The sequence below is a fragment of the Sabethes cyaneus genome, chromosome 1, assembly GCF_943734655.1.
Source record: "Sabethes cyaneus chromosome 1, idSabCyanKW18_F2, whole genome shotgun sequence".
In the NCBI taxonomy this organism is placed as follows: Eukaryota; Metazoa; Arthropoda; class Insecta; order Diptera; family Culicidae; genus Sabethes; species Sabethes cyaneus.
Genome location: NC_071353.1, coordinates 147,277,469 through 147,338,952, shown reverse-complemented (window position 1 = coordinate 147,338,952; position 61,484 = coordinate 147,277,469). Strand labels below are relative to the sequence as shown.

At 41.7% G+C, this 61,484-nt stretch overlaps 6 protein-coding genes across 6 annotated transcripts in view; 3 read left to right on the top strand and 3 right to left on the bottom strand.

The window, feature by feature from the left end:
* Positions 1 to 2,284: 2,284 nt before the first annotated feature.
* Positions 2,285 to 3,306, top strand: LOC128746406 (gastrula zinc finger protein XlCGF7.1-like). The gene is made up of 2 exons (XM_053843455.1): positions 2,285 to 2,361; positions 2,418 to 3,306. The coding sequence occupies exons 1-2, from the start codon at positions 2,285 to 2,287 to the stop codon at positions 3,304 to 3,306; spliced, it is 966 nt and encodes a 321-aa protein (XP_053699430.1).
* A 13-nt stretch (positions 3,307 to 3,319) lies between these two features.
* On the top strand, positions 3,320 to 3,673 carry LOC128746405 (zinc finger protein 93-like). Its single transcript, XM_053843454.1, has one exon. It carries the CDS (start codon positions 3,320 to 3,322, stop codon positions 3,671 to 3,673), a length of 354 nt encoding a protein of 117 aa, XP_053699429.1.
* Positions 3,674 to 3,978: 305 nt separating this feature from the next.
* LOC128746404 (zinc finger protein 501-like) lies at positions 3,979 to 5,723 on the bottom strand. Its single transcript, XM_053843453.1, has 2 exons — positions 5,638 to 5,723; positions 3,979 to 5,370 (listed from the first exon to the last, which is right to left on the bottom strand). Exons 1-2 carry the CDS (start codon positions 5,721 to 5,723, stop codon positions 4,140 to 4,142), a joined length of 1,317 nt encoding a protein of 438 aa, XP_053699428.1. The 3' UTR covers positions 3,979 to 4,139.
* Positions 5,724 to 6,993: 1,270 nt separating this feature from the next.
* On the top strand, positions 6,994 to 8,899 carry LOC128746403 (zinc finger protein OZF-like). The gene is made up of 3 exons (XM_053843452.1): positions 6,994 to 7,165; positions 7,224 to 7,922; positions 7,984 to 8,899. The coding sequence occupies exons 1-3, from the start codon at positions 7,065 to 7,067 to the stop codon at positions 8,897 to 8,899; spliced, it is 1,716 nt and encodes a 571-aa protein (XP_053699427.1). The 5' UTR covers positions 6,994 to 7,064.
* A 9,021-nt stretch (positions 8,900 to 17,920) lies between these two features.
* Positions 17,921 to 28,400, bottom strand: LOC128746402 (zinc finger protein 62 homolog). Its single transcript, XM_053843451.1, has 3 exons — positions 28,345 to 28,400; positions 24,465 to 25,469; positions 17,921 to 19,358 (listed from the first exon to the last, which is right to left on the bottom strand). The coding sequence occupies exons 1-3, from the start codon at positions 28,398 to 28,400 to the stop codon at positions 17,921 to 17,923; spliced, it is 2,499 nt and encodes an 832-aa protein (XP_053699426.1).
* A 20,458-nt stretch (positions 28,401 to 48,858) lies between these two features.
* Positions 48,859 to 61,484, bottom strand: part of LOC128746400 (zinc finger protein 208-like) — a 17,243-nt gene continuing 4,617 nt past the window's right edge. The window contains exon 3 of the mRNA XM_053843450.1: positions 48,859 to 50,494. Within this exon, the coding sequence (XP_053699425.1) occupies positions 48,859 to 50,494 (1,636 nt within the window). The remainder of the gene's footprint in view (positions 50,495 to 61,484) is intronic.

The window sequence follows — 61,484 nt, the reverse complement described above, 5'->3', positions numbered from 1 at the left end:
ACTGTTCGAGTTTGGTGAATCTACCGGAAAATTTGTGCAAAAATTGAAGAGAACTGACTGGATATAATATTAATTTGTTGACTTGTGCTATATGTTTCATTAAGACTTAGTCAGATGAATATAATTTATAATAAATAAATAAATAAATAAATGAATAAAAAAATAAATAAATATGTGGGGTCATCAATATTAAAGCAGTCAACGACGACACGATATTTTTTGTTTGGCAGCGTTTCTGCCTCAAGCTGTAAGGCAGAGAAGCAGTTTACAGCAGGACCGATGCGCTGAGTGAATTACCTACGGAAGATACCTACGGACGGATTCCACATGTCCTTCCTCTTAATTATCCTGCTTTTCCTCCTTTTCTGTTTTTCTTTTCCGTTTTATTCCAGGTTTTACTCTCTCTCTCTCTCTCTCTTTCTTTTCTAGCCCGTTTGTCCAATTATTGTCACGTTTTCCTTCATGCTTCTTCTTCTTCAGCAGCATAGAGCCGGGGTGGCTCGTGCTGTTTCAAGCACTCGTCTCCATTCAACTCGGTCTTGGGCCACTCGTTGCCAATTTCCTATAGTCGTCTCAGAAGTCGCAAATCGTTCTCGACCTGGTCGAGCCATTGTGCACGTTGGGCCCCCCTGATCCTGGTGCCGGTGGGGTTGTTGAAGAGGACTATTTTTGTCGCACAGTCGTCCGGCATTCTTACGACGTGTCCGGCCCACCGTAGCCTGCTAACTTTCGCTAGATGTACGATGGGAGTCTCCCCAAGCAGTGCCTGTAGCTCGTGATTCATACGCCTCCGCCACTCTCCGCTTTCAGTTTGTACTCCGCCAAATATCGTCCGCAGCACTTTCCGCTCAAACACGGCAAGGGCGCGTATGTCCTCCGTAAGCAGCGTCACGGCTTCAAGTCCATAAAGAACTACCGGTCTAATAATGGTTTTGTACATTGTTAGCTTCGTGCGGCGGAGTATGCTTCCTGATCGTAGCGTTTTACGAAGGGCAAAGTAGGCCCGATTTCCCGCTTGGATGCGCCGCTGGATCTCCTTACTAGTGTTGTTGTCCGCGATCACCAGCGATCCCAAATACACGAACTCTTCTACCACTTCTAGTTCGTCGCCGTCAACGGTTACCGTCCGTGGGAGGCGCACATTTGTTTCCTTTGAGCCTCTTCCTTTCATGTATTTGGTCTTCGACGCATTTATTTTTAGCCCAATTCTCCTAGACTCCGCTTTCAGTCTGGCGTAGATTGCCTCCGCCGTCGCAAAGTTCCTGGCAATGATATCGAAGTCATCTGCAAAGCCTAGAAGTTGGCTACTCTTGGTAAAAATCGTGCCTCTCGTTTCGATGCCCGCTCGTCGGATCACCCCCTCAAGAGCGATGTTGAACAGCATACATCCTTCATGCTCTTTTCCGTATATTCTCATCCCCTTTTATCTTTTTTGCTGTTTTTCTAGAATGCAGTAGGAGACCGACTATTTCTAGATCCATCGGTAACCTATCTGTGAATATGCTAAGAAACTGTTTGCTCTACGCTGTTTGGTTAATGAGATAAATAGGTATGCATTTTTGAATTAGGTAAATATCCAGAAAACCGAGTTTTTCAGCCATAACTTAGGGGCGAAAAAGGGTCTGGTACTTGGTTTGGTAATTTAAATATTTTTTTTTTGAAACGATGGTTCTACAATTGATGAAGGGACGGTAAGGGAAAGTAATGAAGGATTTTTTTGGGAATAGAGGGGAAAGAGTGGAAAAGAAGGAGGGGGGTAATAGGTACCTCCGCTTAACAAGTTGTCGTTGTGACTCCTTCCTTTTGTCCAATGCTGGAAGGTGCATGGGTCGAACCAAGCTATAATCTGAGATTGTAAGCGGATTCGAACCCACAACACCCGCCAGAGCATGTGGCTCGCTGGTACCCGTGTACCTATGAACAACAGAGGCGCAAGAAATTTTGTTAGGCTGCGGGCTGGTTAAGAGGCTTTTCTGCATCGTTCTTCTAATCGCTTAATCAACGCCTCATCAACCTTTATGCGGCCAACAGATAATTTTTTTATTTCGATATTTTTAATTACAAATTGATTGTTTTTAGCAGAAGGATGTTGTACTTTTCCACTTACGTCCTGTTTAGAGAGCTCTCTAACGATACCCAAAAGTATTTTATAAAATCTGGCAGCTCTGCTAATTGCAGATCGTTCGTTGAATTAAAAATACATATTTAATAAGCATAATAATTCTTTTTCATTGTTTTTATTTTGATTGCCGCACTTTAAATAAGTAGTAAAATTTCTAATAAAATGGATAAGGTAAATGAAGAGGACAAAAACGCAATTGTTGTCGATGAGAAATGTGTTGTTAAAGTAGAACCGGTTGAGTAAATTAACATCATTGGCATGGATTTTAAACACAATGTAACGCAATTTCGTTCAGCCTAGGCGAACCGACCGAAGCACCTGTTAGCATCGTTCACCCGCGAGGAGTCAACCGCAATCGTCCACATGGATGCACCATCTGTGGCAAAGGATTCAAGGAACGGCACGTACTAACCAGACACCTACGTACGCACTCCAGTGAGCGGCCTTTCCAGTGTGACATATGTGGGAAAGCGTACGGCGAGCCGGCACACCTGAAACGGCATAAGCTTTCGCATACCGGTAAGCCGGCCTTCGAATGCAGTGTGTGTGGGAAAAGTTACGCTTCGAAGGATTATCACGTAATTCACCTGCGTATACATTCCGGCAGGCAACGCCACAAGTGCAACGTTTGCGGAAGGCTCTGTGGAACGAAAAAATACCTCGAAGCTCACAAAAAGATTCACCGCGGTGAAGAACCATTCAAGTGTGAAACATGCGGCAAAAATTTCACAAAACCTAGCACGCTGAAAGCACACCAGGGGCTGCACACCGGTCAGGGTTTGTTCGGGTGTGACTTCTGTGGCAAACAGTTCACCTTGAAAGCAAGCTTGCAGTTGCATCTGGCAACGCACACCAACAACCGACCGCACAAATGCAACTTCTGCGCAAAGGGATTCATTTCCAAGCTGGAACTGGTGTTTCACATTCGCAATCACACCGGTGAACGGCCACACAAATGCACCAAATGTGATAAGACATTTTTGCGCCCAGCAGGCCTTAAAAAGCACCTAAAACTTTACGACGATCCATACAAATGTGAACAGTGCGGGTTGTTGTTTATTGATCATGCGTTGCTTAGAGACCATCGGCGAACGGTTCATTTCAAGCCACGCTGCGTGGCGCAGCGAGGCGGAAAAGCATTTCAATTGTTCCGTTTGTGGGTTCAAATTTACCGAAAGGACTAAACTCGAGAAGCACATGTTGATGCACACCGACAGTAATCCGCACGTGTGTGACATTTGCGGTAAGGTTTTCAGTACCAATTGTGCGGTGCAGTTGCATCGGAAGAACGTTCATGGTCTGGATGAACCGTATCAGTGTCCGGATTGCGATCGAGCCTTCCGGAGTGATATTGAGCTGCGACAGCATAGGTTTTCCCATCGTGCAGGAAGGCATTTTAAGTGTAAATTATGTGGGAAGAAGTACAACTACAATACTGGTCTAAAATATCACATGCAAGCAGCACATAGGAGTGAAAGTTTGTTGAACAACGACGACGGCGAAAGTGAGGTTAAACCGTCTCTACAACAGCTAGGAGTAGATTCGAATTAGGATGTTATTTTCGCTAATTTTGACGACTTGGTATATTTGGTACTTTCGTAACCAATTGATTCAAGCATAGACCAAGTGACAAACTCTTCCATTGTGAAAATGAAAATTTTCGCTATTTAAAATGAGGTGCTTTACTGTGGTTGGTTAAGTACTATTATGCATCAGTTTGTCAGAATTTGGAAAGCCCACCCTAAAAAAATTGGTTTGGGTTGATCATCATAACTCATGCGATGTAAATAAACAAGGATGTATAACAAAACGATTAGAATTGGGTACTTTATGTAACTTACATTTGCTTCCAGCGCTATAGAATCGTATGGCTGCGACGTCCAGAATATCTTTTTGTTCCTTTCGATAAAGTTTAGCTGCTTCAGCATCACGTACATCTTTTTGTTCGGCCTTGCCGTTGCGACTTATATTGTTGTCGTCGTTGTCATGTGTCAACTTCCCAGTACGTATTTCACTTTCACAGCTCAACTTTAACCACCTCGACTTCCTCACCGCCTCCGCCAGCACTCGCGTGCATCGCCCGATGTTCGGCCATCTGCTCTGCCGTAAATGGTCCACTGTAGCAAATCTCACAATCCGCCCTCCGTACACCGTCGTCGCTCGGCGGATGGGCGACCAGCATGTGCCTCTCCACACTTGCGTCACACGTGTACTCTCGGTAGCACAGCGCACATCGTTTCAACGATTCGCCTCGGTGAACCACCTGAATGTGCCTCTTCCATTCGAGATACGAGAAAAAACTCTCCCCGCAGCCGTCGTCGTCGGTACAGCGATACGGTTGTTCCGCCGAATGAGACCGTTCGTGGCGGCGAAGTTCACCAATTCGTTCAAACTTTTCGTCACAAAATTTGCATTTGTGACGTTCTCTATCAGCCGTATGGACACGTCTGTGGTGCATCATTAGCTGATACCCAGTAGGGAAATTTTTCTCGCACTGATCGCACCCATGCGGAAACCTGCCATCCGTATGGATGGTCATGTGAACTTTCAGCCCATGATTCTCAATAAATCCTTTGCCGCAGATCTCACAGCTAACAGGCCTCACACCCAAGTGCACAGATTCGTGCAATCTAAGCTGACGCGGAGTACGAAAAGCTTTATCGCAGATATCACATTTGTGGTTTCGCTCATTCGTGTGGGAATACTTATGTTGCAGCATGGAGCCATTAGTGACGAACGTCTTTTCGCAAATGTTGCATTTGAACGGTCGTTCACCGGTGTGTACCCTCCTCCAATGTCCATTCAGTAAATCTAGGGTATTGAAACGTTTGTCACAAAATTCGCACCTATGCAACTGCTGACCCGTGTGGATTCGCATGTGCCTCGTAAGGTTACTCTTATCGGCTACCGACTTGTGGCAAACGGTGCAACGGTATGGCCGTTCGGTCAAATGCAGCTGGCGGTGTCTTCGCAGTGAACATTTCTGCCGAAACTCTTTACCGCAGATGTCGCATGCGTGTGGTTTCGTATCCGAATGGCATTGCGAATGGACAGCAAGCAAGGGTTTCAAGCGAAAAGTCTTCCCGCAGATTTCGCATCTGTAAGGCTTCGCAAGGTGTGCTTTACTTGAATGTTGAGACTCTGGAATCGATCTGGAAAAAAAGGCGGGGGACAACAAATCAGCAAGTGCTTGCTTTGATTCAACCGGAGTTTCAATTCTAGTTGATTGCAGTTTTATATCGGATTCGCTAGAATTTTAGTAAATAGAAAATTGGAAATTTGAAGGTTGTTTAAAAAATTACCTTGTTAGAGAAAATGTTGCTCCAATCACGTTTACTGCTTCTTCATCTGTAGTTTCGTTATTATGAGTTCTTATCCTGTGGCACCTGAGACGAGAGACGGTTGCGGATGCAGGAAGAACGATCTCGCTCTGTCTGAAATTGAGTATCGTAATCGTAGTAAGCTAGTAGGAGCCATAAAACTTTTACGAATAATTATTAAGCACAAAAACTTACCTTGACAAGAGATTTTCTTTCACATCGATATCACTTGGGCTTTGCTCTGCTACGAAACCTTCAGATTTATTAATTGCAATCTCCATTAGGAAGCTGTTCTCATATTCCACTATTGGTAATTTTAGTTTTACTGTTTCTTTACATGAGCAGCTGGAATAGTAAAAAAAATTTAATATTTCTCGGGAAATTTTTCAAATGGCTTTATCTAAAGCGAGGTACGCTCACAGAGAACAGACATCCCATTCAGGAACAAATTTTTCGGGAATTCTTGGATAAAATTTCAAATTAAAATCACCTAATATGCTAGCGACACCACCACTATAGTTTTCCAACTAAATGATTCTTTTGATTTGCACACTGACAACCTTTGGCTCCTCTGGCGCTAGTATATATGGCCTATATGCGTTATTGAGATTGCTGACAGCTACCGTACGCACACCACAGAGAACAGACATCCAAGCGAAAGGTCCCCACTTGGATAAAACTTATGTCAAATTAGTTGGGAAACTATAGTGATGATGTCGCTGAAGGCGCATAAAATTCTACACTAAACTCACAACAGCTAGCTTCTGGCGCTAGCATAACGCTTGTGGTACATATATACTAGCGCCAGAGGAGCCAAAGGTTGTCAGTGTGCAAATCAAAAGTATCATTTGGTTGGGAAACTATAGTGGTGGTGTCGCTAGCATATTAGGTGATTTTAATTTGAAATTTTATCCAAGAATTCCCGAAAAATTTGTTCCTGAATGGATGTCTGTTCTCTGTGCGCACACTATGCCGCGTATACGTACACGCGATTTGTTGCTGCTGCTGTTGGTTTTTCCATGACGTTTTTCAAACTGGGGGAAAACAAACCACCAACACAACCGCAATTTAGCAAGCTCTATGCTAGCGCCAGAAGCTAGCTGTTGTGAGTTCAGTGTAGAATTTTATGCGCCTTTAGCGACACCATCACTATATAGTTTCCCAACTAATTTGACATAAGTTTTATCCAAGTGGGGACCTTTCGCTTGGATGTCTGTTCTCTGTGATACTAGTGCCAGAGGATCCAAAGGTTGTCAGTGTGGAAATCAAAAGAATCATTTAGTTGGGAAACTATAGTGGTGGTGTCGCTAGCATATTAGGTAATTTTAATTTGTAATTTTATCCAAGAATTCCCGAAAAATTTGTTCCTGAATGGATGTCTGTTCTCTGTGCTAACACCACTTTACCAACATTGCCACACCTGTATACATCACATTGCACCTTCACCTGGACGGGACCTGCACCTGACAGATCTTTGCAAAACAAAAACAAGGAAGAATCAGCTCTAGGTTTCCTTTTACGACGAAAAAATTGGGAAATTGGGCATGTAATTGGAATTGTTATTAACATAATTGCAATTGCTATCAATATAATTAATGGATAAACGTAAATAATGCGATAAGATGGCTACATCCTCTGAAATATATAAATATAGCGAAACTGAGTCAAAGCCAAATCTCGCCGAAACCGTCCTAGGAGATTGCATCAAAGTTGAGATTCCAAGGTAAGGCTTATGAAATACTACTAAGAAACTTCCACCAAACAAGCGGCATTATTTCCAGCATAAATCCCGCCAAAGGAAATGACATTGGCAACACCCCTCAAACGGATCCGGGCACTAATCTACCGCACGCGTGCGAGATCTGCCACGAATCGTTTTTCACTCCATATGGCTTGAAAATGCATTTAATGGCCCAGCACAACGCCTACATGTGCAACGTTTGTGATCTTCTCTTCACTGACTACGCCCTACTCAGAAAGCATCGTAAAACTCACCCCATCCTGAAGCGAAAGGCAAAAAATGAGCAGCGTTTCATCTGCTCCATATGCGGGGTTAATTTCGCGGAGGCAATCTTGCTGGACAATCACCGCAAAAGCGTCCACCCGGCGGAGAAAAGGTACGAATGTGACACCTGTGGGCAGAAGTTTACCACCGACGCAAAACTGGACAAGCACATGCTGGTGCACACGGATAAAAATCCTAATTTTTGCGACATCTGCGGGAGCCATTTCACCACGAACTCCACTCTGCACACACACCGGAAGCGAGTGCACTCGCTGCATGCACCCTATCAGTGTCCGCACTGTAAGGAAAGTTTTAAAAACAACGACGAGCTGCTGCAGCACGGGTTCGTTCACCGTAAGCGGGATCATCTCGAGTGTAAGCTGTGCGGTAGGAAATTCTACCAGCGGCAAAGCCTGGCTGGTCACATGAAAAAGGTACACGAGAGCCAAGCTTCAACGCCCCAAATGAAATTGAGGTAAATTTCAAGCTGTAAAATTTCAACAGTTGTTACTAAATTTTGATTTTTTTTTTGCTAGTGAACAGAAGTCACAACCGCCTGACGGCGAAAATCCCCCGTTGAAACCATTCCAGTGTGACATTTGCGGTAAAGCATTCCGTCTAAAGGCACTGCTAACGGCGCACAAAAAGTGCCACACGGATGCGAAACCGTTCGTGTGCGACATCTGTGGCAAGGAGTTCCGGATGAAGAAAATGCTCCGAGCTCACGAGCCGGTGCACACCAAGGAGCGACCGTACACGTGCAACATCTGCAACAAATCAATGGCTTCACGAGGTTATTTAACAATTCACATGCGCATTCATACTGGTCAACATTTGCACAGATGTGAGCTGTGCAACAAAGGATTCCAGAATCGGCGGGAATTGCTGGGCCATCACCGAGGGGTGCACACCGGTGAACGGCCGGAAGAGTGTGATATTTGCGGGAAAACGTTCGTGACCCGGGGGCGAATGCTGCAGCATAGGCACCTACATACGGACGAAAAAACTCAACACTGCGACGAATGTGGCAAAGCGTTTCGCACTCCGCAGCAGCTGCGAAGGCACCGGACGATTCACACCGGAAAGAGCATTGCCGATTGTGAGATTTGCGGCAAGGGTTTCCTGGACAAGCACTACCTCAAGATACACATGGTGATGCATACGGATGGAAAGCTACCGCACCGGTGCGAGCTGTGCGAGAAATCGTTCTCGACCAAGGGTAAACTGGCAACGCATCGTGGGAAATGTCACGAGTGTAAATTTTGCGAGTTAAAATTTACGCGCGTTGCGGAACTTCGCAGCCACGAGTGCGTTTGTTCGGCGGAGGATACTTACCGCTGCGATGACTGCAGCCAAGGGCCATTTATAGCGAAAGAGTTGGTTGAGCATCGTTTGTTGCAGCACAGTGCTGATAGTGGCACCGTAGCGGGGATAGAGGGGGGACACGAGTAAACTATGGTAATTGATTGATTTTTTTTTTCGAAAATACTCCAAACCGCAACCGTTTGAACCTTTCCGAAAGGGTTTTCAATATTTATGTTTATTTAAATTAAACTGTTACACCAATCAAAGCAACCTAGACTACTTGAAAAACTTTTTTATCATCACATTTACTAATTGGATCTTGTAATCGTGACATGTAAGTAAAATACAACTGTCGGGTAATTTTTCAAATAGACCTAAGTGACAATGAGAGATTCTCTTCGCGTCTCCTCTCTTCCGCTTGTCACGGCTGCATAAACGCATAGAAAAGGAAATTTTCACAACATTTAGTTAACTAGTGACTCCGGCAACCGCCCAGGTAACCAATAAGCATCACCATTGCTAGTTGCTACTCAAATGCAAGCCAATAAGCATTTAAATCGCCTTAAATGCTACTTAAATGCCATTTTGGCAAAATATACGGCTACTTTACTGCTAATCTTCTTATAGTGCTGAAAATGCTAATTTCAATCTTCAATTAATTTCTGAAAGATCAGATGCCCCACCTATTACATATGTCTGGGCACGCTAGTACCTACCTTCCATTGGCCAAATAACAAATTTGTACCCAATTTGGCAATTCGAAATCTTTTACGGAAAGACACTAACTTTTACTGGGGATAAAAGGAGCTTTCAATGAAATAAAAGCCAGTGTATTTCAAAGTTGCAAGTTGCTTAAGGTTTTTCAAATCAGACGACGAAACATCGGTTAAGGTCGACGCTAGTCCCCATGCGTTGAGTGCAGTTTTGATTCAAACAAACACTGCGCAGGAGTCACGAGCCATATGTTCACGAGCCATATGACCCCTATGACAGACGCCGAACGACGATACTGTCAGCCTGAGAAGGAGGCACTTGCACTGGTCGAGCATTTTCACTTAGTTGGCAAAGAATTCAAATCATTTTACTTTTTTCACCTAAATCACGCCCGTGTGTTGGAATTGAACGCTACGTCTGCAGGGCTTTCAGTACAGGATGCTACATATTTCTGGGACGCGAAACATAGCTGACATACTTTCAAGACTTTTAACGGATCTTTTAAATCCATTCGATGCAGCTTGATAGTTCGCGAAATTGTCGACTCACCATCAGCCGTTTATACAATTACATACTCTAAAATGGAACAATTTAGAGAAAACCAGTCGTGAGGACTCTCCGGACATTCGACACTTGTTTGATCGGAGCGACCTTTGATTTTGCCTGTACCAGCGCACACCGAGGGATACCACCAGCCAGGATGCGAAAATAGCCTAAACATCCGTATGCCTTTTCGCTTGCGTCTGCAAAAATGTGTAGTTGCAACGTTGAGTAGTCGAGAGCTAACCCATCGCCGAAGTAGTACCGAGGAATTTGCACCGCCTCAACATCAGCTAAGTGACCCGTCCACAATTTCCAGTTTTCGAGCGCTTCACCTTCGATGACTTGATCCCACTCACAGCCCATTCGCCACAGAATTTGGATCAGCGCCTTCGCATAGAAGGTGAACGGTGCCAGTAGTCCTAGAGGGTCAAAAAGACTCATGACGCAGCTAAGCACTACACGCTTTGTAGGCACCTGTTCGTCGTATAAATACGGTATCAATGAGTCACGCATCTTCGTTGTGAACGTGAAAACGTCGTCTCTTGTGTCCCAAACTATACCCAAGACTCGTTCGGGGTTGGCCGAATCAATGTGAATTGCCTCCTTATTTTCCGTTTCCCCCATGCGCTCCAGGAAAATGGGGGAGTTGGATACCCAACTCTTGATTTCGAAGCCCCCTTTAGAATGCACAAATCTTACCTCACTCGCTCTCTGGACTGCCTTTTCAACGGTGTCAGTGCTATCAAAGTAATCGTCCACGTAGTGTTTGTGGACGATCGCTTCGTATGCTTCGGGGAACTGGTCGGCGAAATCTCGAGCATTTTTGTCCTTTACGTACAACGCCATGCTAGGAGAGCAGCTAGCGCCGAATATCGCACAGTCCATCACGTAGATTTCGTTCTGGTACACGAACATTTGGGCCTGCCTGTCCTCCGGCCGGATCCTAAGCTGGTGAAACATCTCGCGGATGTCACCTCCAAACCCGACGAGATGTTCCCGGCATTTGACTATTACGGACGGTAACGACGTTAAGTAGTCCGGTCCTTTCATTAATTTGGAGTTAAGCGACACACCGTTTACTTCCGCCGCCGCGTCCCCATACAAGGCGAACTTTATTTTTCTTTGGGTTGACGACGACGTTCAGCGGCAAGTACCAACACTTTTCTGGATCAGCAGAATTTAACTCCTCTTTCGTCGCTTTATGACAGTAGCCCTTCTCCAGGTACTGCACAATTTGTTGATTTACTGCCACTTCCAATTGTGGGTTCGTTGACAGTTTTTTCTCCAAACTCTTCATGCGCCGGAACGCCATCGACAGACTGTCCGGAAACGTGGGGTTTTCTTCTTTGAAAAGCAATCCGGTCATAAAGCCATCGCCGACACGAACTGTCCTTTCCTCCAAAATGTCTCGTGCCCTTCTGTCCTCTTCCGATTCTGGCAGCATCTCAACCGAAATTCCCTTTTCTTCGAGAGCGTACTGCGACTTGAGAAGATCGTGCAACTCTTCGTTTGACAACCCGGCACACGAGTGTTGTCCCAGAAAAGCTTCACCGGTGATTGACCCTTGTGGCCCGTAGATCGACCAACCAAGTTTGGAACGGACTGCAATCGGTTCGCCTGGTTGACCGATGCGTGATTCCAACGGGGCGAATATTTCGATGTGTTTGAGCCCAATCAGAAGCATCGGTGGAGACGGTGCATAATCGGCTACAGGTAATCCTTCTAAATGTCGATATTTTCCGACCACGTCAGCAAAACTCATGGACTGTGCTGGCAACTTTAGGTTGTTCACGGTGTACACATCTCGCAAAATAAATTTTTCATTTGAACCACACGCTGCGATCGTCAACCGTAATCGCTGTGAATCTTTTTCCAATCTAGAGACCCCAGCGGTCCAGGAGATACGTAGCGGCTGAGTAGTGCCGTTGTATTGCAGCTTCCTAGCCAACGAACTGTCGACCAGTGAATATGACGATCCTTCATCTAGGAACGCGACTATCGTAACGCTCTTGTCCCCGTTGAATATCCGAACCGGCACCATCCTAAAAAGAATCGAATTCTTGTTGAAAACGTTGTGGGTGTTACAATTCGACTGAGCCTCGGCAGGATGTAGTAGGCTGTTGTGACGCTCTGAGCAATCTCCCACTGTACAGCGAATATTCAGCTTACACTTCGCTTTTCCGTGAGCATTGAGGCATATCTGGCATAGTTCCCATTTATCCACCGCTTTCTTCCGTTGTGGCACACTGAGCTTGCGGAAGTTCTCGCAATTACGTAAGCGATGATTTGTTTGTCCGCACATGACGCAGGGTGTTCGATCTTGCGTATTTATTTCACCGGTACCGTCGAATCGAAACCGTCGAAACCATGTGTGTAGACGTAGCTCTCCTGTTCCTTATTCGTGGTATTCTTCGCTTTGCCTATTTTACCACCTCTGATTTGAGCCGACGTATCGTAGTCGACCACTTCGCTTGCAGCGGATACTAGATCGGACAAAAAATCTGCCAAAGTACGCAGTGTCACCGTTGCTGTTTGCCGCTTGTACCGTACCCAATCAATTTTCGTAGTCGCCGGCAGTTTTTCTACTAGCTCACGGATGAGCATAGGGTTTTTCACGTGGTCCTCCAATTTCGATGCTTCGAGGTGGTCGCAGAGCTGTTGGACGAGCACCCCAAAGGTGATGAACGACGTCAACTTGTCCGACTTCGGCGGATCGGCCTTCCGTACTTTCGCTAAAAGTGTATCCAGAAGCTGCTCGGGGCGTCCGTAAAGCATACGGAGCGTCTCCATTACTTGGGGCACAGCATCCGGTGACAAAAGGCGACTGCAAACTGCGTCTCTGGCTGCACCCCTCAAGCACTCTTGAAGGCGGGCTAAATTTTCCAGATTGGAAAACCCACATGTTTCGGTGGACGTGTGATTTTTTTTTTTTTTTTGAGCAGTTCGAATTCTTTATCGTACAGCTAAAAACTGCAGTTATTTATTTAGTCAACTTTTAATTAGTGATTATCTAATTATGTGTACTCACATGAGTAGTTCACGCTTTAAATTAATCCGAAACTCTTTTGTTCCTAAAACCTCCTGTAACTTCCCTGTGAATCCTAGAAACTGCTTTCCATACTTATTTACAAGTTACAAATTAGTTTTAGTAAATTTACCTGTTTTAATCAAAAATTTCACTATAAAAAACTTTAATAAAGAGAGATAAATTGTTCCTGCGCTACCACTTGGTTTCATTTATGCTTCGTTTTTCTCCTTCCGTTTTACTTCCGTCGATGACAATTTGTCACGATGACAGGTCGTAACGATGACAGTTTTCGCTCACTGTTGAAGAGCGCTTCTCACCTCCGGTAGGGTTGCCAGTGGTGCCGCAACAGCGTCATGCAAAACATGTAACTCTTCAGTCAATGGAATTGACAGAGTTATATGCCGTGGTAATTGTCAATCGATGTATCACCGTGCCTGCATCTCTAGAATGCAACGATCTACTTTGGATGCGATATCAACATTCAGCGACAACCTTTTTTGGCTCTGCGATGACTGCAGCGTCAACAAGTGGTTACAGCTGCCGGACACCGCCGCCCCCGCTGCAGCCGACGACTCATCAAAGCTATGCGAAGCAGTCGACAAATTAAATTCTGTTGCGGTTGTTGCTGACCTCTCCTGCCGCATTGAAAAACACGTCCCGTGTGGATCCACCACTCCTGCTCTTAATAGATTCAATTCTCAACGGCAGCCTGGCGAAATACCCACACCAAAGCGACGCCGAGTGGACAGTGCGAATTTCTCTACCACTGCGGGTGCTCTGTGTGGCACGAGATCCATTCAGCGTGCAAAAAAAACGGTTGCTGATGAGCGGCAGCAATTTTGGCTGTACTTGAGCCGCTTGGATCTAAGGCATACAGTGGACGATATTGTCGCTATGACGCAGGAGTGTCTCAATATTAGTGCTATACGGAAAACCATTATGCTGGTGAAAAAAATGCTAATCTTTCGACGCTAAATTTCGTCTTCAGAGTGGAGGTGCCTAAAGAGCTGAAGGAAATGGCTCTAAAAGCAACAACTTGGCCTACTGGAGTCTTGGTTCGTGAATTCAACTTTGATAAGGAGCGGTCCATTAGATTTCGCCAATAGTACCTTGGCTTCTTCAAATGCTTTTACTTTGGACAAGTAAAATACTATTCATCTTATGTTCCTGACGACGAAAGCCAAAGTATCGTTCTACATTCTAGTGCACCTGACTCCGCTCAAGCTTCTCCGCGTCGAATGCAAATTCCACGTTGCGCGCTTTGTACCTGCAAGACCAACTCGCTGCAACGCTACTACCATAATGCCTGCGGAATGAATTCCCAAATTGATGACTACATATGCTTGCGTTTTCGGATGGTTCCTACGATATCATCGCACGCACGGAGACTTGGCTCAACGACCGTACCGAATCTTCCTACTTATTCGGAGCTGAGTACGACGGCTTCCGTTGGGATTGCGGCCCTCATAATAGTCGAAAAAAGACCGGCGGAGGTACGCTTATTGCCGTTCGCTATAATTTGAAAGCTCACGCTATCAACGATGCTGCAAGGAGCATGGAGCATTATTTTTAGGGTCCTTTTTCATTTAGACGTATCTGCAAATGAGAGATTCTCTACGTGTCTCCTCTCTTCCGCTTTTTACGGCGATACTAATGCATTGAAAACAAAATTTTCAAAACATTTGGCTAGGTAGTGACTCCGGCAACTGATTTATGCAAAGCTGATGTGTCAAAATGCATTAGTATCGCCATAAAGGGCGAAAGAGAGGCGACACGAAGAGAGTCTCTCATTTGCAGATACGTCGAAATGAAAAAGTACCCGAGATTTGTTCGCGTAATTTATCTGTCCCCGGACCGAACACGTGACAAACAGCTGATCGATCTACATGTCCAATCTCTATTGACGATCATTGCTAGGGCAAAACCGTGCGACGAGATTATTATCATTGGCGATTTTAATCTACCAAACTTACTCTGGCGTCCCTCCCGTGACGGTTTTTTGTACCCTGATCTGGATCACTCTATCCTCCACGGCTGCGCACTGGATCTTCTCGACGGATACAACACTGCAAATCTGCAGCAAATTAATAACAACGCTAACGAGAATGGGCGCTGCCTCGATCTTTGTTTTGTCAACATTAGCCTCACCGCTCCCCAGCTGGCATACGCTCCAGTGCCACTCGTCAAGCTGGTTCCTCACCACCCGGCACTCATTCTTACCATTGCAAACCGCGATAGTGTTGTGTATTCGGAGCCAACGGAGTTTTCACTCGTTATAATTTTCGGCGAGCCGACTATGAGGGTTTATTAAGTGCGTTACACGACTTCGATTGGGCAGATGCTCTAAATGCAAGTGACATCGACCCGACTGTTAATGTGTTAACGTTAATCATTAATGGCTTGATTGATCGCTTCGTCCCTAAAACGCAAAGGCGTCCACGGAAAAATCTATGGCAGTCAGCGGAACTTCGACTGGTTAGGATCGTTTTTAATGGGACGAACGCTGAGTGTGAAAATCGGTGACGAGATTTTCGATTCGTTCCTCGCTACCTCCGGGATTGCACAAGGCAGCCATCTGGATCCGCTGGTATTTCTATTGTATTTTAACGATATAATCCATTCACTAGAATGCCCACGTCTCGCATTTGCGGATGATTTGAAGTTATTTTACGCACTTCATAACACTAACGATGCGTTGTTTCTCCAGCAACAGCTTAATACCTTTGCTAGATGGTGCGAGACTAATCGAATGCTGCTAAACCCAACCAAATGTTCGCTCATGACATTTTCGAGGAAAAATCACCCGCTACACTTCCAGTATACACTAAATGGGATTCCAATTCAACGCGTGGAACAAGTAAAGGATCTCGGCTTGATGTAAAGCTCACTTTCAAGCAACACATTTCTTTCATTGTTGCCAAGGCCTCTAGACAACTAAGCCTGATTATGCGAATGATACGTGACTTCAACAGTATAGAATGTTTGGTAGCGCTCTACGGGTCACTAGTTCGAGCCTCTCTAGAATACTGATCTGTAGTATGGGTTCCTGGAAAGTATCCAGTGTCAGTTCGTATGCTACACTCATCGAAGTCTTCCATGGCGTCAACCGATGAGAAACATGCGATACGAGGATCGTTGCCAGCTCATTCGTATCGACACTCTCGAACTTCGCCGAGAAACAGCACGCGCCATGGTTGTCTCGGACACCTTGACCGTGCAGGGGAGCAAATTACCATTGATTTTCTTGGGCCGCAGATTCGTGTGGAAGTCGTAGGAATGAATGAAATATCAACGTCAACGAACGTCACTCTTGTCGAATTGATGATTATATTTTCACGATTCGGTATACCGGAGAGTCTGAAAGCTGATAATAGGCCACAGTTTATCTCCGATCAAGTTTTTGTAAGGAATATGGTATCCGGCTGACACACTCGCTTCCTCATCTTGAAGAAGAAAAGCATAACGCAGAAATTAAGAAAAGATTGGCGAAAAGAATTGAAAGGCAATACCTGTTGATGTATCATGCAGCTAATCACAGAACTACAGGGAAACCTCCATCAGAGCTCATGTTTGGGCGGAGAATACGCACTAAATTACAGTGCATTTTAAGGTGAAATTAGTCATCATCGATTTTGCCAATTTCAAAAGCAGCTTTTTTGTTTGAAACAAAAATTCTGTTCATGAAAATATATTCGCTGTGTTCAGATTGGCAAGGAGAATGCATATTTACATTTTTATAAACAGAATCCCGCTTTTGGGCCCAAAAACTGCTTCCGAAATTGGGCGCTCCGACTAAAAGTCAATGACTGCTTATTTCCCTTTAAGCGCATTACAGCAGAAAGAGACGTCATCGAGACAGAAAAAGGGAAATTGTATGCGGATAGGAAACGTGCCGCTAAGGCAAATGACTTGCAGATTAGAGTTGGAGGTCGCGTACCAGCAAAGCGTACCAGGAAGGAAAATAAGCTGTGCGCTGATTATGGGCCCGAAACGTTCGATGTTGTCCAAAGGAACGGGGCGGATGTCACCATACGATCAAATAAAACTGGGAAAGAGTTAAGAAGATGCTCAGCGCTTTTGAAAACACTTCCTCGTACTGAACCCAGTACGACCGATCTTGCCGAGATTGCAACACCATCGGAATTTTGTTTGCCGAGATCTCTGCAACAGGCATCAGAAAAGTAAAACAAAGATACTATATCTGTATTAAATGTGAATAACACATTTAAAGAAAGGAGGGGGTGTAGGATATGAACCAACTGTAGAGTTAAACGCGAACGGAGTGATTTTTGGAAGCGAAGAAACAGAAGATTGTTTTAGTGTGAAAATAGAACAGGATAATTCAGTAAATAAACGTAAACAGCGATAGGTTCAAGTCATGGATTTCCAATGTCATCCCGTTATGCTGCCGGCCCGGCGGACATAGACATAGAGTAAGTAAGTTTCTCCAAAACTATAAATTGTTGTCGTATTTTTATTGATCTAAACTGCTTGCGTATAATACATTAAAATACGCAAGAATATTCTATTCCATTAAACTTAATTGCCTTCAATCTAAACCTACATTCACCCCGATCCCACCGGTACCCATACCACAGAAAATCCAAGCAAAAGGTCCCCACTTGGATAAAACGTACGTCAAATTAGTTGGGAAACTATGCAGCTAGCTGGAATAAGCAGTTGGCAATGTGCAAATCATCTAGTCCAGAAAAGAATTTAGTTGTTGGTGCTAGTATATTTTAGGTGATTTAAACATGAAAATTTATCCAAGAATTCCCAAAAAATTTGTACTTGCATGGATGTCTGCTCTCAGTGCCCGTAGCTCAATGGGATGCAATTTGAAGTGTTTTTTGAGATCACCAGATTACGCTCCGAAGCTTCGTCTACAAATCGTCGAACATTGGTGTCAGTTTCGGTTGTGCTCCTTCAGATCCTCCTTCGAGTGCTGGAATGCGGTCCTTCGCATGTACTTTACTGTGGTTTATGAGTCCCCATTTGAAGGGGAAACTAGCATCGCAAAGGTCACATTTAAACGATTCGCTACTCGTGTGAAATCTCATGTGTTTCGCCAAATATTGCTTCCTGGCGAATGTTTTGGGACATATTTCACATTTGAAATTTCTTTCTTCCAAATGTGCCTTCAGGCTTCTCATGTGTTTCACCAAGCTTGCTTTCCAGGTAAATTCTTTGGCACAAATTTCACATTTGAAAGTTTCCTGCGAATGAATCGCCTTATGTTGCCTCAGAGCACTATCTGTAAGATACGTTTTGCCACATATGTCACACGCGAAAGGCCTATCCCTGTCTAAGTTCTGCTTGGTATGCAACTGGACGTGCCTTGCGAGATTACTGGACCGTCGGAAGCTTTGTCCACAGAACGAACACTCGTGCGGTTTTCTATCGTCGTGCACCACTAGATGGTCCCGTAGATTTTCACGACAAAGAAAAGCTTTCTCACACAGCTCACACTTGAACGGTCGATCGGCATGTACGTTTCGGTTGTGCTTCCTGAGATCTTTGCTCGAGGGGAATTTCATTCCGCACTCAAAACAGTCTGTTGCGTTTACTTCACTTTGCGCTGGGAGGCTGCTGCTTCCGGCATTCGGGTGAATTGTCATGTGTTTCACCAAACTTACTTTCCAGGTAAACTCTTGGGCACAGATTTCACATTTGAAATTATTATTTTGCAAATGAATCGTCTTATGATGGCTTCTAAGAGTACGTACTGTAAGGAACGCTTTGCCACATACGTCACACGCGAACGGACGTTCGCCGGTGTGTGTTCTCATGTGCTCTTCCAGGAGATGTTTATATTTTACCTCTTTGTCGCAGATGTTACATTTCAACGATCTGTTACTTGAGTGAATTTTCATGTGATTCGCAAAACTTGCTTTCTGGGTGAACTCTTTGGCACAAATTTCACATTTGAGGTTATTTGATATCGAATGAATCAGCTTATGGGTCTTCAGTCTGCCAACGGCGAGAAACGTTTTGCCACATATGTCACACGGGAATGGACGCTCGTCGGTGTGTCTTCGGATATGCTCTTCCAGAAGGTATTTACCTTTTATTTCTTTGTCGCAAATGTCACACCTGTACTTCGACTGGTGTCCAGCCGAAGTAGGACCAACACACTTCTTATCCGGCTTATCATTGTGTCTCTGCCGGTGTTGATCTAGCAAATCGTAACTGGAGTATGTTTTATTGCAAACATCACATTTGTATGAATTAACGCGAATATTTCCCGAATTTAGACAGACTTTTCCTTCGTTATAATGTTTGCCGTCATTATTATGATTTGTCACCAGAGCGTTCCAGTCGCTGCAAAACAAGAAAAAAGAACAATCAACCATCGGTGCTTGCCGTGAAATAGTTATAACATGGTTATAACTAGGGTCTTTTTCTAATTCCCGTCGTAATAAGTAAAACCATTCTAATTTTCATCATTTGCTGAATGGATTTAATGAATACTGCAAACGTTCTTGTGCTGATTTGACTAAAACACACTTACTTTCCGATCCGTAAACTTTAAAATCACTGAAAAGTGACTATTAAAGCATATTATTGAAATTACCCAACTGACTTTATTTCTAAAATTCGTCGTACCGTTTTAATATCCGTCCATCAAAATTTTTCATCGTCCGAACTAAAAATCACAACAATGTTTATGAAGCTAACGCGCATGTATTTATATAGGACGGCGTGACAAATGTTATTCTACAAAATTTCTGCAGGTCAGGCAAATTTTTCTGGCTGTAGAATAACGACAATGCCTTGCGTGAGTTATTTTCATTTATGAATAACGGAAATTAAAACGATTAGTCGACATTGTCTTCTTCGTCGCACGAAAAAACATAGGAAATTTAGCTGGTAGGACTTCTTTAATGATAAAAAGCATTTAAATAGATCTCAGCTCACTTTGATTGATTGCGTATGATAGACAACTAACTAAAATATTAGGGAATAACTAGTTTTGCATTATGTGTCATAAAAATATTGATATTTTTAATAATTTGTGTTGGATAGGACGGGAATAGGCAATTACGACGATGTAGCAACATACCCTACTTAGATTATTTAATTTTTTATTAACTAGTCGCGGGTAACCATCATAAAAATCGTTGATCATCTCAAAAATAGATTTTTTTCAGTGAATATCAACGTGAAATCAAAAGTTTGTTACTCTAAATAATTATTTTGATTATTGTGCTGGCAGCTAAATCTAAACTATTTTCGCTAATGCCAATATGACGGAAAAAATAGCAACAGCGTATGTCAAAAATTTGACTCAAAATAGCGGCAAGAGCCACCAAAAAACGTCAAAAACGCAATCAAAGGCAACCAAGTACGTTAAAAAGAGACGACAAAAGTGACAAAAAAGCCGAAAAAATTATAAAGATGCCGGAAAGGCTATGAAAAAACATCAAAAGGATGTCTAAACAGTCAAATGAGAATGGAAAATAAAAGACATTGAAAAATAGTGAGGAAATTAATCGACGAAAAAACGGTGAAAGGACTTAAAAAGATGACTAGAAAGCGTCGAAGACACGGTGATACCACCGTGGAGATACCACGAAAGGAAGACGACAAAAGTTCGATAAAAATGTGCCAAAATGACACAAAGTCGCTTTAGAGACACAAAAATAGATAAAAAGAAACACTTTGACACGACGAACAAACGCTATAAAGCCAGCAAAAGAATGATAAAATGATAAGACGAAAAGAGGACGCAAAACCAGTGATAAAAGCGTGTCAAAAAACGATGAAAATACGACTGAAATGTGACGAAAAGACGATGCAAAAATGTGAAACTGCAAAAAAAATAGATGACGAAAATAACAAAAAGACGCCGAAGAACGATGCAAAGACGATAAAAACACGACACAAGGACAATTAAAATTCGCCGAAATTACACGAAAAGACAATGAAAAAAGACGAAAATGCAATGAAAAGACGAAGGCGAATGAAGATGTTGAAACAGCGATGCAAACCGTCTAAAAAAGATGATAGAAAACGACAAAAATGCCAAAGGGTTGGCTAATAAAGCTTATCAGGGTATGCTCATGCAATAATAATAATTTTTTTCTCTTTATAGTAATTACAAAAGAGTTCTTAAATATAACGGATCGAATTGCGTCCCCAGACCTAAACAAAAGGTGGGACACCCGACCTTTCGGAAGAATGTTTTGGCCTGGAAAATAAAGTACTTGTAGGATGGTGAATTTAATATTAGCAAAGCAAAACCCAGGGGCTACATTCCGTTTTCGAAACTTGACCTTCTATTTTTATTCGATAAATTTCGCTGCCAGCTGTTAGAGTATAGGACAATTGCAGAACTAATATTACGATCCTAACAGCCCTTCCCAGCTAAGTTTCGAACATATGACGACTGGATTATTAGACCAGCATCGTACTTCGAGGCCACCTGGGAGAAATTTATTATATTATATTATTTATTGTTTTTTTTAATTATTAAGAACGGGGCAACTTAGGGCCCATTCATTTATTTCTCAATGGCGGCTATTGACCACAAGTGGGCACAATCTTTTGATATTCATTGCAGGAGCGTTGAGGTCGCCCGGACGGAGTTACTATGGAAACATCCATGATTGTTTGTTGTTCGAGTGTAAAAATGTAAATGTTTAATTTTGCAGATCACCTGAAATGGAACATAACTAAACGGATTCAAACTTTTGTAGTGATTTGCGGCCATCATTTCCTGAAAGTACCGGCTTAGAATACTTTTTACAATCGTGTGAATTAAACATTCGAGTGTACTCAGAGGTAAACATTAATCGTCGAGCCGTTGCCAAGTTTGCTCTCGTACAGCGTCAGCGACTTGATAAGAAACTTTCCGTTGCGTATTTGGCCATTCTCCCTGAGGTTTGCGAAAACTGCGAAGCCACATTCCATAAAACTTCTTATCCGTTCAGTTATGTTCCTTCAGATGTTCCAGCTGATCTGCAAAATTAAACCATGTTTACATTTTTACACTCGAACAACTAACAATCATGGATGTTTCCATAGTAACTCCGTCAGGGCGAACTCGACGCGTTTGCAATGTATGCCAAAAGATTGTGCCCACTTGTGCTCAATAGCCGCCATTACCGCTCGTGGAAAGCTGGATACATTTGGTTCTTGAGTAATCGAAAAAAACAAACCGTGTGAAAAAAGACTTTAGTGTAACGGACTTTCGGGTGCAATTGGATTTAAAATTAGAGCTGAAATTGAACAAGAAATTAGACTTGAAAGTGGACAAGAGCTTAGGGTTAAAATTGGACTTGGAATCGGACTGGAAATAGGGCGGTAAATTAGAATTGAATTTGAACTTATTTGGGATTGAAGTTTTATTTCAAATTAATCTGGCAATTGGACTTGACTTCAGAGTAATTTGGACTGGAGGTTTCACTTGGAATTAGACATGAAGTCGAACTTCAAAGAAAATTTGAAGTTTTTATTGGAAATTTGACTCGGAAGTGGAATTGAACTTGACAGTGGACATTGAATTAGACTTGAATTTGGACATGGATATGGACGAAGTTTTACTTGAAATTAGGATTGACATATCTCGTCTTACTCTCTTACACGTTTCCCCTCTTTTCTGTATTTTAACGTTTCCAGTCCAGTTTTTTTAATTTTTGTTTCGTTTTTCTTCTTTTCTGTGCTGTTTTCTTGGTTTTTATTCTCACTTTTCTTCTCTTTTCTTCCGGTTTACTCTTTTCTCTTACTCTCGTTTATCTTTTTTCTGTATCGTTCATCGTTGTTTTTCTTCGTTTCCTGTCCCATTTCTTCTTTTCAGTCCAATTTTTCCACTTGGTTTTGACTATTTTTTCCTCTTATTTATTCATCTTCGTCTGTCCCATTATTCTTCTTTATAATATCCCGTTTCCTCTTCCTTTCTATCACGTTTATTCTGCTGTTGGCTTCCATTTTCACCCTTGCTTTCTGGCTTTTTTTGACGTAGGACTACGTTTTACTTTAATAGGGTAGCATGCTGCGAAAACAAAAATGATCGTGACACGAAAAGATGATAGAGATTTTGAACGACAATAACTCAGTCAGTTCTGTACGGATTTTGATGGTTTGTATACCAATCGATTCCCAAAATGTGCGCCTATTCTGTAGTTTTTACAAAAAAGATGGATTTTTACAGTAAACTGCTGGAAGTTTTGCATAAAGTTGAACAATTTTAGTGAATTTACATAAGCCCCCAGCCAATCACGTTTGAGTTTCTTGGGTATGAAATCGATACTTCCATTACATTTATCAGATAGATATGAGAGTGAAATCCATCGTTTTTATAACCTTTTAGTATAATTATTACCATTTTATTGAATATTGAATATTTAAGAACTCAATTCCTCAGTTTTTCCTTTTATGCTGAGTCCCTCCAGACAAGAGAGCTTAAGATCGATGCTGACAGAACTCCGGCCATACTGGATTGTTTGATGTTCTGACGCTAGATTACAGGTGGGAGATCCAGCGGCGCATTCAAACGGAAAATCGGGCCTACTTTGCCGTTCGCAAAACGCTAGGATCAAGGAAAGAATGCACCGCCGTACGAAGCTGACCGAGCTGACCCTTATTAGACCGATAGTTCTTTACAGACTTGAAACCGTGACGCTACTCGCGGAGGACATACGCATCCTTACCGTGTTCGAGCGGTAGGTGCTGCGAAGGTCCGTGTTTGACGGAGTACAAACTAAAAGAGAAGAGTGGCAGAGGTGTACGAATCACGAGCTACCGGCACCGCTTAGAGAGATCCCCATTGTCCATCTGGCGAAAGTCGATAGGCTACGGTGGGCCGGACTCATCGTAAGGATGCCGGACGACAGTGTGACGAAAACAGTTCCAGGAACAGGGGGGCTCAGCATGCAAGGTAGCTCGACCAGGTCGAAAGTGACTTGCGACTTCTGAGACTACTGGGGAATTGGCAACGAGTGACCCCGGCTCTAGGCTGCTGAGGACGACAAAGACCTTTTTTTTGGACTAAACTGACGGTTGTTTCAATATTTCAAACAACGAAGTAAAAAGCCTGTTTATCGTATAGGAGTCTTACAAAAGAGAAATATTTTTTAGATGTTTTAATACAATTTTAATGCGAAATGAGTCAATTGCGTCTCACATAACGTAGACTTTTTACAAGTAGCACAGCAGAGGTGTTGGAAAAGTAGACCAAAAATCGAAATTGGCGATTTCCAGCACCAACTTTGGTGAAAAAATCGTATCTACTAGTGTGCCCGACGTGCATCTGCATGTTCGCACATCTGAAGCGGTTACAATGACGTGTTAGTTAATGGCAAATGGCGTCCCGTTGAAAAAAAAACCGACACTTTTCTTCCTTTTTGGAGAATCTCAATTCACACCGACCCCAACGACGCAGGTGGTACCACCCCTCGTAGCTCGGTACTGTGCAACTTTACGTGCCTCGTTAGATTACTGGACCTTCGAAAGCTTTGCCCGCAAATCGAACAGTGGTGCGGCCTCTCACCGGTATGTATCGTGCGATGTTCCCGCAAATTTTTTTCGGAAAGAAAAGCTTTCTCACAAACGGCACACTTGAACAGCCGCTCACCGTGCAGGATTTGCTTGTGCTCCTTTAGCTCCTCGTTCGAGGCGAACGTTATCGCACACCGAGAGCAGTTGAAAAAACGTTCCTTCGTGTGTACCTTACCGTGCGCCACCAGGTTGCCCTTGAGGGTGAACCGTGCATCGCAAAGGTCACATTTGAACGGTTTTCCCTCGGAGCTCATGTGGATCCGTCTGTGCGCGATCAGGCTGGTAGCCAGGGTGTACGACGAACCGCAGATGTCACATTTGAACAGCCGCTCCCCGGTGTGACTGCGCATATGATTAACGAGTAAATATCCCACTCGGAATCCTTTTCCGCAAATCAGACAAACGTGCGGTCGTTCCTCGCTGTGCGTTTTCTGGTGTCTCAACAATTGCATTTTCATAGGGAATTCTTTGGAGCATATCTCACACTTGAATTTGTTCCCTCCCGAATGAATTGTTTTGTGATAGTTCAGACTGCTGACTCTGTTGAACGTTTTGCTACACACGTCACAGGAGAATGGTCGTTCGCCGGTGTGTGTTCTCCTGTGGTTTGCCAGCATGTATTTTGTGGCAAAACTTGTCTCGCAAATGTCGCACACATGCTTTTGTCCTTGCCCAGTGTGGGTCGTTATGTGATAGGCCAGATAACTGCTGTTGGTATAGGACTTCCCGCAAATGTCACACTGATGCCTCGGTTCGTCACTTTGCGTTGCTTTGCGTTGGTCTAGCGGATCTTGACTGGAATGTAGTTTGTTCTCCGAAATTCTTAGTGGATTCTCCTCCTTAGAATGTTTGTTGTTGGTGTAGTGATTATTCCCTGTTGAGAAGTTGCTCGAATCTGCCCTAGCATCGATCGTCTTCGGAGTTTTCGAGCCGCTGCAACACAAGAAAAAGATGATCAACCTTCGGTGACTGCCGTCAACTTGTAGCTAGTTAGATTATTTGATATTTTATCAGTAATGTCTTCAACGATACGAGCATAATAGTGTGAATATAGTTGAATAGTATACGAAACTTATCCCTCGTAGTTTCGGAATCCTTTCGCATATTCGCTCAATTTTTGAACAACGTTATTGTTTCAATAGAACTCTGGGTATGAATGGACATTTTAAAAGAAGTAATATTACTCTGTTATAAGCTGAGGAAACTTGGCTGTACTGAGAGGTTGTACAATTCCACATCTACACTTGCCAGGGTAGCACTCTGCGTTCATTGTTATTAACAATGCAGCATTGTAGGATGACAATTTTTAATACTGATTTATGCTGATTATGCGACTGAGTTGAGAAAAGTCGTTAAAGATGGAAAAAGGCAGTTTAATTAGTAATCATATCGCACAAAAACTATAATTCAGTTTGATTACAATATTGCCAGAATCGAACTCCAAGTTAATACCTCAAACCTAGCTTCCCCTTGAATCGAGAGCGTTTTCGCAACGCTGGAAGGAAATGGGTCAAACATTGTGCTATTCCCGTAAGCGAGCCATGTTCTTCGTGCTGGTTTGTTACGTGTCTGGTTGCTTGTACTCTCCCAGATCATGTTACATCATCTATCCCCAATATCAAGCAACTTCTTAGGACCATATCAGGCGAACCTTATGGGTTGTGCCGTACTCCTCGGAATGATATTTTAAAACTTCGAAAAATGCTCCAAAAAATTAGGAGCACAACGGGAGTGGATTTTAGAGAAGAGAACTATGGCAGATAATATACGTGAACGGTTTGCCAGACAAACTGACGCGGCTGATCAAAGCTGCCCTGGAGCGAGCGATGTGCTACGTGCAGTGGACGTTTCGAGAGCTCGAGTTCCGCTCCCCTTCCCTCCCATAATCACATAGAGGATTGCGGTACGGGTATGTATGGATTGTCCTGCATGTTATTTAACATCGCTGTTGTATCGGTAGTTCTTTGTGGATTTGAAGTTGTGAGGCTGCTCACGGAGGATCTATTTGTTCTTACCGTGTTCGAGCGGAAGCAAAGTACTGAACTGGCCAAAGTACAAACTGAAAGGATCCGCATTTGTGGAGATGTTTGAATCATGAGCAGGAGCACTACTTGGAAAGATTGTCATCGTTCAACTGACGAATGTCGGTAGGCTAGTGTTCCGGACACGTCATAAAAATGCCGGACGAAAACGATCCTCTTCAACAACCCCTCACCGGCACTAGGAGGAACAGACCTAACGTGCAAGATAGGTCGATCAGGACGAAAGCGACTGAAACGCCTGGGAAATTAGCGATGAGGTGCCCAAGATCGCGTGGAATGGAAACGACTGCTTGAAACAGTACGGGTCATCTCGGCTCCCATTGCTGACGATGGCGACGAATATTGTTTATCATATCAAAGTTGGAATTGAATGTAAATAGTTTAATTAAAATCCTTCCCGCATTATGCCTGTAAGAAAACTCCATTCTAAACCATTGTAATCGAAGCAAGCGGTTGCCATATACAGGGTGAGTACTAATAACTGTCAGAAAAGTTAATCGTCACAAAAACAAATAAATATTGAAAAGCATTACAGTTGACATGCATTAAAGCATTTGATCTCAAATCTTCTTTAACCGTTGCTTGAAAGTATCCACAGGTAATCCATTGCACAATGGTCAAAAATGAGCTCGTAATCCTAATAATTAGATGTCGCAGATGTTTAGACAACATTTTTAAGGGGACATGAACGACTAAAAATTTTAAAAAAATCATTATTTTTTAATTTCAGATTTTGACTTTGAAATCTTTTCCGCTTATTTTGATACTAAATTTGTAATTATCCGACCACGGGAAGTGGTCGAAAAACGATCATACACATAAGCATTTCAGTGCGGCGTGGAACAACTTCGGCGGAATAAAACGCCGCTCCTGAAAAACCATGATTTTTAAACTTTATGTACCTTTTTCTCAGAAACTACCCAACGTATTGGAACAAACTTCTTTTTGTTTTGTTGGTAGTAGCTTGGCAAAGACTTTTATAACTTTTCAGTTTCGTAAACAAAACACAGCGTGAGAAAAACGAAAAAGAAGAAAAATAGATGCCTGAAAAAATAAAATTTTGTCTTCTTTTTCTCTAGCTTTGTTTCGTTTACAAAGCTCAAAAGTTATAAAAGTCTTTGCCAAGCTACTACCAACAAAACAAAAAGAAGTTTGTTCCAATACGTCGGGTAGTTTCTGAGAAAAAGGTACATAAAGTTTTAAAATCGTGCTTTTCTAGGAGCGGCGTTTTATTCCGCCGAAGTTGTTCCACGCCGCACTGAAATGCTTATGTGTATGATCGTTTTTCGACCACTTCCCGTGGTCGGATAATTACAAATTTAGTATCAAAATAAGCGGAAAAGATTGCAAAATCAAAATCTGAAATAAAAAAATAATGATTTTTTCAAAATTTTTAGTCGTTCATATCCCTCCCCTTAAGTCATTTGAGTTCATTTCCCGGGCAGCTTATTTAGTATTTATACTGTTCAATTAGCTTTTGTCATAACTTTTGGGGCTATATTGGGGCAAATTGTACATCTTCCCCAGGTCTGCGCAAAATGGGACTGTTACCAATCGATTCCTTGCATTTTTCATAGGAATCTTGTAAGATTCCAAACCAGCGGCCTCTAATTATTGGGATTACGAGCTCATTTTTGCCCATTGCATTGCATTGGTGCTCCTTAGTTTTTCTGGCACACAAAAAAGCTGAGAGGATTCAAATCAGGAGAATAGGCAGGGCACTGTTTCGAAGCAATGACATCCGGAAAAATGTTCTCTCATCAAACCTTTGATAGATTTCTCCTGGTGAGACGGCACAGAACTTGGAAGCAATATAGTGCATTCTTGTAGCGTTTTTTGACAAAGGGAGGTAAATGGAACTGGAACCGTAAATTTTTTAGAGAAACACCTTAGACACAATATGAACTTTTGAACTATTATATCCGATCATTTGGTTGGTTGTGGTGAGCCTGTAACAGGAACATTTTTGACGTAGGACGTCTCTCAAGAAAGTAACTACAGAGCGTCACGAAAAGCTGAAAGATTTTGAATACAAAAGCCTCTCATATATTTTCTTTGTGATTACCTTGCTTCACAGGCAAGAACGACAGTTAGACAGAACATCTGTTTAGTGTGGTTTGCTTTTACAAAGATAAGTAACAAGAACAACCCCCGTCCGGTGAAGGCCCTTACCCAGCGAGGTTATAAGGACTGTATCGAAAAGTCTTTAGCAACATATATTCGTGAATAAAAATGAAATACGATTATTATTTCAATTTTTGTTTTCGGTTTATTGAAGATCAGTGTGACTTGAAACAATAACATGTCTTACATTAGTCAAAATATTAGGTCCTAAAAAATGGGCGCACGTTTGATAAAACTCCTCCCAGCAAATTCTGCACACTAGCTTTTGTGCATTTCCTGGATGCTACTGTTCAATTTTTCTTGCATTCCTCCATGCTTTGGGAAACTATTCCTTCCCTCCTGAAGATCCTCTTCACAATCGACCAGTAACGTTCAATTGGTCAGAGCTCTGGACAATTTGGTGGATTGATGTTTTTCTCGACGAATTGGATATGATTGTCTGAAAGGCACTGTAGTACAGGCTTAGCGCTATGTACAGATGCCAAATTCGGCCAAAAGAGAGGGGGAGACCGATACTGTTTGTAGAGGGGCCACAATATTTTTTACAATTATTCATCTTTGTAAGTTTGAGCATTTATTGCACATTTTGTGAAGAAAATACGCATCGCAGACCATAAGTCCGAAAAGCCATACTAAAACTTTCTGTCCAAACTTTTCCAGCGCAATCGTACAGTCGGTATCGTCCACCACTTCGTCAGCCGATTTCGTGAAAAATTTCGGCCCTGGAAGCGCTTTTGAATCCTGTTTGACGTAAGTTTCGTCGTCCATATAGATGCACTTGTTGCCGTTGTCTATTATTATCCGTTTATAGTTACCGTGCCCTCATTTAGCCTCGAGATTGTTGCTCTCAGGATTTCTTAGAATCCTCATGCTTCTTGTATGTCTTTGCGGAGTTCCTGACGCTGATTCACTGAATTATTGCAATGCCTATTTTAAGTATTTTAGCCAAATAAGACGTTGTTACCAATCCGTTTAATATGACTTATTACTTCAGAATCTACCGGGGGCTAACTGGAACCAGGTTTTCTTCCGGACCAAGACAGATCCTTCAAGGATAACTCTTCTTTATTTATCGATGATATTTTTCGCTTGTGTGGTGCACTTTAAACCGTTTTGCGATTTGGTTGATAAAAAAAACATGAGAACGATGTGCACCAAGTGTGCAGAATTTTTTTTCTGTTTTCAAGATCAATACGAGGCATAGCGAAAAGTAAAAAAATAATCGAAACAAATCGTTTGCATAACTTTTTCTAGATATTTAAACAAACTTTTGCTTGCCTGCACATAAAAATTGCTTCACCCATTTTTGAGTAAAATCATTTTAAAAGTTGCTAATTACTTTTCGATACAGTCCTTAGGGCCGAACAAAGCCGCATTCGACTTTGCGCGACCCCATATAGCCACTAAGATGGTAGCGGGAACTTTTATCCCTACCTCCACGCGATGCCGGGCCGGGCCGATGATCGGCCGAAGTGTCCTGTTAGAGCTCAGGACTTTAAACAAAAAAGTCGGGTCAGGAGTGCCGTGGGCACATTAAGATCGGTTCCAGGAAGATCCTAATTATGGTGTACTGGACGGGCGGGAAAAACGTTTGGATTCGACGCTATAGGGCTGACGGCTGTGCTATTCTACTACCTTAGGTAAGGAAGGGTGGTACCTTCCCAAAACGGCGAGTACGCTAATGGTACAGCTGCCTTCCGTCCCGTTAAAACCGCGGCTGGGGGACAGGTAGCTCCCCGTTACCGGGGTCGCAACCCAAAAAGAGAAGCCCGCCGAAATCGGCGGCACAGCCCAAACAGGGAAGCCCCCCGAAAACGGGGGCGATACCGAAAAGAAAGTTGATTCCACCAAAGTCTTACAGCCCAGTTAGAACACCGGAGCTTCTGCAGCGATGCGAGATCGCCGAAGCTCTGGTCATAGCCGCTAAGGCTGTGGCCATACCTAGTAAGGCGCGTACGCCGCTTACCAAGCGCAAGGCGGCTACGCCCGACCATGGACCAACGCTGGTGGCCAAGAGGCAGCGGACTTCGGATCGCGCCTCTACCAGCGAACACGCGGAGACGGTCCCGGATGGTTCTGCCGTGACCGGGGAGGACGACTGGCGGGTGGTTAGGCGTAAACCGCCTAAACCGCCTAAGCCAAAACCGAGCGAGGCTGCGGCTGCAAAGCCAAAGCCAAGGGGGCCCATAAGGGCGACACCGTAGTAGTGAAGCTGACAGGTAATCTGTCGTACGCTGACCTACTTCGTAAGGTTAGAGTGTACCCCAAGCTACAGAAGCTTGAGGCCAACGTGGTGAACCCCCGCCGAACCCATGCGGGGGATATGGTCTTCGAGCTCAAAAAGGACCCAACGGTCCAGAGCTCGAACTACAGGGTTGAGCAGTCCCTGGGCGAAGCGGGCCAGGCGCTGTCGCAGCGTGTTCTTGTCGAGTTTAAAAACCTCGCCGAGATTACGACGGCAGTTGACCTGAAGGATGCCCTGCGGGATCAGCTTAATGTTGAGGTGGCACCCGCAGACATCCGGTTGCGGAAGGCATACGGCGATATGCAAACCGCAATCTTAAACGTGCCAGAGGTTATCGCCAACAAAATGTTGGCGTCTGGCAAAATTAAGGTAGGCTGGTCAGTCTGTACACTTGCGTCCAAACGGCGTATTGAACGCTTTTTCAGGTATATGCGCTTCGGCCATCGGGCAGGCAAGTGTAAGGCCCCCGATCGGTCTAATCTGTGCAGGCGGTGCGGCGAAGATGGCCACTTCACCAGGGGATGTAGCAATCCCCCAGGTGCTTGCTCTGCACAGCTGAAGCGGGAAATAAACATGCTACAGGTGGTCCACCGTTGCAGGTTATTCAGATTAACCTGAACCACTGTGAGACAGCACAGGAGTTGCTTTGGCAGACGGCTGCCGAGGAGGGGTGCGATATTGATTGCCATTATCGCGGACTCCTACCGGGTCCCCCCAGACGGCGCTAATTGGGTATTCGACAAGGATCGGATGGCAGCGATTGCTGATGGGTAGATACCCCATCCAGGAGGTGGTTTCGTTCGTTATTGCTGTGGTCGATGGCGTCTGCATCTGTAGCTGCTACGCTCCACCTAGGTGGTCGCCGGAGCAGTTTGACCGGATGCTAGACGTGCTCACCGACGAGCTCACGGGCCGCAAGCCCGTTGTCATTTGAGGAGACTTCAATGCTTGGGCTGTCGAATGGAGTAGCAGGTGCACTACCCCTAGCGGACAAAGCTTGCTGGAAGCTCTGTCCAAGCTGGATGCAAGTCTAGCTAACGTGGTATCCGTCAGTACCTTTTGTTGGGCGGTGTTCTGCAGCCCAACGTTGCTTGCCAACATGGGCTGGAGGGTGTCAGATGAGTATGTGTATAGCGACCACCAAGCTATACGGTACACGATTGAACGACGGACGCTACGGCCACGCGGGTTGAAGTCGACAGGGAGGAGGTGGAAAGTGAAGTCCTTCGACAAAGACCTGTTCGTTGAAGCACTCAGCGCAGAGAGCAAGGAGCAACCGCTCGAACCTGAGTGCTCGTGAGCTGACCAACATCCTAGTACGGGCATGTGATACCACTATGCCCAGGTCGGGGCAGCCAATGAACGGTCGTCGCTCGGTATACTGGTGTAGTGATACCATTGCCCAGCTCCGCTCCTGGTGCCACAGAGCGAGAAGGCTAGCGCAGAGGGCCCGGACCGATGCAGATGCTGATGCTGAAACCACCTAGTGATCCCTCGTCGTACAGGCCAATTTGCCTATTGGGCTGACGCCTGTGGTGGAGAGCGATGTCGGGCTGGCAAGCACGCAGGTTGGCTTCCGTAAGGGGAAGTCCACCGTTGACGCCATAAAGTCCGTGGTGAAGAGGGCCGAGAAGCCTATGAAACGGAAAAGACGAGGCGACAGGTATTGTGTTATAGTCACAATCGATGTCAAAAATGCCTTTAACAGCGCTAACTGGGGTGCAATCGCGTTAGCGCTGCATAGGATGAGGGTACCGGACCATCTATGAAGGTTGCTTAAAACTTACTTCGAGAACCGGACACTAGTGTACGACACGGCGGATGGGGCGAAGAGGTACAAAGTGACAGCGGGTGTTCCACAGGGTTCGATTCTCGGCCCCATGCTCTGGAATGCCATGTACGATGGGGTGTTGAGGCTCGAACTACCCACTGGAGTCGCGGTCACTGGCTTCGCCGATAATATCGTCCTTACAGGCGGTAGGCGAGTTTCTAGAGGAGGTGGAAATGCTGGCATCGGACGCCATAAGCATAATAGAGGGTTGGATGGCGGGCGTCAATCCACGATTGGCCTACCACAAAACGGAAGCGGGGATGATCAGTAACTGTAAGTCGGCCTTAGAGGACAGGTGATTGTCTCCAAACGAAGTGTGAAGTACCTGGGTGTTAAGGCAGACAACAGGCTGAACTTCACCAGCCATGTGGATAATGCTTGTGGTAAAGCGTCAACAGCGGTTACTGCGCTGCCCAAGATCATGCCGAACGGCTATGGTTCTAGCAGCAGTGAGAGACGCCTGATGGCCAGTGTTGCCACGTCGGTGCTGCGGTATGGTGCACCGGCATGGGCCCCGGCTTTGGGTAGTAAGCGCAATCAGGCATGTCTGAACAAGGTGTTAAGGCTTTTGGCATTACGCGTTGCGTGCGGCTACCGTACCATATCGTTGAACGCGATCGAGGTTATTGCAGCCATGATTCCCATATGCAGTGAGGTGAGGACATCGAGTGCCATAGGCAGAGGAACGTCAGGAGCGCTAAGGACAGAGTTAAGCTGGACTCTATTAGGCGTTGGCAGGTGGAATGGGATCGCACTGATCACGGTAGGTGAACCCATAGGCTGATCCCGAACATCTCGTCCTGGATCGGTAGAAGACATGGGAAGGTAAACTTTTTCCTGCTTAGGCACGTTCTTCCTCCTGAAGTAAAACCTAACGGTAGTTCCAGGAGGGGTTCAGGAATGGGCAGCAGGAGAGTTTTTAGTAGGTAGGCGCATGTTGGCACCTTGCGAATCCTATTCGGCACCGTGAAGGTGCTGTCTATGAAGATTTTCTCCCTGCATGAACAATATAAAAAAAAGTAACGTGTCGCCTATGTTGCCAAAATCGAAACCGTGCCAAAATCGAAACCCTTTTTTGATATGAAAGAATTGAATGTTAATGCGTTAGAAATCGACTAAATATTATTAATAAACGATTGCAACCATTTTATGGTAAAAAAGTCCTCCAAGTGCTATCCGGACGCTGCAAGTAAGCTTTTGGCTACCCGCGGTAAGAAGTAGTCCTACGGCAATAAAAATATCATGGTTCGAAATATGATGTAATCGCAAACTTTTTTTCATGGTCGCACTGAAGGCATCATTTTTTCGTCATTTAAAGCATGTATGCGGAAACTGACTGATATTTAAGCATATTTTTGGAAGTGAAATATTTTGTGTTCTGTTGCCAAAAAGGGTTACTTTTGTAGCCAAAATTGAACCATGCCAAATTCGAAATCCCTCTGTATGAGGTTCTTGTCGAGTTAGTCATCATCTACAATATTGCTGAAATAAGCATTGTTATATGTTTTGGATTAACCTTGCTAGAAGACTGCTACCCCCTTGATAGCAAAAGAGCACTAAAACTATAGCGCCATAAATACAAAAGATGATACACCCTGGCGTGTTTTGCGGTCAGATCTTGATCATTTGGTGAGAACAATTGTATGTTAACACCGCAGGCTCGTACTTCTTTGAACATGAAGAAGGCCATACGATTACGGTCAGTGATGAATCGAAGAAATTGATAGCGATGATCTTTTTTGCAACAAGATGCTGCAACATGCCACACTATAAATGTTACAACGGGTTTATTTCGTGAAAAGTTAGGTGAATCGATAATCGAATCTCAAAACTGACCTAAAAGGTGACCACCAAAATCGTGTCATCTCACAGTGTTAATTTTTTTTGGAGGGTTTCTCAAATCTAAAATGTGTGTTCGAATTGTGTGTTACAATTGGAGTGCTGGAATGCACTAATGCAAAAAAGTCGGACAGTAGTATAGTAGTAGGTACGATAGCTGTGATTAAAATGGAGGATATTATTTTAAATAATTTATTTGTCTTTTTTTTAAAAAAGCATACTAATTAAAACTTAGTTGCTTTCACAACGTCCTTTGTCAAACATAACAACACTAATCTGAATCGTCATGCTTGCGATTCCTCCGCGATTTCTTCGCTTCCAGCTCGTACAGTTTTCGTTTAATTTCCAAACTTTCCGTCTTGACGCGCAGCAGCTCCTTTCGGATAGCATTGCTCGCTTCCTTGGCTTCCACATATCGTCTTAGCAGGTCCAGTTTTTCCTGCTTCCTGTTCGATGATGATTTCCTTCTTGTTTCATCCGCGGTGGTTTCCGTCCGTGGCTGTTGTTCCACTCTTGGCGGTTCAACCTGGATGTAGGAAGAAGCTTCGCTGTCCGCTTCTTCCAGAAGCTCCTGCAACATTTGTTGGTCGCTTGCTGCTGCTGCTGTCACATTATTCGCTTCAGACGGCTGTGAGTTGTACCCGGAATGCTGGGTCGATGTGCTGGACTGCTGCTCTGACATGTTGACGACACGTTCGCTGGCGAAGCTTTTGTTAGGTTTGTTGGTCGCAGTCACACCGAAAACAACCTCATTCAAACCGGCCGATATTACCACACTTTCCTCGTACTGATTCAAGTACTTCAATTTGCTTGGACCACCGGCGGATTTCTTTCGACAGTTTGCGTTGTGTCGTAGTTTATTTTTCACCTTATATTTGTAGTCCGTCCACACCTTGAATTTATGATCAGATCAGATTAGTGTAATCTTAAAATATTGTTGCTGTTCTGTCCAACTTACTTTTTTCCACTCGTGCACGTGCCGTACCGGGGGACCACGCTGGTTCAAGGCATCTTTTAGCTGATTCCACAACTTCAGCGAGTTTCGCTTATCTTCCGTTGTTTTGTGTAAGCTGCGGGCGACATCGTAGTGCTGTTCCATAAACCGCGTTAAGATCTTGACCTGAGAGGAGTTAATGCTCAACGAGTAGCGAGGCAGTTCGGGCGTCCTAGAAACGAAACAATGATGCAGGTTCGAGTGAGGTGTAACGAAATTTTGTACCTACATTTTAGTGCGTGTATTTGAAATTCATTTTCCCCCTTCTGATTTGACTATTCTGAATATAAAAAATGTTTTTAACAACGTTCTGTAAACACTTTTGCCAAAAAAATAGAGCCGACCGAAATCCTAGCAACCCTGTTTATCTGTCAATGCGTCGATCATAATGCATTCGAACTTTTTCTTTTAAAAACAATTGCATCACTTGTGTGTGTGTTTCTAATGGTTTATTCATAATTTTTTCCGTTCATTACATCCTAAATTTAATACCAAAGTCAATTTTTCGTGAATCAAGCAAATTTCTTCACAGCTAACGCCAGCATTTTTCGTTCGATTTCCAAACCTTCCTCTTTCAGGCGTAGCATTTCCCGTTGCGTCCGGTTGTTTTCCTCCTTGGCCGCCAGATATCGCTTGAACAGCTCCTTCGTTTCCCGCTTTGCGTCGGTCGGCTGTTTGCCGCCGATCGATTCACCTGCTTGCTCCACAATTTGCTTTCCCGACGACTCCTCTTCTGCCGGGTTGGTTTGTTCAACTTCCACGTAGACAAGGAGGTAATCCGCTTCCGACGGTTGCCCCTGTGTTGTTCGGTTCTTTTCGACACTGATGACTTTAAGTTGTGGGCTAGAACCGGAGCAGCTGGCGACGGTTTTGGACTGGTTTGTCTGGCCGAGTTTCCTCGATTTGAACGGCATGGTTGCCACTATGCCGGCGATAGCGTCATGCAAGGCAGCCGATTTGATTACACTTTCCTCACAAGGACTTAGATATTTCTGGTTTTCCGGATGGTTCATATTATGGCGCAGTTTACTTTTTACGGTATATTTATAACCGTGCCACACCTTAAAGGTTTCGAACGGGAATTAGTAACGGACCTGAATAAAATTGATTGTTAAGATTACCTTCTTCCACTCCGATTCGTGCCGTGCCGGAGGACCTCGCCGATTCAGGGCATCTCTCAACAGGCACCACAGCCGCACACTTTCCTGCTTCGATTTTAGTAAATTACGTGCGAGATCAGGATGCCGTTCCATAAATTTGGCTAATATTTTAATTTGAGACGAATTAATGTGCTTGGCATGTGTGAATTTTGGCAGTTCCACAGTCCTAGAAAAACGAACAACGATTTACACACTTTGACTGCTTTCACCGAGTATGATAAACTTGGCTGCCGAGATCCCCGGGGCGCCTAGGGAACTCGGTAAAACCATTGACATCGACAGATTACTAGAATACATTACATTGGGTACTAGAAACAGTTCCATTACTAAAATACCAATAAGTTCTAAAACGTTGAAAAGTTTGGGAGAATATATTTATCATCTTCGAATAGTTTTCCTGTGCCGCATTCGTCGCCGAGAAGGTCAACAAGGAGAATCGTGGCATCAGCAGACTGCACCAAGTTTTAGTGAAGCTGCAAAGAGTTGAATGATGGTATTGTGAACGGCGCCATCGGTGATAAATGTGCATAGGAATCCATGTGGACGATCCACAATAGAAAATAAATCGCCTGTGGTTCGAGTTCGCGAGAGTCCGTTGCGTTCGGGACCGGTGGCAAGAGTAAAACCTAGGCTTTGTCAGACTTGAGGTGAGACGTCTTGCAGGAAAATTGGACACCGGTCACCAGATGGTCAGCAATCATTACTCTAGGGATTGTGAAATGCACTAACAGTGCACAAAGCCAAGGGCGAGACCTTTCCGGTTCTCTAGGGTAACGTCAAACGATGGCCTTTACCTGACGAACACCCAAGACGAGGGTAGTGATTCACCGAAGAAGAAGAAACTTCGAACAGAAATGCACAGTCTTGAGCCACTTGAGCACAATTCCACAATTGCTGAGAAATTGCTGCAATTCGCAACGGATGAAGGCTCCGAAATTCTGGGATTCTGGGACAGCTGCAGCCATGGCAATTAATCAACGCCTACTGTAACCGTCATCGTTTACGCATCAAATCTTCATTGACTGCAAAGCAGCATACGATACAGTCGATCGAGACCAGCTATGGCAAATAATACACGAACACGGCTCAAGTCCCTTTGAAACGCAACGAAGGTTGAGACAAGGTTACGTCTTATACTGTATCCTATTCAATATCGCTCTATAGGGAGGAGGTGATCAAACCATCAAGCATCGAAACGAGAGGCACGATTTTCTGTGAAAGTAGCCAACTTCTCCTTCGCAGATGACTTTTAAATCATAGCCAGGAACTTTGCGACGGCGGAGGCAATTTATTATATTTAGACCAAAAACATTGAAGGGAGAGGTCCAAAGGAGACAAACGGGCGGTAACCGTTGATGGCGACAAACTAGAAGTGGTAGATGAGATCGTACATTTGGGATCACTGGTGATCGCGGGCGACAACATTGATCAGAAGATCCAGCGGCATACTCAAGCAGGACATCGGGCTTACATTGCCCTTCGCAAAACGAAGGATCAAGTAGTATACGCTGCCGTAGAAAACTATTGCGGCTATTGGGCACAATCTTTTGACAGTCATTGCAGGTGCGTCTGGTTCGTTCTGACTGAGTTACTATGGAAACATCCATGGTTGTTTGCTGTTCGAGTGTAAAATGTAAACATTGTTTAGTTTTGCAGATCAGTTGAAGAAGCACATGATTGAACTAATTCAAACTTTTGTGGTTTCTGGCCATAATTTTCTGAAAGCATCCGCTCAAAATACTTTTTACAATCGTGCGAATTAAACATTCAAGTGCGCTCAGAGGCAGACATTAACTTTATATTGGTCGATCAGTGGCCAAGTTAGCTCTCGAACAGTGTCGCGGCTTGATGAGAAATTTTCCGCTGCGTATTTAGACGTCCTCCCGAATGTTTGCGAAAACTACGAAGCCACAATCCATAAAACTTCTTATCCGTTCAATTATATTCCTCTTCAGCTGATCTGCCAAACTAAACAATATTTACATTTTTACACTCGAACAGCAAACAATCATGGATGTTTCCATAGTAACTCCGTCAGGGCGAACCGGACGCACCTGCAATGAATGTCAAAAGATTGTGCCCACTTGTGCTCAAGAACCACCATTATCGTTTGTGGAAAGCTGGATTAGATCGGAAGTTTTTCATGGTGCGGTCAATATTTGGCAGAGTACAAACTGAAAGAGGAAAGAAAGCTCTATTACCCCGCAAGATAGATCATCTAAGGAAACTATCTAACTATCTAAGCACCCATCACTGCAACTCCGATCTCACTACCAATTCGTAAATAACCGGTATAGACGCTTAAATAGGACACTTTTACTGAATTACCAGTAAGAAATCCTACACAACCTTAGAAACAACCTTGGAATTGGGTCAGTCCCGGCGTAGTGGTTAGCATTCACGCCTCTCACGCCGAGGACCCGGGTTCAAATCCCAACCCCGCAGAAGTCACGAATGACCCAAAGCTGGTTAAAGTGACTATAATCTAAACAAAAAAAAAACTTGGAATCTGGTCTACCCATTCATATGTCATATGTACCTGAACGTCTGCACATTGATCAACAACAACATCCTTTCGTTACGATAGACATGATCAAGAAAGCCTGCTCAAAACTAAAGTCATCCTCAAATGCCGGCACTGACGGTATTCCATCGTTCGGCAATCGTTTTGAAGAAATGCACCAATAGTCTTCTAAAGTCCCTCTCCGCCATTTTTTACTAATCGCTCCAACAAGGGATCTTTCCACCTTCCTGGAAAACATCATTTGTATTTCCAGTTCCCAAAAAAGGCGATATAAAAGTATCATTTCAAACTGTCGTGGTATAGCGGATTCATCAAGCGTAATTGCTGTAATTATATAGTGGACTCTCAACATGGATTCATTCCAACCAACACCGAAACTGAATTAAAATGCTACTGATTTGGTTACAGCTGATTTAACTCTGAATACAGGAGGTAGACGCTGAATAAATTTAAGCAAAGGCCTCTGTATTCTATAAGTGATTAAGCAGCCAACGAATGCGCTGTAAATCATCTGCTTCACATAATAGTGTCACAAGCAGATTAGGCGCATCTTCAACCTCTCCACAACCCGACAATATTCTCAATAATTTTGCTATACTAGCTGAATAAACGATTTGTCATGTTAATAAAAAAGCCCTCCCAAGAAACATTTATGGGCTGATTAAACATTTTAGCAGCCATTATTATTCAGCCATAGCTGAATATGCATCGAATCGAATTTATGTTAACAATTCTACAATACTTATTCAGCCGAAATTGGAGAACTTATACAACCTATTTCATTTGAGGCAAAAAACATTTGTTAAGCAGTTATATCACCCTTTATTTAATCTCTGTGCGCTTTGTTCCCAGCTTTGCGCAAATTGGTTATTTAAAAACGCGCAAAAGCCTCTATTAAGCTCCATTGCAGCTTAGAAAGCAGCTATTAGCAAGCCCGAAGCTTGAAAAAATCACCAAATTTAGATGTTTAAGAGCTGAAAAAAAGTTTTAGCCCCAGGTTGAATATATTCAGCTATAAAAGCGTTTGATCAGCCTGAAATTGTTACTTGGGTAGCTGCTTTCAAAGCTGCAATGGAGCTTAATAGAGACTTTTGCGTGTTTTTAAATAACCAATTTGCGCAATGCTGTCAATTCTATTTTGATGACGAGAAATAGTTTTGCAATGCTTTTTCAGTCGCTTAATCAACGTCTCATCAACCTTTATGCAGCCAAAAAACAATCCATTTTTAAATTAAAAAAAAAGGAACCCGTAAGCTATATTTTTAATTTTGAATAACTTGATTTTGTATATGCAAGTTAATTAAAAATGCATGTCGTCATGGCTTTTTTAGATAAAGCTGCCAAATATATAAAATTTGTTTGAAATCAGTTGATTTTGGTAAACATATCATCGATTGTGGACATATCAGTTACTTTGCCGCAGTTATGAGCCATGGTGCGCGCCATCCGGTTCCGGGGGGACACTATAAATCCGGAACCGGTTTCCATAAAGGGACATTTCAGCATCAGTAAAGTATGTCGTGTCGCATATCAAAAAACATCAGCATTCGACAAAATAGCGATTGGTGATCATCTCATGTCTCTCAGAGGCCGTGTGACCGATTCCAGGTCCCGGACAAGTTCCTCCGAAATCCGTTCCGTGCTTGAATCAGAAAAGAAACACTCCCCGGGCCCGGAACCGGTTATACGGCCTCTGAGAGACATGAGATGATTTCCAAACGCTATTTTTTCGAATGCTGATGTTTTTTGATATGCGACACGACATACTTTACTGATGCTGAAATGTCCCTTTATGGAAACCGGTTCCGGATTTATAGTGTCCCCCCGGAACCGCATGGCGCGCACCATGGCTCATAACTGCGGCAAAGTAACTGATATGTCCACAATCGATGATATGTTTACCAAAATCAACTGATTTCAAACAAATTTTAAATATTTGGCAGCTTTATCTAAAAAAGCCATATCTCGGTCCCCCAAGGAACTTCGGAATAACTCCGGCACCATATGACATATGGCCATTATCTATAGATATTATGAAAATAGAAAATATTTTCGACAAAATTCCCAAATTTGGTGAAAAAATATTGAAAGATACAAAAGTTATGGCCATTTTAGTTAATTTAGCGGTGCTAAAAATGATGTAGACTTTAGAGGGGTTAAGCGACTGAAAAAGCATTGCAAAACTATTTCTCGTTCTTAAAATAGAATTGACAGCATGGCGCAAATTGGTTATTTAGAAACACGCAAAAGCCTCTATTAAGCTGTATTGCAGCTTTGAAAGCAGCTACCCAAGTAACAATTTCGAGCTGATCAAACGTTTTTAGCTGAATTTATTCAATCTGCGGCTGAACTATGGTTTAGTTTTAGAAATAAAAGCCTTTTTTCAGCTCTTAAACATCTAAGTCAAGCTTCGGGCTAATAGCTGCTTTGAAGTTGTAATGTACAGTGCTTTTCAGAATGATAAGACCACCCATGTATTTCACGCTGCACGAAAGATAAACAATTTTGGATTTTTTTTCCGATGGAATACGAAATTGAGTATCAAAATATGGATTAAAGTTCAAGAGTTCATTTATTTAATTGGAAAGTTAATTGAATAGAGCGATTTTTATAGAGAAAGGTTTTTCAAAATGATACGACCACTTGAAGTTTCTCGTGTATCCATAATTAAAAACAACAATAAAAAATATCTAATAATCAGTTACGTCACCAGAACGGTTAATAGTTTGAAAGATACGTTTGGGCATACTTTGGATCAATTTCTGCAGTGTTGCCAGATCGATTACTTCCCACGATTGAAGAATAGCAGTTTTCAGTTCGTGGATTGTTGAAAATTGACGATTATCAGCATAAATCCGTCGGACCCTTATTCGCCAAATGTTTTCAATCGGATTTAAATCCGGTGAACAAGCCGGCCAATCCAAAACAGCAATCTTTTCAGACTTCAACCATGTCATTGTTTCAGTGCTAGTGTGAATTCGTGCGTTATCCTGTTGAAAAATCAGCTTCATCCTGCGTCTTCTTCGAATCTCTGGTAGCAAACTGGCTTTAAGGACATTTATGTAGTCGAAACTTTTCATTTTGTGTGATACAAATTGAATTTCCAGCCTTCCGGAGTCATAAAATGCACCCCAGACCCTAACGGATCCGCCACCAAAGTTTCTCTTAGAAAAATATCGAGGTTCCTTGCGTAAATCTCGCCAATAGCTATTAAATCCGTCTGGTCCATCTAAATTAAATTTTTTCTCGTCTGAGAAAATCACCTGTTATGATTTTTGTTTAAGTGGGTTTAATAAATATATTTTCTGAATACTAAAGAATTTTATCCTACCTGTTTACAGTCTTGCGACATGTTCCGGCGTGCGAATTCCACGCGTGCTTCCTTGTGCCGAGGTTGCAAACGTGGGGCGCTGATCATTTTTGATCGTATTATATTTGGTGAACAGTTTAATGTCCGCCAAACCGTCGAAACTGAAGCCTTCAACTTGAATTCGGTGCGAATTTGTGAACAACTCATCGTAGAATTTGATGCTTTACTGATAATACGACGCTCATCTATTTCAGTCAGTTTCTTTTTTCGTCCTATACTTTTTTTCTGGCCATATCTAGCGGGATTTTTCAAAAAATTCAGGACAACGCAGTGGCTACGTCCAATTTCTCTCGCAATTTTCCTGATTCCCCATCCTGTCTTTCTGAAGGCCAAAATTTGCCCTTGTTCTTGCTCACTCAGACTTTTTTGTCTACCCATATTAGCAAAATACTGTTAAATGAATAATAATTATATTCATCACCAATAAATAGTCATATAACGAAACAAATTGATAAGTGGTTTTATATTTTTGAAAAGGAATATTTACCTACTTTTCCTCCATTCGCATCGCGTATGAACAGAAGCACTCAATTTCAGTCTTTTACATGTATTTGTGTCATCATTGATCGATTGTCAAAATTCGTTTAGGGTGATTCAATTTGAATCTCGTGAAAACATACAAATCAAGGGTGGTCTTATCATTATGAAAAGCACTGTAGCTTAATAGAGGCTTTTGCGCTTTTTTAAATAACCAATTTGCGCAAAGCTGGAAACAAGGCGCACAGAGGTTATATAAAGGGCGATATAACTGCTTAACAAGTTTTTTTTATTAAAGGCAGAGGAGCGTTTGGTGCGAAAAATTTAGACTGAATACTGGGAAAATTTCGATCTGCGGCTAAATATATTGGGTAGTTTGTGGCAGTGGGACTCCAACCCAACAATAGAGTTTACGTTTGACCGCGAAAAGGTCAGTAACAGTAAAGTGCTTAACAAGTGTTTTTCTGCCTCAAATGAAATAGGTTGTATAAGTTCTGCAATTTGAAATGTACAATGTACAATCAGCGCATAAATATTTCATGAAATTTCCAAGCGCTCAACAAGTATTAACGTGGTCTCGTATGCGTCCATTATTACTCATTCTCTTCAAGCACGTCTTCAAGTAGACGCCATATTTACTGATTTTTCTTCAGGCTTTAATAAAATCAATCACCAAATAGCAATAGCTAAGCTAGACAAGCTAGGATTTCAAGGATCGTTTCCAAACTGGCTCCACTCCTATCTCAGAGAACGTAGAATGGCAATTAAAGTCGATGCTTTGTCCTCTGTTATCTCTTTCACTAGGAGACGATCATTAGTTTCCTTTGATTACAATAACTCTGTAACAACACTTAACCGTGAGTCACAAGTCAAAGATCTGGTAGTCCTTTTATGTAGTGTTAAATGATTGCCCAATAGCGATGGCGATGGAAAAAAGGGATTAAAACAATAATATTGTTGGAAATTAAATAAAAAGAAAACTTATCCAATAATAATACAGACACTGAGGAAGCCTGCAAGTCGTAGGCGAAATACGTATCTGTGAAGAATAAAATATACATAGTAGAATTAAATCGGATAAGTTTTCTTTTTATTTAATTTCCAGGTTTCGTATTCTACTCAGACGCTCCAAAAACTTCAGTCCATAATATTGTTGTTCTACAACAATTTCTTTCCTTTTCTATGCAATTAAAAATTATAATTGAAATAGACAACATGAAGATTTAGACAACGGATGGTCCGGTTTTACAAGCAAAAATATGCGTGGAATTGTTAATCATGACAGTGAATCGTTTATAATATGGGTGGCACGTTCTAAGCTGATGAGCCAGTATTAATAGTTGAGTGAAGCTCTAGAGATATGACAAAACGCACCGAATGGAAGGTGGTGATAGATTATTTGGCCGGGAAATAAACATCTGTGGGTTGTTGAGCTCAGCAGTTTATATCCTTATAATTGTTTTTGACCAAATAAAAATTTTATCAAATAAAAAATTCATTGATTTTTGTATGATTTGATTTGATTGGCTGTTCAAAAAGGCTAAAAACTGTCATTGAAGTCTTTTGTTCCAAGGAAACGGATATGTGGCGGGTTCGTCTCTTTACAAACAAAAGACTTCAGCGCCAGTGGATGTGCCAAAATACTCTTAATTTTTTCTTAATCATTCATAATTGTATTTTTTTCTTTCGGTTAGAGTTTATTTGAGCTGGATTCTCGTTCGGAAATTCGTTTCTAGTCAAATGTCAATAAAACAAAATAGGAAGCAGTTTTGGGGCCCAAGACAGGGGCTATGTTTTTAAAAATGTATTCACTGCATTCTTCTTGCCAATCTGAAGACAGAGAATATATTTACATGACCAGTATTGTTATTTCAAACAAATAACTGCTTTCGAAATTTACGAAATCAATGACGACTCATTTCAGCTTAAAGGAACTAGATATGCCAGTATTCGATTTACACATAGATATAAAAAGAATATGTCATCAGCTCTATCTACTCTACTCTATCATAGTCCTTGTATCGCCTACTCATTTTACCCAAGTATTAGTGGTAGACGATGAAATTAAACATGTGCCTATGAAAATGCTGTAAAACATTATGACAAGTTAGTAAACCCACTTGCCGTCAGGAGCCACTTTACTGACGATTGAATCTGCGAAGAGACGCGTATCCATATTCTTTAATAATCTAATCAAGATTTTTTGCGGCGAAGAAAATTTAGAACCAGAAATTTGAAATCTGCGAAAATCTTTTGCGTCTTGATGAAAAAAATAAATGAGCGGTTTTAAGATTGCATTCTATTTACTGTTTACCACGCGTCTCCATTTGAATGTCCATTTGGTAATAACATTTGAACCACAAGCACAATTTGTATGAAACTTATGGTTAAGGACCTTAGGGACGATAATGAGCTATCATTTGCTACTAAGCACCGGTCAAAACCGGTTGACTCGTCTCGGAGAAATTTAAAATAATTTTTTTCTCGCATTTTTTGCTTATAAATGATTTATTTTGCAATTAACTTTTCTCCTTTTCCTTTTTTCGGGTTATCCAACTGGTCGCTTAATAGCGTATAAAACTCTGCGCTGGGCCCTTTTGTGATGTCAACAAAGTGTCAGGGAGACCTCAAAGATCAGTTCTACCTGACGAGACAGGCACTGTCGCCCACTAAAACACAGGTAGAGCCCCAAGCATAGCCGTCACGCCTATACCCGCAGGCGGAGGCGTTTCGGCCCTGCGCGGACTCCACGAACTGACTCTAAGATCTCTCTGCCAAAGGCCGGAATGTCATATTTTAAATATAATGATGATGATGATGAGAAGAAAAATAATAGATCGAATTTGTAAATGTGCTTTGGACTTTTTGTACCACTCGAGTTGCAATATGTGGTATAGTGAAGAAGTGGAGGATTCGTCAGCCCCGCCTGACACCGGTCTTCAACCGCGCGCCCGCTTTCAGTTTTCCAACACAAACAACCACAAATGAACCAATAGGTAAGACAAATTTCGGAGCATTAGTGGTTATCAACTTATCAGGGCAAATTTAATCTTTCATCCCCTTAGCATTCACAGTGCATTCCCACGATACAAAGTAAATTGAGCGCGCACCAGCTGGACGTTCGCGGTAGTCGACAGAAGCTTCAAAATATAGAGACTCGCCCGCCTTCCAACCCTCGAGACCAAAGTGCTGTAAAGCTCTGGGCTTAAACGTCTCTTTAAGACTCGACCCCTTCCCATCGACAGAGCACGCGGGCGGCCATCAGAGCGCAGGACAGCCACGGGGCCGGTGCAAAAATCCTACTCTATCTAGCAGCACCGCCTAGCCGAAACTCGAACACGCGACACGAATTGACCTAATTTTCCCATCTGCTACCTAAGAAGTGCTATTACCCGTAATCATTACAGAGTGGTCCTTCGGCATCCAATCGGATCTGGTATCCCGCTTACATTCCCTTACTAACCCTAAGCCCCCGACCAACTCAATCAATCCGACATTTTTCGGAGATATTTGTGACAGTTGTTATAAACAGGGATGAATCCCTGTTGAACAGAGATCCCCATACTGGCCTTATTCTTAAACGGAATAAAAGCACTTTCTGAACAACGCAACAATCACATTTGGTAAATTTTTACCCCGAGTCCCACTTGAAATCACAAAAGTATTTTGATATATACCCACATTCAGAAGTAAACGTGACCGCTGTTCATTTACTGATTAGTTAAAAAGCCCTACTCCACGACAAGGTTCAGTTTTATCGTAGGGTATTTTGCAATTAACTTTTCTCATACAAATTTCTCAGCCTACACCTCCTATAAGAACAGTATGGCAAAGCTATCATTGAATAGCAACAACGGATTATTTTCGGTGGTGTTCGTCTCAAATCCAGTAGGAACAAGACGACCAGGAGCGCAGCGAGCAAGATGGTTAGACCCGGTGGAGCAAGATCTGGCGGAGAGTACTCGGACGGCAAACCCGCCTAAGTAAGTAGATTATTTTCGAATGGCCAAAGCACAAATGGCCGAAATCAGAAATGCCACAAAAGATCTAATGGCCGAATGCCATATTCGCGGCTTTCAACCTGCACAAATGTTAGATATATGGTGTCCTTGCTCGCTGCCGCTCATTCGGAATCAACGCAGAGATAGCTTCTACTAGTCAGTAGACATAGGAAAATGTACGCATTTAGAATAGAAGTAGTTTCTGGAGGGAGGGCTCCGCAGCGGCCAGCGCTTCTGATTACCGCTGCGGGAAGGGGATTGAAATGGGAATTCGAACGGAGATCGGAACGGAAATTCGTACGTGGATTGGAACGGAAATTGGAATGAGGACTGTAACCGCCTTGAATCATCCAGGAAATATTCTGACACGATAAATGGGAGAAAATATCTATTCAAATCTATTTTTTAACTGCTTTCCAATTCTTGTTCTTTTTTATTGAATAGGCATTTTGAGAAAATTTGGTTCGCTCAATACCGATACTGCAAAAAAACAACGAAGAGCGAAATATAGCAAAACACCAGGACGATAGCACAAAATGCTGATCGCACCGATGATGATGTCCACTCACACGAAAAAAAAAGTTGGCAGGACACGTCGGAATCTTCAACAAAACCCATTGCATCGTAAATGAGTTCGCTGAACCTGTCAAAAGTACGAGATTTTTTAATACATCAGGTGTTGCTGATTGCAAAGAAAATTTCACATGCAAAAGTACACAACCGCTCGGAAAAATGCTCTTTTTCGTTATGCTAAATAATAACCCTTTTATGATCGATTGTGCACACTTTTGAAAAGCATAATTTTGCTTTCAATCAGCAATATTTATTTGCTGACCGCATGGAGTGTTATTCCACTTTTCTTCTTCAGTTTCAAAAGTAATTGTTTTGAGTGAGTAAAAATGGGAACCAGTGACGTTTATTAAAATGGTAAAAAAGGCAATCTTTCTGACTGAACTGTTGTTTTACAAAGTAGGCATTGCGATTATATTTTATTTTATTTTTATTCGTTTTGATGTTTGATTTATGCACTGTTTATTATTTTTTCTGGTAGTTTTACGGGTTATTGGCGAGATATACGAAAAGATCCATAAAACTGCTCTACTCGTAAATTTCCGAGGTGAACTTCTAATAAATTGATTTGGCTTTTGTGCGTCTATGCAGCTTAATTTGGTATATGTTATTATTAAAATTTTTCAAGATATGAACTCGTCGACATTGCTTAATAACTTTGATATTTCCCGAAAGTGACAATTTCAGTGACAATGCCGCCAAATGAAGTGTGTGTTTCGCAGAATTGCATTTTTCCAGCTTTTATTGAATAAAAGTCTAGAACGACTAGGGTAGATGCTCCAGTAGTTGTGGTAGTACCTATAGTGGTGGAAACTCGAATTATTCCGTTATTCTTGCAGATTTTGGTACAAGTTTGATTGGTATCGAACTACCAGTACCAGTATTATCGGTAAGCACCAAACTTGCTCCAAAATCTGCAAAAATAACGGAATAATTCGAGTTTCCACCACTATAGGTACTACCACAACTACTGGAGCATCTACCCTATGTCTTATTTTTCGAGTTTATAATATCGAGCGATAAATATATCCTAGCATTCTACATCAATCGTTAAACTAATAGCATTGGAATAGTTTTAGCTAGACGAATGTGGTAATTTTGCCGTAAAGTCCTAAACCAAGTGGCAAATTTGGACCAGTTCTTCATTACTGAGGCTCTGACAGATTCAAAAGATGGTGCAAAACTTCCGGATTCTCTTCACATATGTTCGTGTGACATTGCTTGCGGTGAGCCGCTCGACTGCCGGCAGTTTTGTACGCCGAACCACAGATGTCGCAGGCAAACAGCCGCTCATCGCTGTGACTGTGCGAGTGCATCTGCAGTCCGGAAAGAAATAGGAAACCTTTCCCGCAGATCGAACACTTGTGCGGACGCTCCGCCAGGTGCACCTTCCGGTGTCTCGTTAGTTGTCCCTTCAAGTGAAAATCTTTACCACAGATTTCACACTTGAATTTTTTCTCCGTTGAATGATCTTTAATTTTGTGATTCAAAACATCCAGCTTGGATTTAAATGTTTTGCCACAAATATCACAATCGCAGAACACCTCGAATGACTGATCGGGATGTACCCGTTTCTTGTGTATGTTCATGCTTTTTTCGGTCGAAAGTTTAATTCCACAAAAAGGACAGGTGGGTCCCTCTTCCTGCAGGTGCTTTTTCCTATGGAAATTGAGGCTACTCTTTTGAACAAACTCGGCAACGCAAAAGTCACACTTGTAGGGTTTCGGCTCCACAGACATGTGAGTTTTTTTGTGCAGGTTATATCCGTTACGTGACTTGTACGATGCGCCGCAAATGTCGCACTCATGCTTTCGCTCAACTCGGTGACTGCTGCCCATGTGTTCCGTAAGCAAATCAGCCGATGGGAAAGCTTGCCCACAGATCAGGCACTCATTCGCGCTATTGTCCAAGCTGTGCACTTTCCGGTGCATTGTGAGGCTCTTTTTCTGACGGAACTGGGCACCGCAAATCGCACACGTCAAATGTTTTCCCTCAATCGCCGTTGTGTGGATCCGCTTGTGAATGTACAGGTTGGTTCGCGTTTTGTGTGATGCACCGCAGATGTCGCACTTGAACAGGCGCTCGTCGCTGTGGCGACGAATATGGTTTGCCAGCACTGGTTTATCTTTGAAGCCTCGCCCGCAAATCGGACACTTATGCGGCCGATCCGAGCTGTGTATTTGCCGGTGATGCACCAGCTGTCTATTCAGCGGAAAGATTTTACCACATACATCACATTTGAAAATGGTTCCCAGTGTATGGCGCACGGTTGTGTGGTTCTTTAGCCCACTGGTCGATCGGAACGTTTTGTTACATATTTCACATTTAAACGGTAGCTCCCCGGTTGTGTGAAGTTTTTTGTGGGCGTACAAAGTCTTGGGGGATTTGTACGATAAATCGCATATGTCGCATTTGAACAGCCGCTCGTTGGTGTGACGGTGCATATGATGTACCAGTAGAGAATGAATTCGGAATTCCTTCTCGCAAATCAGGCATTTGTGGGGACCAATCGTGCTGTGATGTTTCAGGTGGATCCTCAATTGCATTGGCAGTGAAAACCGCTTGTCGCACATGTCACACTGGAAGTTCTTCTCTCGCCTGTGGTACGTTTTATGGTAGATTAGACTGATATTGCTTCCGAAAGCTTTGCCGCAAGTTTCGCATTTGAACGGTCGTTCGTCCGAATGAATTTTCCCGTGCGTCGGGGGATTGATTTTTATATCGTGAAAGTTTTCCAGCTGGCCAGCGTTAGCGGGGTTCCTGTCCGGAGCGTTCGCGTTGCTGGAAAAGAGAAAAGCCACAGATGTATTGTTCGCTACCTGGCCAGCCTTTAACTAAAGCAAAATGGTGCTGTTTGAAGTTTGTTATTTTTGTTTGTGACTAGGACAGGGCATACTGGGGCGCGTGTATTCGGCATAGTTTATGGACTTCTAAACGAAAGAATAGGCACATCCTCCGCAGTGGTGTACCCGACTTTTGGATCAATGCTCGTGTCCCACTCAATCAATTCTGATTTTTATTTCATATTAAACACTGCTAACCAAGAACAAATAGTAAAATTAGACTTCTAGTCTTTCAAACCAGTCATCCGATTGAGTAATATTTCTGTGTAGTGAGAAAGTCTGAAAAAATCCGTGATGTTACAGCGGAGAATTTGTCAAAATTTAAGGTCATCAACTTCGCCAAAAAAAACTCCCATGGAAAGTTTCCAACTTCCCCTGACATCGCTTACTTAAAATATTCATCACTCTTAAGACACTCGAAAAAAAAAAACTTAATGAAGTAAGTCGAAAATGAAACATATTTCTGTCAAAATAGTGAATCCACTATTTTGGATTTAAAAGGTGTCCCACAGAAACCGTACTAAAATGATGCATGTTGCCAAAATTATAAGAAAGTGACACAAATCATGAGAGAAAAGATACTTAAAAATGATATAAATCTGATAAAAAATGCAAAAGAAAGCATTTAAGTGATAATATGAAAAGACGCAAATAAAAAAACAAAACTGGAACAATAATTATACAAAAGTGACACAAAAATAACACTAAAATGACATAAAAAACATTACAAAAAAACTATGATACGAAACAAAACAAATAACAACATAACAAATAATTTTATAATACGTCTGCACATTTCTTATTTTTATCGACTACTAGCTGACCCGACAAACTTCGTATTGCCACAAATTAACCTGTCTTGTACATAAGTCATGAATCTCGGATGATTTTAGTCACAATCTCGAGTTTTGCAAGTTTCTGAGGAGTTCAAACTTAGATGATTCATTTTGGCAGTTACGTAACTATGAAAGCATCCCAGGTAACCAATAAGCATCACCAATGCTATTCAAATGTAGGCCAATAAGCATTTAAGTCGCCTTAAATGCTACTTAAATGCTATTTTGGCAAAGTATACAGCTACTTTACTGATAACCTTCTTAGGGTGCTGACAATGCTAATCTACAGCTAATTACCGGCACGAAGAATTTGAATACAATTTTGGACGCCAATTTACAACACCTATGCAGTCAAAAAGCTAACATACAATAACGTGCAGTATAAAATGCCAGATACGCTGATTTGCTGCTTACGTTAAGGCTTATTAGTTACCTGGAATGGGTAGTTTAATATACAAATTTGCAATTTTTCCTCACAGTAAAGTAGAAAACAACTCCCCTGTCCCGTCATTGCATAGCCAGAAAGCGGATAGTAATATTCGCCATGATTGTACAACATTTCGCCGAATATCATTTTGCGAAAAACCTTTAGCGGAATGTACCATTTGACGGAAAACTTTTTTGTGGAAAGTAACATTTCGCGATCCTCTCCTTACTCGCTGTCGCTCGTTCCAGGAAACCCAGGTAGACCTAGGAAAACAAATAAACCTAGCCAGTTGCCCCCCCACAGTGGGCGGCGCTTCCGACGGCGGGCCACCGGCAACACTCGCGGCCGTCTCGTCCTGTTACTATAGATAGTTTTTGTGGTCTTGTTATTGACTACTGTTTTATGGAAGTCTCGAATTTCTCGAGTTCGATTCGTTTTTGAGTTTCGCAAAAATTTCTGTTTTATTTGTATGAGAGTCCATATCCCCCTACCACAGGGGTGAGAGGTCTCTAACTATCATAAAATAAATTCAAGATTCTAAAATCTCCCACATGCCAAATTTGGTTCCATTTGCTTGATTAGTTCTCAAGTTATAAGGAAATTTGAATTTCAATTGTATGGGACTCCCCCCCCACCCTTAAAAGGGGAAGGGGTCGTAATTCACCGTAGAAAAAAATTCTGCCATCTAAAACTCCCACATGCCAAATTTGGTATCATTTTCTTGATTAGTTCTCGAGATAAAAGGAAATTTGCATTTCATTTGTATGAAAGCCCACCCTCTTAAAGGGGAGATGGGTCATAACTCGCTTTCTAAATAGAAGAGGGGTCTCAATTCACCACAGAAAAAAATCTTGCGTCCAAAACCACTTACATGTCAAATTTGGTTCCATTTGCTTGATTAGTTCTCGAGTTATAAGGAAATTTGTATTTCGTTTGTATGGGAGCCCCCCTTCTAAAAAGCTAAGGGGTCCTAATTCACCATAGAAAATATTCTTGCCCTCGAAAACTTCCACATGCCAAATTTAGTTCCATTTGCTTGATGAGTTCTCGAGTTATGAGGAAATTTGTTTTTCATTTGTATAGGAGCCCCCCTCCTAAAGTGGGGAGGGGTCCTAACTCACCATAGAAAATATTCTTGCCTACAACACCCACATGCCAAATATGGTTCCATTTGCTTGATTAGTTCTCGAATTATGAGGAAATTTGTATTTCATTTGTGTAGAAGCCCCCCTCTTAAAGTGGGGAGGAGTCCTAATTCACCATAGAAAATATTTTTGCCTCTAAAAACCCCCACATGCCAAATTTGGTTCCATTTGCTTGATTAGTTCTCGAATTATGAGGAAATTTGTATTTCATTTGTGTAGAAGCCCCCCTCTTAAAGTGGGGAGGAGTTCTAATTCACCATAGAAAATATTTTTGCCTCTAAAAACCCCCACATGCCAAATTTGGTTCTATTTGCTTGATTAGTTCTCGAGTTATGAGGAAATTTGTATTTCATTTGTACAGGAGCCCCCCCTCCTAAAGTGGGAAGGGGTCCCAATTCGTCATAGAAAAAAATTTTATCACCAAAAACACCCACATGCCAAATTTAGTTCCATTTGCTTGATTCGTTCTCGAGTTATGAGGAAATTTGTATATCATTTGTATGGTATCCCCCCTCTTAAAGGGGAGAGGAGTCATAAATCCCCTTCTAAAGAGGGGAGAGGTCCCAATTTACCATAGAATAAATTCTTGTCACCAAAAACACCCACATGCCAAATTTTGTTCTCTTTGCTAGATTAGTTCTCGAGTTATGCAGAAATTTGTGTTTCATTTGTATGGGAGCCTCCCCTCTTAGTGGTGGGGGAGTCTCTAACCATCACTAAAACCTTTCCTGGCCCCAACAACCCCTACATGCAAATTTTCACTCCGATCGGTTCAGTAGTTTTCGATTCTATAAGGAACATACGGACAGACAGACAGAAATCCTTTTTTATAGGTATAGATAGATATACAGGTATACCTCCATAGTACGTACCCTCGTTAGTACGTACCCTCGATAATACGTACCCTCCATAATACGTACATTTTGCCTCCATAGTACGTACATTTTCCAACAGTGATTTTTTTAGTTGCTATATAAAGCAGAAGCATTTTTATGAATATTTATGAGTCAATACAAGCAAATACGTATTCAAAAATTATAAATTTTTGAATAATATCAGTTATTTCTATTATGTAAAAAACCAGTGTTTTAAAATTAAAAACAGTTCTTAAACAGTAAATTATTAAAATGTATGTTCTAAATAACAGTTATTTTAGCATTCCGGGCAGACTTATTGTCGGTACTAAATTTTGCAGATTTTTGCTCAGAGAATTCACTTTCTCTGCGATTCGCATTCTTCCCAACTGCGACGGGTGTTGTCGTTATTATAGAAGAATTATTTTGCTTTCTTCGGAAAAAATTTACCTTACACTAGTAATAAAACTATCCACATTAATTTTGTTGTAAAGTTAAACACAAATCCATTTTTTTTTTAAATTTCGAAGATTGGACAATTATGCCTTTATTTACAAGCGATTGCTAAATAAAAGCATGTCTGTCCCATATGTATTTTTTTAAATTTTTAACTGTACATGGCGGAAGATAGTTCCTATGCCAATGTATGCGCAACCGGAACGCTCCTATAATATTTCAGGACTTTAAGATCGTGATTAAAGAAGCCAAGAAAGACGTCGCGGTCTTGGACATAGAGTCATTGGTCTGGCTTAAATACACAATTTATAAATCCCAATATCTCGAAGGCATTCGAAAGACTATATTTATAAATGGGCAGCTTCACTGCTAAATACAAACTTGATAAAGTTTAAAGTTGTTCTGCTGTCGAAAAAACAACACGAGCTATTTGAAAAAAATCACCATAAAGGACATTGTGGAAAAGAATCGTAGAGAAAAGTCGCTCTATCAAATACTTTTCTCCTTGTCATCGCCGAAGAAAATTGTGAAATTATTATCACACTCAATAGAGGCGAAAATTAAAATAATATTGTTACCTAAATTGGCAAAAAGAAAATGTTTATAATGAACAATATTATTATGGGATAGTTATGCTTTTATTTTGCATATGGAACTGTTCAAGTTTGATATTTTTGGAAAATTTTTCGAACAATGTCCGTCTAAATTACAATTTTTAAGGTAAATTAGGATATAAATAAGCTACTTCCGTGTTTTTCTCAAAATCGATTAATATTCAAATGGGACAGGTATGATTTCCTACCCAGATAAGCAGCCTTATAGGAAATTCTCCAATTTACGCAGCCTACAGCCGATTATTACAGTTAACTATTTTCTGTTCATAGCACTCACTCAGCTTATTGTCCAGCATATAGACTGGAAGCTCACTCGATTGATATTAGTGGATTTGGAATGAAATATCCCGAATGACGGCTATTGAGCTCCCCTTGTCATGCTTCCTCATTTTTTTGTATGCCAGAAGGACATTGGGTTAAAAGGCCACTGCGACAGTCTTAATGATCGTCTTTTGTGGCAGGCCCCGATTGCTGTACACAGTTTACCTAGATATATTCGATTAAAATATGTAAATTTTCAATTTGAGAGAGAATTTTGAAAAAATAGGTGTTTTGGATTCCTTTTGCTTTACTTTTCAACTATTTTTTAACATTTGTAGTTTTTTTTACCTTTGTTTCTAAAATAATTTTACTAAGATAATTATTTATTTTATAATATCTGATCTGATCTATCTAATTTGGAAGTTTTAGTTTTAGAAAAAAAGACTTTACCTGAAAAATTGTGATTCGATAGTACGTACGCTAAACGATGCGCGGGTGTACGTACTATCGAGGTATACCTGTATGAGCCTTGTATGTAACCAAAACCAGGCCCCTGATAGTACGCCATAATTTCGTGGTAAAAAACGCCCACATTAAGCAAAAACTCAAACCGGTTATACCAGATAGCATTCAAGAGAAGCAATAGTAACGTAGTTGCATTTCAATGAGTTTCATAGCCTTAGCGTTTCATAGCATGCCTCCGATTCGCTCTAAATGAGATGCGAAGCGACGCACGCAGGTTACAGCTAGTATAGAATAATGTTACAACCTAACATTACAACTGCAGCACACTTCCCCAACACAGATATCGAATTGACCCAGGATTAATCGTCGTAAAGAACATTCTGGCGCACTTGCCTGACACAGACATCAAATTGGTCTAGGTTTAAGGTGATACGGTACTGAATCCCAACATGGCCGTAAAAATGGCGTTCATGTGAGGATATAGGATATAGCATGTCCGGCCATGTTGGATTCAGTACCGTTTCACCTTAATTGTCGTATGAAAAAATCTTGGACCTGTTGGGACGAGGAGTTTTTGTCACTTTTGCTAGCGTACTTCAAAAGCAGAGACATCAAATTGGTCTAGAGTCAGTCGTCGTGAAGAATCATCGACCTGTTGGAACAGGAAGATTCTGTCACTTTTTTTTCTAAAAACATGTTAAAACTTGGATAACGTCTTTTCCAACCAATCACGAAGCGAGGATCTCCAATTTGACAATGGTTAATTATTTTCAATTTCTCAATAGTGCAACCTACAGAATCAATCATTTTTGTTCATTTCTGTGGACGCGTAGATTTTCGATCGATTGCCGTAAAAATATTGGAAATCGATCCGGAAATCGCTTAAGTTATTAGCGTTTAAAACCTTTTCGAGATAGATTCTTTGGAAAGACCGCCTATACCAGCAACCATCCAGAAAGACGTAGACCTACGTCAAAAAAATAGAAATGATACAAAAATGATGCAAAAAGTATCGACTAAGATACAAAAATTAGAGATAGATTCAAACCGAACAGAAAAATAAAGAACTCTAAAGGGTACTAAATTAAAAAAAACTGACGCAAAAATTAAATATGTTGAATAGATGTTTTGGTGAAAAAAGTCAAATGTATAATTATAAATTATAAAATTATAAAAGCGGAGTCGGTGCGTGTTCCCGCTACCATGCGGGGCTATCGTTTCTTGATGTGTAATATTTACGTCCCTCCCGACAAAAGCCGGTCAGTTGATCTGATTGAAGAGCACATTAGCACCGTCCGTGCACTAGCGCAATAGCGCCTCTCACGGTGACATTGTCCTCGTGTGCGGCTACTTCCTAATAACTCGTCTTTAAGAAGAAACGAGCAGTCATTAACTTTTCGTTGGAAAGCCCAATTTCGAAAGCAGTTTTTGGGTTGGCAATGCTGAATTCATTTCAGCTGTAGTAGAATCAGCAAAGAATGAATAGTCTATTGCATCAACTCAGGCGTATTGCATAAATTGAGTATGAGATTTCTAAGCACTGGCAAAAATGATGCATGCCGCCAGCCATAATGACATAAAAGTGACACAAATCATGAGAAAAAAATACTCAAAAATGAATGATGTTATGTTTGATAAAAACCTGATTTAATCCACCTAGTGGTGAAAGGAACCTTTGTTATACGATTTTACTTGCTATTTAGGATAGAAATCGACACGTTTGGCTTACATGAAATTTTTGGAAATTGAATAAGTTTACAAAATTTGAACCAAATAGAAGCACTTATAAATTTTGATAGTTCCTTTTCTCATGAAATTGCTGAGTAAGTTGTTACTAATGAGGGTAAGTCCAAGTAAAAGTAAGTTGTAAGATGAAATATTATTCTTTAACATATGCATTGCGTAGTCGTAGATCTAGTTTATAAGTTTTTGAACTATGCATAATTTCCTGTAATGCCATTCTATTTGATTCACAACAATAAAGTTTTCTTGAATAAATTTCATCAATTTTTATTAACTTTCGGTTACTCACGCTGTTGTATTTTGTACAACATGTGTAGGTTTTTGAATGCCATATTGTTATAAAGTTATAAATCGTATATTACGTATATACTAACGTATATTCTTCAGTAAACTTGTTACACTCAAGTACTTTTTTTACACGGTTTAGTTTTTTGAGTATTAAGAACGGGGTAACTTAGAGACCATTCATTTATTTCTCAATACATTTGGGAGTAGCTCGACATTCCTCACGTAGGTTGTAAATAGTTCCTTAGCTGCACCGTTTTCGAGTAATCGAAAAAAACAAACCGCGTAAAAAAGACTTGAGTGTATGAGCAAAATATAAGAATTATTCAATGCATTAATACTTTAAATTGTTAGGAAACAAGATTAGCATAAAACGACATCACAGAAACGAAGCAAGTAGCATGTGAGGTGCACCGCAATTGACCCCAACTGGAATTTTCTCTCGTTTCTTCATATGGAAAAATGGTGTCTGTATGCAGCAAAACTACCAGCAAATGTAAAATGTTTAAGATGTATCCATCTGTTGGTAATCGAGTAATTCGGGGTCAAAATCAGGTCATTTTTTACAATTAAAGTTCTACAGTTCCTAAACAAGCAAACATAGAGGTATACTAAATTCAGCAAAGTTGTGTATTTTTATTATTTGTACAACTTTGTAATACATGAAAAAGTCATACAACAGTTACAAGAAGAGTTAGACTAAAAAAACTGATTTTACAAATTCATATACAATAAATAAGATTTTTCTATCTTCACTGATGAGATAGAAGGTTACTGTCTTAAGCAAAATTTCTTGTAATAATATGCTCTAAAAGTTTGCAGAACACATCAATGTGTTGTATTGAAACTGAAGGAAAATAATTTTTTTATTTCACTTTTAGGGGGATTAATCAAAATTCAAATTCTACCAGACGATCCCGCTTACGAAAAAGTCGGATGCCTGGCAGAAATCGAACAGAACTAGTCTTCATTTTTCGCTCGATTCTCTTTATGTCAAATGTGACACTGGTGGCAGGAGAAAAGTGGTTCATCAATCATCAGTTTTGCAGTTTCGGGTAAAAGGTATAAGAATAATATGGAACATGACAACGCAGGTATAATTTAATTGTTAACCTGTTTATTGCACGCCTCTTGCTGCTACAATCCGCTGCTGCTATCCTCCAAAAAAGGAGGGAAAGCAGAATCGGTACAAAACCGGTTTTTATTCGAAACCTCTGGCAGAAATCGAACAGAAATCCGGCAGAAAAATTGCAAGGCAAAATTTCTGCCCGAATCGAATATGTCATTTCTGCTAGTTTTCATGGGTGACGACGGCCAGAAATCCGGCAGAATGTCTGGCAGAAAAAGTTTTTCGCTGCCAGATTTTAGTTCGATTTCTGCCGGACGCGCCTAAGCGGGATAGAGCTTTCAATTTTCAGAAACTCTTCCAAAGGTTCGATAAACTTAAAATCAAGTTTTCCTAGTTAAAACTCTAGTGCGCACGTTTTCTTTGGTTTTGGGCTATTGTGCGCGCAAGTAACCGTGTTATAAAAGTTGGCGCGAGTGTTCGAGGGTTAATATCTTTTGACCGGTAAAACCAATTCTTATGTAATTTTGCATATATATTCGTAGTGTGAAAACCTCTCGTTTGATATTAAAATAATTGAAATTAGGTAAATTATCTTGGTTAAAATCATTATAAATTATTGTTAATTTTGGTGTGGTGTATTCGATTGCTCATAACTTTCAAATTAAACGTCCAATCAGAAAACCATTCAATAGTGATCTATCCGGCTATATTACCTGCCAAACGAAACTAATAGCGTGTAAATCGGTTTGGCCATCTCTGAGAAACAGGCGTTCATTTGCACCTAGTCAAAACAAGTTTTTCAAAGCTAACTTTTAAACTGCTTGTCCGTTTTTAATAAAACTTAGCAAAATGTTTAGTAATAGTAAGAGCATTCGTTTGGTACTAATATCGTTAAAATTGGTTGCGTGGTTCCGGAGAAAACCGTGTCACGTAGTTTTCACATTTTTGCTTATAACTTTCAAACGAAAAGTCAGACCACGAAACCATTTAATAGTGATATACTAGGCAATAATACCTTTCAAACAAAAGTATTGGCGGTTGAATCGGTTCAGCCATCTCCGAGTAACAGGCGATAGAAAATTCGGAGCGAACACACATACACACATACACACATACATACACACACACACACACACACACACACACACACACACACACAGACATTGCTCAGTTCGTCGAACCCTATCGATTGGTACATGTGATTCGGCCCTCCGGGCCTTGGATCAATTTCGTGTTTTTCGACCAATTTCTAAACCTTTGTTATATAGTATAACAAAGGTAAAAATATAAAAAAATTAACTTACCTACAAAAAGATTTAAGTAATTGTTTTGTTGACATAGAGCAGTTCCACGTGAAATAGGTAAATGACAAAATTTGAACCATTCTGATTTAGATGAAACTTTACAAGCGTGTTTGATAGGAGGAAATATGCACCTTCCACAGGTTTTGGCGCCATTTTGATTCAAGATTCATTTTTAAAAAGGGCGTGCAGATTTCCTCCTATCAAACACGTTGGTATAGTTGCACCCAAATCATAGCGGTTCATTTCAGATTTCAGCTTTTTTGGACGATTTGACGTGGAATTGCTCTTATGTAACAAATTTATTCTATATGCCTCTCTTATGTACGCGTTTATTCGCGCTTGAAAAATATATGTGCTATTTATCTTCTCCACTCATATCTTTCGGGAAGATCACAATATGTTGAGTTGAAACTGAACTTATTAAACGTAACAAGCGGAGTCTCGCAGAGGTCCATTTTGGGACGGCTTTTGTTTACTATGTTCATAAGCGATCTACCTGAGCAACTTCTGCACTGTAAATTTCACCTGTACGCTGATGACTTTTAATTATATCTTTCGGGGAAAGCTAATGAAGCACTAAACAAACTCAATATGGACATTAGCAAAATTATGGAATGGAGCTTCTCCAATGGCATTCGATTAAATGCGACCAAAACTCAAGCGATCATTTTTAAAACAAAGAGAATGGTTCTCGATGAAGTTGCCAACATATTGACTGAAGATAAAATTATCGACTATTCAACAGTTGTTAAAAACTTGGGCATACTCATGGACAGTTATATGAAGTGGGATGCTCAAGTATCAGCCGTATGTAAAAAGTACGCAGGTCTGTGCCTAGGAGAGACTACAAATACAGGTTCAATTCGACAAAGCTTGACATTTTGCAAATGTTTGTCACGCAAATTTGTAATTTACTGTATTGTAATAAATGTTTTGAAACATTGCTATAAATTTGTTACAATAAGTCAAGTTTGAATTTCCTAAATGCCCGTGCTCTGTATATTAGCCATATCCGTTTCTTAGAGTTTGTAGTTCCATTAAGAGTTTCATGGGGTCAATCCCGGTGTAGCGGTTAGCATTTAGGCTTCACAGGCCGAGGACCCGGGTTCAAATCCCAACCCCGCAGAAGTCACGAATGACCCAAGCTGTTAAGGTGAAATTAGTCGTCATCGATTCTGCTAATTTCAAAAGCAGTTTTTTTCGTTTAAAGCAAAAATTCTGTTCATGAAAGTATATTCGCTGTGTTCAGATTGGCAAGAAAAATGCAGTATTTACATTTTTATAAATAGAATCCCGTTTTTGGGTCCAAAAACTGCTTCCGAAATTGGGCTCTCCGACGAAAAGTTAATGACTGCTAATTTCCCATTGAAGTAACTACATATAATCAAATTCATCAGAGTTTCATCATGCCACAATCACACTTCTTCTGGTGATTGGCAACGATATCGCATTTGCAAAAATTTTTGTGT

Excerpts from the sequence above, each read along its gene's own strand:
- LOC128746406 (XM_053843455.1), top strand. The coding sequence starts at position 2,285 with ATGGATAAGGTAAATGAAGAGGACAAAAACGCAATTGTTGTCGATGAG. Across the intron at positions 2,362-2,417 it reads GTTAAAGTAGAACCGGTTGA|CCTAGGCGAACCGACCGAAG; the intron begins GTAAATTAACAT and ends AATTTCGTTCAG.
- LOC128746405 (XM_053843454.1), top strand. The coding sequence starts at position 3,320 with ATGTTGATGCACACCGACAGTAATCCGCACGTGTGTGACATTTGCGGT.
- LOC128746404 (XM_053843453.1), bottom strand. The coding sequence starts at position 5,723 with ATGGAGATTGCAATTAATAAATCTGAAGGTTTCGTAGCAGAGCAAAGC. Across the intron at positions 5,371-5,637 it reads AAAGAAAATCTCTTGTCAAG|CGAATCCGATATAAAACTGC; the intron begins GTAAGTTTTTGT and ends CTAAAATTCTAG.
- LOC128746403 (XM_053843452.1), top strand. The coding sequence starts at position 7,065 with ATGGCTACATCCTCTGAAATATATAAATATAGCGAAACTGAGTCAAAG. Across the intron at positions 7,166-7,223 it reads ATCAAAGTTGAGATTCCAAG|CATAAATCCCGCCAAAGGAA; the intron begins GTAAGGCTTATG and ends CATTATTTCCAG. Across the intron at positions 7,923-7,983 it reads ACGCCCCAAATGAAATTGAG|TGAACAGAAGTCACAACCGC; the intron begins GTAAATTTCAAG and ends TTTTTTTGCTAG.
- LOC128746402 (XM_053843451.1), bottom strand. The coding sequence starts at position 28,400 with ATGCACTATATTGCTTCCAAGTTCTGTGCCGTCTCACCAGGAGAAATC. Across the intron at positions 25,470-28,344 it reads CCAGGAGAAATCTATCAAAG|CGGCTCGAAAACTCCGAAGA; the intron begins GTTTGATGAGAG and ends CTTGTGTTGCAG. Across the intron at positions 19,359-24,464 it reads AGGTCCAGTAATCTAACGAG|CGACTGGAACGCTCTGGTGA; the intron begins GCACGTAAAGTT and ends CTTGTTTTGCAG.